The sequence below is a fragment of the Prinia subflava genome, chromosome 5 (assembly GCF_021018805.1).
Source record: "Prinia subflava isolate CZ2003 ecotype Zambia chromosome 5, Cam_Psub_1.2, whole genome shotgun sequence".
Taxonomy (NCBI): Eukaryota; Metazoa; Chordata; class Aves; order Passeriformes; family Cisticolidae; genus Prinia; species Prinia subflava.
This window is the reverse complement of record NC_086251.1, coordinates 17,769,856-17,831,917: the sequence shown is the minus strand read 5'-3', so window position 1 is coordinate 17,831,917 and position 62,062 is coordinate 17,769,856. Positions and strand designations below refer to the sequence as shown.

Sequence of the window (62,062 nt, the reverse complement as noted above, 5' to 3'; positions counted from 1 at the left end):
AATCCTTCTGCTTATCTCTATTAATGAGGTGAGCTTCTCTGGTAGGGGGTGAATGAATATATACTTGTTCGTTGTTTCTCAGTGAAGTTAAATTTCTGTTCTATGTTTTTTCTGTTTGCCATCAGACTTCACAAGTCAAAGTCCTAATGATATGATACAATTAACTGCAGAAACTAGTATTTGTATAAAAGAAGCGAGAAGAAATGGGCCCTTGAAGGGCTGTAAGGCATGCACTCTTAGGTGAAAATGTAATTTTAATGAATATCTTTTCCCCAGTGTACATTAATGCTCAGACTCAAGAGGCTGAATAACTGATATCGAAGCAGTTTCCTTCCTGTCAAACTTTTGTTGAAACTCAAAGTAGAAGACCCAAAAATGTTCAGCTTTTCTAGTGGTTTTTACAGGCAAAGTCTTTGTACCTTGTTTCACATCAAACACTTTGCAGCCTTTCTGCAGAAGTCAGTGGACAGAAATTTTGGCTCACGCTCCTCAAGCCTTGAGGTGCAACAGAGGCTGCTAAACCAAAGCAGGTGAGGTGGCCCACCTAGAAACCCTGGGCTGGTGGCAGCAAGAGCTACAGATCATGGTGAACAAAATCAGCTCCTGCTGAGAGGAGAAGGGAACCTCAGGTCAAGATTGCCTCATGGTCATTGGAAGGGGGCCTGGGACTGCTGTGTCACAGCACACACAGACAGGTGTGCCCAGGAAATGAAGGTGTTGAGTCATGGTGGTGACACTGAAAATTCATGTGAATGAGGCTGCTGCCATGCTGCCCAGTGCTCAGCAGGGGACAGGGTTCTCCATGATTGAGTGTGCCTTGCTTTTTGTCTTCAGTGCTTTGAGCTTAAATGATGGAACTGGGAGATGATCACTTGGTTTGGATGAAGGCTCCTGATTGTACTTGAGCAAAAGTGAAAAATGAGGAACAAAGGTTTGGCTGTGATGTGTGGATTTTGGGGGATATGTTCTGTTTTTCCAGAAATGGTTGGTAACTATGGATATTAAGGCTGAAAACTAGGCTAAAGGCCTGGTCCTTCTGCAAAACTTCTCTTGAACAATTGGCCCTTTAAGGCCTTTCACATTCTTCTTACTTAAGACTCTTTAATCATAAATACTGTCATTGAAAATCTGGGTGAGGGTTCCTGCAGTCAGGTTGGGCAGTTGGCAAATACTGGTGGAATACCTTTTGTTTTGGCCTCTCGATGTTCTGTGTCTCATTATTAGTCCTGTTACGTTAACCATGCTCTTGGCTGCTCTGTTAAAATCTGATGTGCTGAACTAAAGGGAGTCTTAGCAAAGACAGAGGAGGAGGTTCTCTTTTGTATTTTCCAAATCCTGTTGTATACCTGTCCCCCTGAAAAATGTTCTGTGCCCTCATTAAAGGACACCTTGAGACACTGCACTACTTTATTTCACTTTGCTTTGGTTCAAGCTGTGCTAAAATGTGCATTAAAATATGGGAAGGAGGGGGGGGAAGGGAAAGTGTCTTTTCAGTGGTGACTGTGTTAAGCTTATGACTGTTCACTCTTTGTATTAAATGTCAGCTCAATGAAGCCATGAGCAGAAAAGTGAACAAATTAAAGACAAATACTTGATTTTATTTTTTTTGTGAATGATGGTTAACTTACCAGTGATGTATCCTGTCAAGCAGACAAAGTAATTTCTGCAGTAAACAGTGTTATTGTTTTTAAGTGCAGTATTTTCAGGCATTGACATGTGAAAATAACTGAATAGCAAAACAGGTAGCATATGTTCATTCTTGACCTACACTCCAGTATGTAACATTTATGGTGATTGTCTTATTTGTATAAAACAAAGTTCTGTCAAATTAAGTGGAGAATTTTCATATAGAAGACTATATATTAGACTATATTCATCAGAAGAACATATTAAGATTAAATAAATGATTAGAACAGTGATGAAACTGTCCTTTTTTTGTCTGGGGGCATGAAGGTGTAAAAAATAGTCTCATGGAATGGTTGTTGAGGAACACAATTGTTGTGATTCTTTTATGAGAAATACTGGTGGGTATTCACTGGAATCTTACCTGGTCTACACATTTCTGCTCCCCCAGTGAGCGAGTTTGATTTGTTCTTGTTTGGTTACAAGTTATAAATACTCTATTTCTAAAAAGCCCCAGATGTAAAATCTTTCTCCCTAGAGTGTTTAACAGTGAGTACATTAGCAGTACTTGCTGCAGTAAACTGCTCCAGGGATAGGGTTGAGGCTGAGCAGCACACACCTGTACTGCTGCATCCAGGGTTGATGGCACTGTAGAAAAAGAGTCATCTAAACTGCTGAATAACCTCATTGAAGCTTTAAATGTGTGCTTCAGATTCTACACTTGCTAAAAGGGGAAAAAGGGCACTCTGAGCTTTTGTGCAATCATACAGCTTTTTCTTAAGTGACTTGGAAGCAGAGTGAAGATTGTCTAGAGTGGCAGCAAGTAGAAATCATTTTTGAGTGAACCACTTGTATCCTGTTATAGGTGCCTGTCGGCTTTGATTTCTTGCAGAGAAATGCCCTCAGCTTCCTGCTGCTCCATGTGTGTGTCAGTTCTGTTTCTAGAAATGTCCCACCACACTAAGAGTGCTTGTGCAAACCTCACCATTCACTTTTGGGTCATGTAGCACCCTGCTTTCCAACCCTGTCATCTGTGTTCCTTCAAAGGCAAGGAACAGGTCACTTCCCTTCTCCCACTGAAGTAGTGGGATCTTGCACAGGTCCAAGTTGACTGTAGTGAACCTAAGACTGTTTTTCAGTTAAAATAATTGGTCAAATAAGGAGAAAGAAGTTACCAAATTCAGTTCCTTCTACTTTATTTGAACACTGAATTTCTGTTACTGCCCAGTTCATGGGCCAGGTTTTAGCCTCTGGTTAAATAAATCACCCTGAGCAAGGCCAAACAATTTCTTGTCCTCCCTCCCGCTCCCCAGCCTGAGCCTGTTCTTTATTTCCGTGCCTGCTCGCTCTTTCCTCCTCTGCACCCCACCCTGCTCCTGATCAGGACTAATTTATCTGGAAACTCCACTGGCAGTCCAGGCAGCTCCCTCAGGCAGCCTGACAGCAGGGCTGTCCCCTGTAATCGGTACAAGAGAACCCGGCAATGAGCTGTGGAAGGATTAACTTGTGATCAGGGTTTTTAATTACAAAATATGGTATCTGCAGCCACCAGGTCTGGCTAGTGTGTGCAACTGTCCAAGTTACACACACAGCCACTAAATACAATCATTTCTTTGGTGAGCCTTCTTCCAGGGTTATCTGGGTCTTGGCATGGGAGCTGGAGTTGCTTCTTAAGAAGTTCAAGTGGCCTACAGCAGCCGCATGCCGTGGTGACCGTCATCTTCTCAACATCCAGCCTGTGTGAAAGGGAGGGAGAATCAGCTGGCATCTGTTTACAGCATGTTAGGCTCACAGCCTTTCATGTATATGAACTTCCTTCTTTCCTGTGGTGGGAGGTTTAGAGGAAAGAGCACAGCCCTCAGCTGAATGGTTCTGTCAACTGCATTTTCCACAAACTGTGGAAAATTACTCCATTTTGAAGTTCTCATGATGCAGAAACTCTGGTGTACTGAGCTGCTGCCTTCCATTTTAAACCAGGATGGACTCAATGATGTGGGTCCTTTCCAGCTCAGCATAGTCTGTGATTCTGTGATCTCATCATCTGTTAGGCCTCAGACCTCACTGGAAAACTAAGAGAATTTGATTCCTCTGGTCTCTTTTTGGCCTTTTGAATATTTGTAAAGTAACCAGGGATTAAATTGGTTAAAGCTGTGCACTGGACTAGAGTTTACAAAAGGTCTCCTTTGCAGATGCTGAATTTTGTGTGTTCCTTTTGCAGTTGACAGAGGAAGGAAAACCCCTTTCTCCCTCTGCACAGTTAGTGCTGGAATCTGAGGTGGTGGCTGTATGATGCCAGTCCTGGGTGTGAGGTCAGCTAACAAGGTAGAAGACTTGCACATAACTGCTGAATTCACAGTAACACAGAGCACAGGTAGGTGAAGTGAGAACTGGAATAGGCAGGTAAGGGTTTGAGTCTGTCCTTATGGTACTGCAGTTCTCAGGCTGTTGATTCCTGACTGTGTTCAGCCTCCTGCTGGCCTTGGTTCTGCCTTTCTCTGTCGGTGGGAATCTCTATCAGTAACAGGCCAGGACTCAGATATGCGACAAAGAGAGTTAGGACAATTAAAAAAAAAAAAAAAAAAAAAAAAAACCAACTCTTTTGAAGCAGAGGAAAGTTTTCTTGGCTTCATTTAAAACTGGGTTTTAACCACAACTTTAGCAGTTGAGACAAACCTTAACTCTAAAAGCCTTCCTCCAGATTTCACAGCCCTTTTGTCAACTCTTGGGATACAAGGTCAATGACTCAGTTTTCACAAAGCTGGGGGGACACCTGGATGTGCTTTGAAGGGGAGAATTTTTAGCATCAGGATTAATTTAAATAGTTCCTGCAAAAGCAAAACCCTTCATTGCTTTCCATTCTTGAACACTGTATTGGCTTGGATTGTTGGGAATGTAACTTTGGGGTTTTTTTTTCCCAGTAACTGAACTCTGATACTGCTGCACTGTTTACTTGTATTGAAGCCTTGATTTCCTGCCAAATTCTCCTAATGGGCAGCAGAACTGCACAGGCTCAGAGAGTACCCTTGTAGTTATAAAATATACCTGAGTTACACTATTAGGAGCATGTGATGAGACAAGTGACATTACTTACCTTAGATGAAATTTTCTTATTTTACTGTCTTAGCTATTTGAAATAGGTATTTGTAGTCTAAACCACTTTTTGAGTCTTTAAAAAGCAAACAAAACCAAAACCCCAACCATCAAAAGAACAAAAAAGCCCTCCAAACCTGCAGCACTGATGTCTGGCTTTTTTAAAAAACAAACAACAAAAACTTAAGGAAGTGAGATGACCATCCTTGATTAGATGAAAATCCCTGTGTAATAAATTACCTTATTGTTGCTATTAACTGGTTTATACAGCAACATTGTATATTGCTGGGTGGATTCTAAGCACAAGTTCCTCCCTGAATTATAAAGGCACAATAGTTCAAAAATTCCCTTACTTACAGGATACCAAATAAGGAAAACAACTTTAGTACTGTACTGCCTCAGTTATCCTTACTTTGTTGAAGATGGGCATGATCCTTCACATCGGCTCAAAGTGACATTTGTGGAACAGCCTTTGTAAGTGATTTCTTCTTCATATTCAACTTCTCTACAATGCTCTGTCAAATGTAAAAAGAAAAAAATTCAGCTAAAATTCATCTTGGTCTTCTTGAGTGACCTTTGTTGGATGCCAAAAGCCTCCATATTTGGTTTCATGGAAAACCATTCTTACTGCATGAGATAATTAACAAGTCACAAGTGAGTTACACAGCAAGAGGTTTTAAACTGGGCACTAAATTTGCAGGAGAGGCTTACCCTGGGGGACAACAAAAGAAAAGAATAAAAATATTTTTTAAGAAAACAGAAATTGTTGGAATTAAAATGAGCAAAAAAAAACCCATGTTAAGACTATAGTACACAATCAGTCCAGCATGGAAAAGCTAATCCTCTGCTGCAAACACAAAGATGCATAAAGAACAACCAGTCAGCTCATTCTGGTAGAATTGCTTCTGGTTCACAGATTTTACTTATTTGAAAATGGCTTAATTTACTCATTTTAAGGATCTATTTATAGGGAGCCAGAAGTTTACAACTTGCCTTACTAGGGAGAATGTTTAATGCTATGTGTTAGGTAACAATTCTATGTGTCAGTTTTACTTTTTCTCCTGCCTTGAAGCACCACACTAAGCACTTTATGAAGCAGAAAGCTGGCTGAAAACGCAGGTTTTTCAAGGAGTTCAGAGAGAATGTTTGAAGTTTATATTAAGGAGAACAAAGATGTTGAAAACAATGAAGGCAATTCATGCACCGCTCACACCTGATCCTGCACAATGGTCTTTTAAGCACAGTCAGGTTCCCTGCTGAGAGGAAGGTTATAGATTATTGAACATTATTGCAGAGGAGGCTCAGTTAATGCTGTAGTATGACTTTGGTATTTTCTTATTGAAAAATAAGAAAACTGCTAACTGGGCAGTACACTAAGATGCTGTGTCTATAAGCCCAAGTGTGCAGAACATGTGAGAACTAACAGGAAGGCTGCAGAGTAGTGAGGGAATAACCTGTTCCAGTAAGAGGTTTCTTACACTGCTTTTTAAGATGACAGAACAAAGATTCTGTGGCTGTCCTGAAGTGCATCCTGTCAGACTCTTTAACTCACACTTCTTAATATTTAAATTTTGAATAGCAGGGAACCTGTATGAAATCTAAGAAAAAAAAAACTGCAGAAAACTGCCAGAAAAAAATAACTGCAGAAAGGGCAAAAAGAAAAGATGGAGCCAATGGGTACAAACAGAACCATAGCCAAAGGATACATAAAGAAAATTCATACACTCATCAAAAAAGGCATTAAAAGCAAAATCCATGATAAAGCAAATAATGTGGAGACACATTACCGTGTGGCACTGTTGATGGCACAACAGAGGACAGTGATGTAGAAAGTCCAGAGGTGGGAGGAGGAGACGATGTTGTGCGGGCAGTGGTCAGTGTAGTTGTTTGCAGGGAACTCCTCTCAACCGACTCTGTAGAAGCCGTGGTGATAACATGGGGAGCAAAGGTAATTGTTGTGGACAAAACAGTTGGGATCAGCGCTGGCCTGGACTGGGGAGAGATACTGCTAGGGACAGCTAATGAAGATGTTTTGCTATATGGAGCTGATGTGGTGTTTTGGAAGTAAGAATGTGTAGTGCTCTCAGCAGACCTAAATGTGGAAGTAGTCAGGGATGCAGGCACAGACACTGTGCTGGCGGCTGGGGCCAAAGCCGAAGAGAACGGAGACGTGGCAGTGGATGGCAGCCGGGTGCTGAGCGGGCTGCTGGGGGCAGGCGGAGAGCTGGGATTTGGAGAGGTTTCCAGAGGCACTTCTGTGGAGACAGAGGTCTTGGAGGTGCTGCTGATGGAGGTGGTGGCCGTGGTCTTGTGCGTGGTCACAGGTGGCCCAATGTGTGGCACAGTTGACTTTTCATGGGTGAAGGCTGCCAGGAGGAAGGCACAGGTAAAATTGAGGATGCCCATTTGGCCAGTTCTTCACTCCCCTTATTCAGACATGGGGAGAGAATCAGAAAAGCCAAAGCAGGAACACCCACACATGTCCAGAGAGAGAGTTTTCAGAAGTAAAGAAACTAAAAACTAAATGAAGATCTACCTATGAGATGCAAAGGCAGTCACTCACCACATCCCACCCCATGCCGATATCCAGCCAGTCTCCAAGCAATGGCTACTTGACAGTAACTGCACTGCTCTCCCACTGTACAGCCCAGCATTAGGGTGTGTGGTAATGCAGTGTCTTCTTGGCCACTGCCTTTGGGCCACCTATGCTGGCTGTGTCCCTGATGGACATCATGACCACCCCATGCCTGCTCCCTGGCTGGAGAAAGGACAAACAGAGGAGGCCCAGGCGCTGAGCTAGAACTGCTGAGCCATCACCAAGGCACATCTGTGCCATCAGGCTGGGACTCACATCTAATACAGAACCAGGAAACCTGCCAGGTACAATAATTAGCTCTGTCCCAAGCAGAACCAGTGCACGGGCCCAGGAATACACTGGGGAACCAAGCTGGTCAAAGGCAAAGGAATGGAGGGATAAGCAGCCACACAAACAGAAAACTGGGATGTGCTTTTTAAAAGCAACAGTGGAGGTAAGGAGGATGGATAGAATGAGAGAAGAAAGGAGAGATGAAAAAAGAAAGCAGAAGGACCGCTAGGAAGGAGCCTTACCAGGCTGTGAGGAGCTGAGCCACGCTGAGGACACAGTTGAGGAGGCAGAAGAAGCAGACGATGGCAGCGTGCTGGTTTTGGCTGTGGTGGGTGCAGAGGTCTGTGTTACAGGAGACTCCTTGGCAGCACTGGTGGTTGGGGAAGGGGCCTTGGGCCTCAGGGTTGTAGGAGTAGGCGTGGGGCTGGTGCTTGGAGCTGCTGTGGAGGAGACTGTGGCAGTGGTGGCAGTGGATGGCAGCCGCGTGCTGAGCGGGCTGCTGGGGGCAGGGGGAGAGCTGGGATGGGGAGATGTTGTTTCCAGAGGGGCTTCTGTGCTGCTTGGTGGGCTGGGCCTTGTGGAGACAGAGGTCTTGGAGGTGCTGCTGATGGAGGTGGAGGCTGAGGTCTTGTGTGTGGTCAGATATGGCCCAGTGTGTGGCACAGTTGACTGTTCCTGGGTGAAGGCTGCTGGAAGAAAAGCATACATCTTTTGAGGTTGAGAGCAGCAAAAGCTGGAAATGCAGGTTCTCAGAGGCCTTAGATAGGGCATATAAACAAAACCAACAGGGCTGTGCTGCCCTGAGTATTCCTGGAAAAAAAGGAAGCACTGAGACTGTGACTCCTGTCTAAAGCTGCCTGCTTTCTCTCCTAGAAAAGGAGGGAATGGATACAGTGCCTCCAAACAAGACAAGATCCCACTACCTGTGCCTGGGAGAGGACCCTGTCTGGTTCTGCATGTGTCCCTTCGAGGAACAGAGAGAGCTTGAGGACAGCCTCCTCTGAGGGTCGCAAGTCAGGCTCAATGGGGGAAACCAGTGTCACAGAGACAAAAAAAGGCCATACTACTGTTCCATGCAAAAACTAGTGAAAATGGTGACTAAAACTAAAAACGACTCAGCAAGCAGCCTGTGCAACTACAAACTAAGAAGGGAAATGGAATAGTAAGCAAAGTAGTAGGATGGGTAAAAGAGAGTCTCACCTGGCTGTGAGGAGCTGAGCCACGCTGAGGACACAGTTGAGGAGGCAGAAGAAGCAGACGATGGCAGCGTGCTGGTTTTGGCTGTGGTGGGTGCAGAGGTCTGTGTTACAGGAGACTCCTTGGCAGCACTGGTGGTTGGGGAAGGGGCCTTGGGCCTCAGGGTTGTAGGAGTAGGCGTGGGGCTGGTGCTTGGAGCTGCTGTGGAGGAGACTGTGGCAGTGGTGGCAGTGGATGGCAGCCGCGTGCTGAGCGGGCTGCTGGGGGCAGGGGGAGAGCTGGCATGGGGAGATGTTGTTTCCAGAGGGGCTTCTGTGCTGCTTGGTGGGCTGGGCCTTGTGGAGACAGAGGTCTTGGAGGTGCTGCTGATGGAGGTGGAGGCTGAGGTCTTGTGCGTGGTCAGATGTGGCCCAATGTGTGGCACAGTTGACTGTTCCTGGGTGAAGGCTGCCAGGAGGGAAGCACAGGTCAGTTGTGGATGAAGATAAAAATAGGAAATGGAGGTGGTCAGAGGACTCAGAGTGGGGATGGAATGTAAAATGCAATGCTGCAGGGAGTATTTCTGGGGGAAAAGGAACACTGGGATTGTGAGTCCTGTCCACAAACTGCTGTCTGGTTTCTGTCCTAAAAAGGGAATATTTGGATACAGGAGTTCCCAACCCGCAAGATCCCAGTAGTTGTTCTTAGAAAAGGACCCTGTCTCGATATGCATATCTCCATTCAATAACTAGGCAGAGCACACAGTCAATCTCCTTTAAGACAGGGAGGCTCCATGGGAGAGACCAATGCCCCAGAGACATAAAAAAGTAAGGCCATACCAGTGTTCCAAACCAGACAGAAGGGGGAGTGGGGAGCAAAAACTAAAACAATCGTGCAAGCAACATCTATGGCTGGAAAAGAATGAATGGAAAAAGCAGAGAAGGGGGATGCACACGATGGGTTGCAGAGAGTCTCACCCGGCAGTGAGGAGCTGAGCCACGCTGAGGACACAGTTGAGGAGGGAGATGAAGCAGACGATGGCAGCGTGCTGGTTTTGGCTGTGGTGGGTGCAGAGGTCTCTGTTACAGGAGACTCCTTGGCAGCACTGGTGGTTGGGGAAGGGGCCTTGGGCCTCAGGGTTGTAGGAGTAGGCGTGGGGCTGGTGCTTGGAGCTGCTGTGGAGGAGACTGTGGCAGTGGTGGCAGTGGATGGCAGCCGCGTGCTGAGCGGGCTGCTGGGGGCAGGGGGAGAGCTGGGATGGGGAGATGTTGTTTCCACAGGGGCTTCTGTGCTGCTTGGGGGGCTGGGCCCTGTGGAGACAGAGGTCTTGGAGGTGCTGCTGATGGAGGTGGAGGCTGAGGTCTTGTGCGTGGTCAGATGTGGCCCAATGTGTGGCACAGTTGACTTTTCCTGGGTGAAGGCTGCTGGAAGAAAAGCATACATCTTTTGAGGATGAGAGCAGCAAAAGCTGGAAATGGAGGTTCTCAGAGGCCTTAGATAGGGCACATAAACAAAACCAGCAGGGCTGTGCTGCCCTGAGTATTCCTGGAAAAAAGGAAGCACTTAGACTTTGGCTCCTGCCTAAATCTGTCTGCTTTCTCTCCTAGAAAGGGAGGAAATGGCTTCCAACAAATGGCAATGGCTTCCAAATACAGTGGCTTCCAACAGGCAAGATCCCACTATCTCTTTCTGGGAGAGGACCCTGTCTGGTTATGCATGTGTGCCTTCAAGGAATAGGGAGAGCTTAAGTGTGGAATTGTATTTTATTGAAATGGTATGCTCTGGCTCACCCCTCGAAGTGTACGGTTCATCCCAAGTCTGTAACCTCCCCTGCAGTATCACGTATCTGTAATCCCATTGGCCTGAGGATCTGTCCGCGCCCACTTCGAATCTCCTGTTAAGGGTGAAGAAGGAGGGGCCTTGCCCTCTTGCTCTGGAGGCCTCTGGAGGCTCTGCTCCTCTCCCCTTAAAGGTCTACTTCACTCTCTCCCCCTCCTTCTCCCCTCTCCCTCAGTGACTATGCTGCTTTCCTGGGGTCGGACTCCAAATAAATCCTCATCTCATCAGCACCTCACCAGCCTTCTGAAGTCTCCTTCCCTGTCTGCATGCAAATGCCAGCAAACTTAGAGCCTGGGGGGCCCGGCCAAATCTGCACTGCAACACTTAAGAACAGCCCCCTCTGAGGGTCACAAGTCAGGCTCAATGGGGGAAAGAGTGTCCCAGAGACATAACAAAGTAGGGCCATACTACTCTTCCATGGAAGAAAGAAGATTAAATGGTGACCAAAACTGAAAACAACTCAGCAAGCAGTCTGTGCAACTGCAAACTAAGAAGGGAAATGGAATAGTAAGCAAAGTAGTAGGATGGGTAAGACGGAGCCTCACCCGGCAGTGAGGAGCTGAGCCACGCTGAGGACACAGTTGAGGAGGGAGATGAAGCAGACGATGGCAGCGTGCTGGTTTTGGCTGTGGTGGGTGCAGAGGTCTGTGTTACAGGAGACTCCTTGGCAGCACTGGTGGTTGGGGAAGGGGCCTTGGGCCTCAGGGTTGTAGGAGTAGGCGTGGGGCTGGTGCTTGGAGCTGCTGTGGAGGAGACTGTGGCAGTGGTAGCAGTGGATGGCAGCCGCGTGCTGAGCGGGCTGCTGGGGGCAGGGGGAGAGCTAGCATGGGGAGATGTTGTTTCCAGAGGGGCTTCTGTGCTGCTTGGTGGGCTGGGCCTTGTGGAGACAGAGGTCTTGGAGGTGCTGCTGATGGAGGTGGAGGCTGAGGTCTTGTGCGTGGTCAGATGTGGCCCAGTGTGTGGCACAGTTGACTGTTCCTGGGTGATGGCTGCTGGAAGAAAAGCATACATCTTTTGAGGTTGAGAGCAGCAAAAGTTGGAAATGCAGGTTCTCAGAGGCCTTAGCTTGGGGATATAAACAAAAACAGCAGGGCTGTGCTGCCCTGAGTATTCTTGGAAAAAATGAAGCACTGAGACTGTGGCTCCTGTCTAAAGCTGCCTGCTTTCTCTCCCAGAAAGGGAGGGAATGGATACAGTGGCTTCCAACAGACAAGATCCCACTACCTGTGCCTGGGAGAGGACCCTGTCTGGTTCTGCATGTGTCCCTTCGAGGAACAAAGAGAGCTTGAGGACAGGCCCCTCTGAGGGCTGCAAATCAGGCTCAATGGGGGAAACCAGTGTCACAGAGACATAAAAAAGGCCATACTACAGTTCCATGGAAAAACTAGTGAAAATGGTGACCAAAACTGAAAACAACTCAGCAAGCAGCCTGTGCAACTGCAAACTAAGAGGGGAAATGGCAGAGTAAGCAAAGTAGTAGGATGGGTTGCAGAGAGTCTCACCCGGCAGTGAGGAGCTGAGCCACGTTGAGGACACAGTTGAGGAGGGAGATGAAGCAGACGATGGCAGCATGCTGGTTTTGGCTGTGGTGGGTGCAGAGGTCTCTGTTACAGGAGACTCCTTGGCAGCACTGGTGGTTGGGGAAGGGGCCTTGGGCCTCAGGGTTGTAGGAGTAGGCGTGGGGCTGGTGCTTGGAGCTGCTGTGGAGGAGACTGTGGCAGTGGTGGCAGTGGATGGCAGCCGCGTGCTGAGCGGGCTGCTGGGGGCAGGGGGAGAGCTGGGATGGGGAGATGTTGTTTCCAGAGGGGCTTCTGTGCTGCTTGGTGGGCTGGGCCTTGTGGAGACAGAGGTCTTGGAGGTGCTGCTGATGGAAGTGGCAGCTGTGGTCTTCTCTGTGGTCAGATGTGGCCCAGTGTGTGGCACAGTTGACTGTTCCTGCGTGATGGCTGCTGGAAGAAAAGCATACATCTTTTGAGGATGAGGGAAGCAAAAGTTGTAAATGCAGGTTCACAGAGGTCTTAGCTTGGGGATATAAACAAAAACAGCAGGGCTGTGCTGCCCTGAGTATTCCTGGAAAAAAAGGGAGCACTGAGACTGTGGCTCCTGCCTAAAGCTGCCTGCTTTCTCTGCCAGAAAGGGAGCGAATGGATACAGTGGCTTCCAACAGACAAGATCCCACTACCTGTGCCTGTGAGAGGACCCTGTCTGGTTCTGCATGTGTCCCTTCGAGGAACAGAGAGAGCTTGAGGACAGCCTCCTCTGAGGGTCGCAAGTAAGGCTCAACAGGGGAACGAGTGTCCCAGAGTAATAACAAAGTAGGGCCATACTACAGTTCCATGGAAGAAAGAAGATTAAATGGTGACCAAAACTGAAAACAACTCAGCAAGCAGTCTGTGCAACTGCAAACTAAGAAGGGAAATGGCAGAGCAGTAGGATGGGTAAGAGTGAGCCTCACCCGGCTGTGAGGAGCTGAGCCACGTTGAGGACACAGTTGAGGAGGGAGATGAAGCAGACGATGGCAGCGTGCTGGTTTTGGCTGTGGTGGGTGCAGAGGTCTGTGTTACAGGAGACTCCTTGGCAGCACTGGTGGTTGGGGAAGGGGCCTTGGGCCTCAGGGTTGTAGGAGTAGGCGTGGGGCTGGTGCTTGGAGCTGCTGTGGAGGAGACTGTGGCAGTGGTGGCAGTGGATGGCAGCCGCGTGCTGAGCGGGCTGCTGGGGGCAGGGGGAGAGCTGGGATGGGGAGATGTTGTTTCCAGAGGGGCTTCTGTGCTGCTTGGGGGGCTGGGCCCTGTGGAGACAGAGGTGTTGGAGGTGCTGCTGATGGAGGTGGAGGCTGAGGTCTTGTGCGTGGTCAGATGTGGCCCAGTGTGTGGCACAGTTGACTGTTCCTGGGTGATGGCTGCTGGAAGAAAAGCATACATCTTTTGAGGTTGAGAGCAGCAAAAGTTGGAAATGCAGGTTCTCAGAGGCCTTAGCTTGGGGATATAAACAAAAACAGCAGGGCTGTGCTGCCCTGAGTATTCCTGGAAAAAAGGAAGCACTTAGACTTTGGCGCCTGCCTAAATCTGTCTGCTTTCTCTCCTAGAAAGGGAGGAAATGGATACAGTGGCTTCCAACAGGCAAGATCCCGCTATGTCTTCCTGAGAGAGGACTCTGTCTGGTTATGCATTTGTGCCTTCAAGGAATAGGGAGAGCTTAAGTGTGGAATTGTATTTTATTGAAATGGTATGCTCTGGCTCACCCCTCGAAGTGTACGGTTCATCCCAAGTCTGTAACCTCCCCTGCAGTATCACGTATCTGTAATCCCATTGGCCTGAGGATCTGTCCGCGCCCACTTTGAATCTCCTGTTAAGGGTGAAGAAGGAGGGGCCTTGCCCTCTTGCTCTGGAGGCCTCTGGAGGCTCTGCTCCTCTCCCCTTAAAGGTCTACTTCACTCTCTCCCCCTCCTTCTCCCCTCTCCCTCAGTGACTATGCTGCTTTCCTGGGGTCGGACTCCAAATAAATCCTCATCTCATCAGCACCTCACCAGCCTTCTGAAGTCTCCTTCCCTGTCTGCATGCAAATGCCAGCAAACTTAGAGCCTGGGGGGCCCGGCCAAATCTGCACTGCAACACTTAAGAACAGCCCCCTCTGAGGGTCACAAGTCAGGCTCAATGGGGGAAAGAGTGTCCCAGAGACATAACAAAGTAGGGCCATACTACTCTTCCATGGAAGAAAGAAGATTAAATGGTGACCAAAACTGAAAACAACTCAGCAAGCAGTCTGTGCAACTGCAAACTAAGAAGGGAAATGGAATAGTAAGCAAAGTAGTAGGATGGGTAAGACGGAGCCTCACCCGGCAGTGAGGAGCTGAGCCACGCTGAGGACACAGTTGAGGAGGCAGAAGAAGCAGACGATGGCAGCGTGCTGGTTTTGGCTGTGGTGGGTGCAGATGTCTGTGTTACAGGAGACTCCTTGGCAGCACTGGTGGTTGGGGAAGGGGCCTTGGGCCTCAGGGTTGTAGGAGTAGGCGTGGGGCTGGTGCTTGGAGCTGCTGTGGAGGAGACTGTGGCAGTGGTGGCAGTGGATGGCAGCCGCGTGCTGAGCGGGCTGCTGGGGGCAGGGGGAGAGCTGGGATGGGGAGATGTTGTTTCCAGAGGGGCTTCTGTGCTGCTTGGTGGGCTGGGCCCTGTGGAGACAGAGGTCTTGGAGGTGCTGCTGATGGAGGTGGAGGCTGAGGTCTTGTGTGTGGTCAGATGTGGCCCAGTGTGTGGCACAGTTGACTGTTCCTGGGTGAAGGCTGTCAGGAGGGAAGCACAGGTCAGTTGTATGTTACTGGCTTATTGGAAATTGGGTGATATTGACTCTTCTGTTTTGGAGATTTTGTGCTCAGTTACAGGCCAGCATGTGTGGCCTAGTTCCCACTACATCTGGTTGGCTCTGCGTTGGGGTTTTTTCAATTAATAAATATGTCCATTATCCTAAATATGTTCCATCCTATCTTGCTTCTCTTTCCTAAGTGTTTGCTGGTGACCATTTTGAAGATTGAGCCATAGCAATTTATCTCATCTCCTTCTTTCTGGAACAGTTGAGTGGGGAGAGCTATCACTGGTAGTTTAAAAATGGCTTGCTACAGACTCCTTTTGGAGGGATCCATGGGAAGGCTCTGGCTACTGAAGGTATATGGATGCATTGGCCGGGGATGACTCTTATCTCTTCCATGGCCAGAGCACTCACCTGTTACTACATTAGTAGTTGGTGTCTTAGCTCTGGTTGGCTCCCTTGCTACAAAGAAATGGATGAGAGAAAAGAATGATTGAGTCTTGGGAAGGATTCTATGCAAAGCATGTTGTGACATCTCCCCAGAGGAGGATCAACACTAAGACAACTCTGGCATGTGGGTCTAAGTGAAAGAACTTCAGCCTGGAGTTGAGTGTACTCTTTCTTTCCCACCCTCCACTGGTGAGTCTTGCACTCGGGGTCAGCAGTGGTCCATGAGGTCCTATTTGTTGAACTGCACTTTTCATGGGTCTGCCAGGGCCTAGGCATCCTTTGGAAGGACATGATGCCTTGGGTTATGCCTCTCACTCAAAACTGTTCTGAGCTGTAAATTGGAGATGTGTTTGCACTTTCCTGCCTTTTGTTCACCCCTGCCCCACTGTGCATTCTCAGAGCAGCCCTCTAAGAAGAGGGAGGTATTTTAGCTTGTGCTTGATTGGTAGCTGTAGGGCAGGAACTCATGGATGCCCGAACCCTCATACAGGCCTGTGTCCCAGAGCCAAAGCCCTGAGGTTGCAGGGAGGAGGATACAGTCAGGGTCATGTGTGGGTCAGGCCCAGGACCTGCCAGTGTCCCATGGCAACAGCAGGGGGAACTGAGAATGAATACCAAAACTGAGGCCTTTGTGGGATGTGCTGCTTAGGAGAGAAGGCTGTGAGCTGGAAGAAGCAGGCAGAGCAGCAGGAAGGAGCCTTACCAGGGTATGATGTTCCCAGCTGGGCTGAGGAGAGGGAAGAAGCAGACGAGGCTGAGGTGACAGGGAAAGAGCTTGGAAATGTCATTGTCCATGGAACTTCTGGGCTGGTGGCAGGGCTGGTCTCTCTCGGGACAGAGGTGCTGCTGGTGGATGTGGCAGGGGTGGTCTGTGTCTGTGTGACAAGGTGCTGCACAGGCTGTGTCAACGTTGTTCTTATGTGGGTGACAACTACAGAGAGAAAAGCACAAGTTGATTGAGGGTGGGTCTGAATGCTGCCTCTGACAATTTGACACTCCCTGAATTTTTCTGAAGCTCCTGAGGAAAGGAGAGCCTCATTGGATGCACATGTTTCCCCTCCCAGGTATCCCAATCTGGGCAAGATCATTATCTGGAAAAGCTGGGGTAAGTGAAGCAGAGTCTTAGGCCAAGGGCATCTCTCTAGTCCCTTTTACTCACCTTCTGGGTAGTGCAGAGTGGTTGCTTCAGTTTCCTCACTCTCTGTGATGGAAGAATGAATATTAGTAATGGCTGGGATCTGGTAAGGTTCCTACAGGACGCTGTAATTGCTTGCACAAGAAGACCCAGATATATGCACCCCAACAGTACTTTGTGGGGGAGACCTGGATTTGGGAAAGAGCATACAGCTGCCCTCCCATTACAGCAGACTTCCCACCACACACTGTCCCTGCCTGTCTGTTGCTAATGTAGTAATTCATGTTGCCATACAGCCTCAAGGAGACCGTCCTTGTTTGTATATTGAGTGCCAGACATTCAAAAAAGTTAACGTATTTTGGGGCAGTATTTGTTACAGTGGGTAGGAGGAATATATTCTGTGGTCTGTGAGTTTTAAGGAACTTGCTTTGAAGTGTAGAGAGATTTTGTCTAAATTTGGAGGAAGTGTTGGAAGAGAAATGTTAGCTTTAACATCATATTTGGATGTCAGATGCTTGCTCCGTTGGCAAGACAGATTTCCATTTTCATCACATTTCTTATCCATGTCCTTTCCATTACTTTCTTTTTGCAATGTTAAGACCACTAGTAAGAATGCTTAGGGTTTTTTAATAAGGAGTGTATTGACATGTGTGTTGTGAGTGAAGTCTTCACCTGACAGCTAGAAGAAAGTGCTGTTTACCTGCTGTTGTTAGTTTAGGCTGGCTGAAAGTTGTGCTCTGAGTTGAGGTCTGAGTAGGTATCGAGGAGGTTGCTGTTTCCCTTTTGCTGGTGGTCTCGAAGGGTGGTGAGGTGACCCCTACTTGTCCTGTCTCTGTTGTAGCAGAAGTTGATGAGGCAGAAGGTGATGAGGGAACAGACTCTGGAGTAGTGGCCATGGTTCTTTTCACTGAGGTTGTTATGGATGGGGTAGTGATGGTTGTAGTCATGTTTGGTGTGGTGAAAATTGATGTTGTATGTTCTTTTGGAGGAAAGGTAAAAATATAATGTGAGTAACCAATTCATAGAAAAATAAAACCAGATAAATTATAAGGAAGTTATTAATATTTTAGAGATGATTTTTTATTTTTTGAATATTTTCAGTACAACTGTTGTATTTGTGTTCTCATAAGCTTACCAAATATTTTTGTGCTTATATTTGTTTTCTTTTGTCTCATATCTGTCTTTGTTCTCATTTTCTGTATTTTCCTGTAGTAGATTTATTTCATATAATTTTTTCCTAACTAGTTAGCTTTGTTATCACTTCGGCTAAAGTCTATATGGGCTTTGGCCATTGGCTTTTATTATGTTCCAAAACATCCACGCTCACAGCTTGCTGCAATTTCTACTGAAAAGCTAAATAACATCATACTACAGACTCTCCTTGTCTCAGTGCACAAATCATCTGTCACAATGTCAGCTTTTGTGTGTTTTGACTCCTTTGGGACCTGTTTTTAGCTCTGCTTCCCCTGACAGCCATGGTCCAAGACAGTTCATTAGCTGAAGTGCATGTTGGTATGAGGCTAAAGGAGGCTCCACAAGCCACAGAATCACAAAGTAATTGATGCTGGCAGAGTCATCCTCCAGAGAACAGGACTTCAGAAGCCCAGACAAAGCTGCTACACTGATACCGTGTGACTCTGCTTTGGGGCTTGCTTACATTATTCAGAGTCAATAGGGTGCTCCTTGAACTCCATAAATGAACCAGTGGAAAGGAGGCTGAAGCTGAGCTAATAAACCCAGCTGCAGCTGGGCTTGCTCACTGCTTACAGATCTTCTAATTGTGTTTCTCAGATGAGTCACTTTTTGGTTGCATTTTTAACTAATGCCTATATCCTTTATATTTTTCATGCACTTTCAGTATACACTTCTAAACATTTCTGGTTTACAAGCTCCTTTCTGGAAGCCTGCTTTGCCTACTTCATGATTTGGAGTCTAATGTTCGGAGGTTGTATGAATTTGAAATGCATTCCTAGGAATGATATCTCAATGATGTACAGAGGTATAGAGCAAGTTTACCATAATTTATTTTAGACAATAACACTAAAAACCTACCAGTTGTTGACTTTATTGTGACAAGAGGTTGTGAGGGTGAAGCTGTTGGAACTGTAATTTTTGCAGTTATTGTTGGATTTGTAGTCTCAGGTGACACAGTTGTTGGAGAAGTACTGGGTACTGTTGGTAGGGCGCTTGTGGTAGAGCTCCTTGTCACTTCAGGCTGCACTGTTGCTAAGAGAAAAAGAATCAAAACAAAAAGATAAGAAGTAGTCCTCAATAATCTACTGATAATATACCTACATAAATGGAATTTTTCTAAAGTCAAACCACTGTTTTTATAGCTATTAGCAGTAGCTACTTGTAAAACTCATTGCCTTTTAGATTAAACCTTGAAGAGCTGTTATCCATTGCTTCTTTTGCTATTGTATGCAGTGAATACATGAAACAGGTATTCTTGGAGATGCTTTATACCTTTTTCTTCACTTTAAAGTGAATTTGGCATAATACTTGTTCCTATCAACAGAGACGGAGCAATATTCCAATGCTATATCCAATACTATGCACAATTTTATTATTCGTATAACCCACAGTGTAGAGTTTTCCAATACCATCTGTATTCAGGGAAATTAATGGAATTTCTAACAAATTTAAGATCAGCATATGTAGGTTTCTTTCCTGTATCAGGCCATACGGATTTGGTATAGTCAGCCACACATTTCCATCAAGACTTTCTTCAATTGTAGAAATGTTACATGGCTCTAGTAAGACTGGGCATAAATTTTTGTGAGATCCTTTTCATCACAGAATCATAGAATGACTTGGGTTGGCACAGTCCATTAAAGATAATCTAATTCACTCCCTCTGCAATGAGCAGGGATGTCTTCAACTCAGTCAGGTTGCTCAAAGGCATCTCCAGCCTGAACTGAATGCTTCCAGGTAAGGGGATTCAACAGTCTCTCTGGGCAATGTCTTCCAGTGTTTTACCAGCCTCATCATAAACAATTTCTTCCTTACATCTAGTCTGAATCTGAATCTCTTCTGATTTAAAACCATTACCCCTCGTCCCATCACAACAGGCCCTACTTAAAAAGTCTGTTCCCATCTTTCTTTACAAGCCCCATTCAAGCCACAGAGGTCTCCATAGATCTCCTGCCCAGACTGAAAAACCCCAGATCTCAGCCTTTTCTCACAGGAGAGGTGTTCCAACCCTCTGGTCATTTTTGTGGCCCTCCTCTGTCTTGAGTTAGAGACTGCAGAGCTGGACAGAGCATTCCAGGTGGGCTCTCATCCGAGCAGAGGGGCACAGTGTCCTCCCTTGACCTGCTGGCCATGCAGCTTTTGATGCAGCCCAGGATATTATGGTACCAGGGTATTTGTAATAATTTCACCTTATGCATGTGAAACTGGTAATGCTGCTAAATCACACAGCAAAGGACATTACTGATTTCATAAACGCTTATCAGGGCATCAGATCAGTGTATAACTCACACAGTTTGTCAGCTGTGTAAACTAACCTGGTGAAGGTGAAGATGGTTCGGGTGTGGTGGTAACGTTTACTTGTCCTGTTACATAAAGGCAGAACAGATTAAATTTGTGAATAAAAGCATATTAAAATATCCCAGATAAGGCAAATCTCACTGGATTGGATTCCAAGAATTGTGCTAATTATTGAGGTATTCCTGAAAGTATTTAATGTTACATATTTCAGTGGTCAAATTCACAACAAAGGACTTAATTACAAACAAATCAATCCATCTCACTATTATAATGAAAACTACTGAGTTTTTCATATCTTTGTTATGACTTATGGCTAAGGGCAGTTCACTTTTCAGGGATAGTGGAACATGGTTTTGTATGTAAGGGAGATCAGTAGCTGAGATCCTGGTTACACAACACAGAATTTTGTAATTTTGTTCTTAAAGTTTTTTTACATCTGTATTAAAATCCAAACTGTCCAGTTAGAGTCTATCCAAAACATTATTTAATAAGATAGGTTTTCATGGAAATAAGCCATAAGGTAATAAACCTCAAGTTAATTTAAAAAAAATCTCTGAAAAGATACTTATTGAGTCCAGTAGATAAATGTGCCCTTCTGCTATACGTTCCCTTTTCACACATTGTGAAATGTGTTGAATACCTCTGAGATTCACAGCTCTGCTGGGCCTGTGCCTCACACAGATTAGAACACCATTACTTTATTTTACAAGCAGTATAGTAATGGGTTTATTTTGAAAGGAAGTTACGTTTAGATGAACACTCATTTATGGGGAGATACTAGAAAAATATCTTCTGTGATTCTCTGCAAATGTTGTAGTATGGTTTTCAAGTTACTGTGGAGAAAGAAATGGTGCTTACCACATGGCATGCACCTTTCCTCTTCATGGTCAAAGTATTCATCATGAGAGCAGTTGTAACAACCTGAGGAAAGGAGTAGAGAGGTTGGTTTACCTTTCTCAAACAAAGACATTTAATTTACACTATTTATAATTGAATAGATTATATTTCTGTTGTTAAAAAATAGTATCAATTGCAATCATCTATTCAGGCAAGTATTTCCCATGTTATCCTCAGAAGGAGGTTTTGCCTATGTAGGGATTTATTTGGTTTCTCCAGCTCTATCAATTTGTTTAATAAAAATATTAATTGGTCTCTCCACATGTTTTCTTTCCTTTTGAATTGGTGCAAGTCAGAATTGCTCATCCAGACAGGTTGAGTTTGATGTAAAGCTAAATATAGAACATCTACTGAGTTGATTATGTATTTAAAACACTACTAGTAAGAGAAAGATCAGCAAAACTTATTCAAAAATAACATCAATTAGATTACCATTATTTAACTGTAATATGACTAATTAAGGAAAAAAAAAAGCACTGAAAACAATTGTTACTTGTTCCTGGTTTACAGTAGTAGAGGTTATTACCTTCAATATTGACATATTTGTAGTTTTGATTTGGACAGTTGCAAGGCCTGTAGTGCCAGGTGCATTTGTCATCATTGTAGCCACGGGAAAAAGCATCATCAATTCCTGTTCTTTTATGAGAATTGTAATACTCACAATAGACAGCTAAAAAAAGGAGAAGCAAGAGAGGAGTCATACTTTTTTTTTTTAGATTAATGGCATGATATTTCCAAAGTAGTAGAAGGAAGACAAAATTAATTACCAGTTGGAATAAAAAACCTTCACTGAAGTGATTAGCTTCTGATGTAAATACATATTTTAACACAGAGAAGTCAGTTTCTTTTTTGCAAGTACAGTACGCAGGCATTTCCACAACTTTTCATACACAGTATATTGAAATGTGGAAAGAAAACCATCAAAGATGACAACTTTAACATTGATTTATAGCATGTTCATCCTCTTTTTTTTCCCCTATATGTGCTGTTTTGGAACACCTTGATGTCATTTTCCTGTTTTACAGTGTTCCAGCCAACACAGCTGTCTTCATTCCCTTGAATCCACACAGAAGGTGATTTCATCACAGCTCAAATGAAACATTTTTTTACAATTTCCTGTAAATTCATGCTTTCTCTGCTGGCAAACTCACAGTGCACTATACAGTGATAGCAGAAGAAACAATCTGCTTTCTGTGACCACATTATTTTCTCTCTCATTACTCCATAGTAAAAAGAGTTAAAATATTTTGGTTAATTTACCAGAAAAGTAGAGATTTCAAAACTCAGGTGACTGAGGTCAACTCTTTACCCACAGAGAAAATGCAGACTTGGAGGTAGTTATTAACAAGTTTCCCGTGTTGCCAAATGAATACACTGACAATGAAAATCCCTTCAGACTGTTCAAGGAGAGCTGAAGGAAACTCACGACAGAACTCAGGGGTCCTCCAGTCGATGCAGATGCCTTTCTCCAAGCAGGCCATGGCATAGACCGCGATGGCGTCACACATGCACTGGCAGTCCCCTCCAATGTCACACCCGCAGGAGTCTCGCACACAGGCCTCGTAGTAGGGCATCCGATTCACCTGCACGCCAATAGGAGGGGTTCATTCTCCAGCATTATTTTGGGCCTATTATACCCTATGTATATGCATTATCTACATTTCTCACTGTAGAGATTTCACTTTCTACATTTCACCACCTGAAAATGCATTGATCAATACCAGGCATCACTAACAGACTGACTAATTACTGATTCTTAAGTCTTCATTCTTTTTTCACTCTTGTAGTTTTAACTAATCAGTTAATACTATACTTAGCTTTTGTGTTCACAAAAGGGCTGGTGAAATGCAAATTTAAAAAAAAAGTTAACAAAGATGTGAGCCATAAAAAACTTTAAAGGTATTTTATTGAAACATTTTGCTGAAGAAAAAATCACCTGTCAGAGCGTGAGCATTTGGAAGAATACAGATTATGTCTATAAATAAAAAAACGAGCAAATAAATTCTTACCTTAGTGTGACAGGCAGCAAAAACATGGCTGTTGATGATGGAACATGTCTTTTCTGCCCATGCTTTACGATAAGGATTCTTGCTACAGGGGTCCACTACGAAGTACACATCCCCACAAAGAGGATTCTCTTTCCAAGAGTTGACAAATTCCAGCTCGTTTGATGCCACGTACTTGCTTCGAGTTTCAAAGTCATCCTTCATGTTGCCATTATAGTTCCCACATAAACCACAGATCGTTTCCTAGATTCAATGAAAGCACCAATGTCAGTTCAGCAAGTTACAGTTCTCACCCTCCCTTTTGATTACTGACAGTGTCCCGTGCTTTAGGAGCGACTGTCACCCACAAATACCCTCTCATAACATACTTGTGCATGGGTTTCTCCTCTAAACTGCAATCATTTAGAGATCAAATTCAAACGTGCAGTTGCATAAATTACAAACACTTAACTCAAAAATTTCCTGAATGCAGTACAGAAATCCCTTAGAGGTTAGCCTCTTGTGAAGATCTCTGCTGTTTTGGAGATAATGAAAAGAATTAATTGCCAGCAGCATTTCTGGAAAACCATTGCCATCACAGAGATTCAAGGCAACCGGGATCAAATGTGCAGTTCTATCTGAATGGAGAGACACTTTAGGGAAATTATTCTGCAATACCTGTGTTTCTCTGGAGATCTTGATGAAGAAGTTCATGTGCTTATTCCAAATAAGGGTCATGTTGTATTTTCCAGGGATAATGATATCAAACATCAGGTGAAGGGCGTTCTTTATCACTTTGTACCGGACACCAGGATTTTCCCCAGAAATAGCATAGGTTTCATCTCTCAGTATGATTGTCAGATTCTGGAAGAAAATTTATCTGCAAGTTACAACTTACAAGATACTAAATTTCAGTATCTTCCTTGCCAAAGTTCAGATGCTGTGATACTGCAGCAGGAAAACAGTATTTTTGATTGAGCAATTCACTGTGAAGTAAACTTCAACATTTCCTGGCTTCTACATGGACAAGATTCTTGGAGAATGAAACACAACATGAGAATTAAAAATCCCAAACAAACAACTATGGAATTTCCTACTAAAACCAAGGCTCTAGGTTTAGCACACAACTTCTCTTACAAGACTTTTCTCTTAGGGTACAGCTAAAGCTCCCAAAAATGAAGAAAACCTGATCTTAAAATCTATTCAGCTGGATAATGGCAGAAAGAAGAGCTTACCCCAAGGTAAATGCTGATGGATCTGGAACACGTAACTCCTGATTTCCCACAGATTACATTCTCAGTAACAATTTTGAAAGAGGAAATGGGTCTGTTAACACTGCAGCCATCCTAAAAAAACCCCAAAACAAATCACAAGAAGTACAGAGGCTTAACAGACTGTGCCTGAAGTCTTCCAACTTAAAATATAAAAGTACAAGAAAATACAGGATGCTTAAACTATCACGAGTAATTCTGTTTTGGGAGGTGATGACCTCTGCATGGCTGGTCAAACTGACATAACTTCCCTAAAGACATATTTGTCTGGTACAGAATACAATGACTATTTAAACATATTATTAAAAAAATCTAAAATTGGTTATAATTGCATGAAAATGATGACTTTTTGGAAGTAAAATACTTTCATTCTAAGTATTGAAATAAACATAATATATAGAAACTCAGTAAGTGGTTATAAAGATTCAACGTGTTGTACTGTTTATTGATGCATCCTAGCATATTTTTATCAGTCTCTTAAATGCAGCTATTTCTTGATGCTGAGATGCTGCTGAAATAACCAGGAGAGAGCAGGTTACCATAGCTAATATGTATTCACAGTTGCCATCAAACACAAAACGCTGTCCATCAAAGGTGGTGATGTGACCTTCTCCATACAGGTTACAGGTGGAGGAACACCTTGTTTTCTGAACACATTTCCATTTGCCTTTTGTGCAAGTGCTGGGAGTGAGAAGAGAAACCACACTCAGATTTCAAAGAAATGCCATCTTTACCTGCTTATTTTTATATACATCCACTTTTATCGATAATATGTTCAATTAACTGATTTATGTACTCTGAGACCGAGCTAAAGTTAATATAAGAACCACAATTAAAATTGATGGACTGCCTAGAAAATGAATTAATAATAAAGAAGAAACCTTAAATAATTTTTGTGCTTTTTTCACAAAGGAAATAGTATATAAAACCCATTTATTTTTGTTCTTAATGAGATCAGAAGTCACTGCTCTGTGTAGTTTGGGGAGTTTTGTTTTTTTTTTTTAAATAATAGATTAGTAACTGGAAAGGGAATAAAGTACTCTGAGAATGCTGATAAAGAGATGGGAATCTTTTTGGGTTGCTTTTATCTACAGAAAAAGAAGAAAGATTTTGCCCTCATCTTTATTTAGGTAAAGCTGTTAATAATACTTGACTTTGTATCATTTACAGTCACAGGCCCTACTGGATGCCTTTATTTCCTGAACATACATAAGGCAGAAATTATCCCTGAAGCTGGTACAATGACTCGTATCCACACATACACTATCAAATGTTAAGCTTCTCTCTCTGTTAATCCCTGTACTCTGTCATGGTATTTCTTCTTTACAGATGTTGCTTTTTCCTACTTTCCAGTCAGTTAAACACTTATTTTTATGTGGCTGTGCACTTCAGTGACGCAGAGGATCTGTGATTCTTACCAGATCTCACATTCAGTCTGGATTTGTTCACCTCTTCCATAAGCAAGGCCACCATATTCACAAGGACACTCCTCAGCTGGCACACACCCGCCATCGAGATTTTCATAGAGGCCATCAGCACAGACACAGCCTGATTCACACTTCGTGGGTATCTGGGACAGGCCAACAGATTGCAAAACAAAGAGTGTGAGATGCATTTTATCCCGGACTTGAACGGTGTCAGGAGTGAACCTGTGCTAAGTTCTGTTTGGGCTTGATTTCAGTTTTGTGCTGTTCCTTGTACTTAAATGCTGTCTGTTCAACTAGTTTCACTGAAGCTGTAACATATACTTGTGGTCTGAGATACTAAACATACCTGAAGAGTCTGAAAAATTTATCTTCCACCAGTCTTTCAGAAACAGTACAACAGAATATTCTTCATACCAAGGAAGAGTATTACACTTCTTCCAATTAGTCTGTTTCCTTAATATATAAAAACCCTATCAGGACAGCCCAGATCTTCACCTAACCCAGGTCTCCTGCATTCTGTGATCAACAGGAGCAGAGAGTTGAGTAAAAACAGAACAGGAAGCATAAATCCCATATTTCCACTGACATGGAGTCACAGCTTATGGAGTACCTGAGCCAGAGATTATAGCCATGTAGTTAAGCATCCTTAATGGATTTTTATTCTAATAGAATTTAATTCATTAATTCATGCAACTAATTTCTTTAATCACTTCTTAAATATATGCACAATTTTTGTGTCCACAGCCTGATATTTAACTGCATCATGTCAGATAAAATAATTCCTTTAATTTCACTAGAAGCAATGTAGTCTATTCTAAATAACAACTAGAACATTCTACCTCTCTCAAAAGAATAAATAAATGTGTGTGAAACTCACACATTCAATTCCAGTAGCCAGCATCTGACAGGTAGGGGCACATGCAGCTCCATACTTGTTTTCTAAATTGTCAGAACATGATATGTATTTCTTAGGAGCTTTGCAGATTTCTAGGAAAAAGGAAGAAAAATGAACATTGAGGAGGAATTAACATAGAAGAGAACAGCGAAGTAGTAATTTTACAACATAAAGGACAAAAAACATTTCTAAGTAAACAATATCAGACTCATACCTGCAGGATTTTGAGGTTTGCCTGTGCAACTTAGCCTCCCATTAACACAGTAGCTAGGGAGAAAAAAAATCAATGAAAATCTCTTCTAAGAAAGAAATTTTGATTTTTTGCAAAATTGTTTTATTAAAAATGTTTCACTCATGTTACTACCTCCTTCCCACCCTTTGAAGTGGAATATGAGATGACTTGTCTCTTCAGTTTTTCTATTACACAGTAACATCAGTTTGGAAAGTGAAGAGTAGCCTATTATCACTGTTATCACTAGTAGGCAACTGGCATTATGAGGATGGCCTATCAAGTCATTCCAGAAGTTTGTATATACCTAAGTGCTGTTGACAAAATCTCCTAGTAGGAGCAATCAGATCTCAGCTATTATTTCCTATTTTTCTCTGTAACATTTCCAAGCTGAAGGTAAGTCAAATGCTTTCTGTTCAGTTAAGAATATTTGTAGTTCAGAAAAGGGCAAAAAAGATGTCTTGAAAAACAAATTAATACTATTAAAAGGAAAGCAGACTGTACTGGTTTGGGCTGGAATGGAGTTAATTTTCTTTGTATCAGCTCAGCAGTGCTACATTTTGGATTTGTGACCAAAACATTGTTGATAGCACAATGTTGTTTTAGCTGGTGCTGAACAGTGTCCCAGAATTCTTGCTCCTCAGTTGCCGTGCCAGGGAGGAGGCTGAGAAGCAAAGTATTTTCATTCTAATGGAAGCTGGGAGGTGACACAGCCAGCACAGCTGACCCCACTGAGCACAGAAAGATTCCATGCTATACCTCATCAAGCTCAGCAATAAAAGCTCAGGTAAAGAAGGAAAAAGGACAGATGTTCAGAGTTACAGCACACGTCTTCCCAACAAACCATTACGCATGGCAAATTCATGTGTTCCTGGAAATGTCTGAATGGCTGCCTGCTGATGGGAAGTTCTGAATCAATTCCTTCCTTAGCTTTGACTATTCATGCTGCTTTGCTTATTAAATAAGCTTTCTGCTTATTATTAATAATGAAATTTAGTAAAGTGTCTATATCTCTACCTATAAGGTTTCTTGCTATTGTCCTTCTGATTCTCTTCCACATCCTGCTGGAGTGAGTAAGTGGCTGTGTGGTGCTTATCTGCTTGCTGCAGTTGACCCTCGACAGACACATGAAGAGCCCTCACCTCCATTTTCAGTTTGTTCACCTTTAAACTTGACACACTTACCAGGTGATCCCACCAGTCATTGTTGACTGGTCAGGCAGGATGTACTTTCTGTCCTCTAAGTAGCAGGGACAATGAGATTTACGAACACACTCATTCTTGTGGTTCAGGTACATTCCTTTAGGACACTGGCAGCCTTCAACAGGAATATCGGTTGGATGGCATTCCAGGGCTCGGTTGGAGAGTGACAAGCATGTCCTGTCACAGGCCTGAGTGTTGTAGCTGAATGTTTGATTGCCAGTGCAAGTAATGGCTATAAAACAAGACAAGAGTGTATATGTTAAACTTCACTTACTGATCATCTTCCTTGTGAAAGATAATGTCCTTTTGCTTATGATGTACTGCTTATTTTGTGTCAATACCTTCAATGCTTAATGCTTCCTGTTGCTTCTCTTCCTGTGGATGTGGAACTCTAGCAAAACATGTTGCAGACCAAGACTTAACAGCAAACTATGCAGCTGTTCAGAAGTTTCATGCAGGTAAAACACCTTACATCCTTTTTGCGAATCTTGGAATTTAATAGTGCAAAGGGAAGCTTAGCAGAAATATCAATGTATTTTTGAGTAACAGTGAAACCTGTGCCTATGTCTGAGATGCAAAATAATAAAATAAAATCTGTAGTCAGTTTTCTCTAGTTCTTTCTCATTTTACAGGATAGCTTTATTTTTCTGTCTGTTCTGTAGCTTAATTATCAAGTCCTGGAAGCATCCATATGCTCACCCTAAAGCATATGAATAATCTTTTTGATATAGTCTTGAAATAACAACCCTGTTCAGACAGACACTAGAAGGGTATCCAACATTGGATATTTGTTATCCAATTTCAGCTCTTCTTCCTGATCACTATTTCCTCATTACTCATCTGATGGCAGACCACTAAGAGTTTGTTCAGGTACTTACTGCAATTGTCCATACTGCTCCTCCAGTTCTCAAGGATTAAACCCATGGAACTGCATGCTCGTGCATATGATCCCAGAGCAGAACAAATATAAGGAAAGGTCTCCTCATAATTACAGGCTTGGTAGACACATCTCTGAAACCCAACACATGGAGAGTACTTTGTTACTGCAGACCAGACATTTGGAAGTGCTAAACCCTGGAGGTATTTGAAAGATGTGTGGATGTGACATTTAGGGATGTGGTCTAGTGGTGGACTTGGCATTTATGGTTGGACTCAATGATCTCAAAAATCTTTCCTAATCAATATGATTCTATGCTGAATTACAGAACTAAGTCACACAAGATACATATTATTGCATAATAAAACTGATGGAAAATATCTGAGTAACTGCATTGCTGATGTAAATAAAATACACTTAGTAACCTAAAAAATGCTTTGTTTATTTGCTGCTTCACATTTTTAATATTCAAAATGCTTTGTGTAGATTGGCAAATATATTGAGCTCAATTATGGGCATGGTAAAATCAATACTTTGCGCAGTTGAAGTTGTTGTCATGGACAACTGCAGCGTGAGCAAAAATATTTTCTGATTCACAGGGTTGGGACTGGTGCCTGGGACCAAACAGACTTTCAGTGTGGTGGAGACAATTTTTAAAACCACACCTGTTCCTAAGTGTCTCTGCATTGCTCATTCAATGCGTGGGACACCACAGATGAGTCCAATGTGGTTTATATTTGGACTCCCTCTGTACAACATCCATCATAACTTCCTACCTTGTAGAAAGGAATAGGGTTCACCACAGCATGGCACTTCTCAAACACTGTACCCTTCTTGGTCAGAATGGAGCAATGAGTCTCAGCAGATATTTCTAATGAAAGTAAACAATAAACATTAAAAAGGGAAAGTTAGGGGGGGAAATTGAACAGGAGGGGTTTTTTTTAATTTGGTATTTTAGGTGAACTTCTGGCAGTGATGCACTGAACAACAGGACAATGACCCAACAGGACAACTTCTTAGTTTCTTAGGTTTCAGACTATTCTTATACAAGCAGCTCAGTAGAACTTTTTATTTCTTTTTCACCTTTTTTTTTAAAGACCAATAGCAATAGAAACTTGGGAAGATAAAAACTGGATTTCAGTCTCAGTACTGCTGAGCGAGCCTCAGACAACTGTGGACATTGCAGTTTTACTAGACAGATCAAATCCCTCCCATTCATCATCTCAATCCCAGATCTCTAGAACAGGAGCTTTCACTTGATATGTATTCTAGAAAGCAGAAATGGTGTGTTGGTGACAGAATTTGTGATATTCAATCCTCTCAGTCTCTGTTTCTGTTCAGCTCTGTCATTTCCCTGGTAGGGGCTTATGGAAGCGTCGGACAGAGCCAGCTAGAGAGATCAGTAACCACAGCATCATCTACTTACTGTTCAGTTGGCTCAAAGCACAAGGGTCAGTCTCTCTCTCTAAGGCAGGATGGCAATTTCCTGCCCTCCAGGAATCTACAAACAGGGAGGCTGTCCCTTCTGTGATATCCATGCTAGTCATGAAGTCATCTGTAGTGTCTCCATTGTAGTTGCCACACAAACCTGACAACATCAGAAATGCAAGGATGGTGGAAATTAAAGAGCATGTGCACAATGGCCTATGTTTCATTCTGTAACAGTGACAAAATTGATTCAAAGGCTCTACGTAGAGTGTCAATGAATACTCAGGTCAAGTAGCCAAAGAATCTTGATTAAGAACACATACAGTCCCTGAGCCTCTGCCTCCTCAAGTTAAGAGTGTCAGCTTCTAATCAATGACAAAATCATAGAGAAGTTTTTGCCTTTTTTTTAGAAAAAAGTGGTTTTAAATAATACGTAAAATGCCCTTTACTGTAAAAGAGAAAGGTCATGAAACAGTTTTGAAGTTGAAAGGTTTTCTTATGTATATTAAATGCATAATGACAAAGAATATGTATTTAGGCTTTTGTAAAAGCCAAAGTCTATCTGTAATTCCCCTAATCAGAATGCAAAATATGCTTGTGTGGCTAAAGTTGCTGTGCAATAAACATCTCCATCTGGTGATCACCAGCTGAGAAGCTTTTAGATTCTTAGGCTCATTGTGTTTACAGTGGTCATGCAGTACCTTCAAAGAACTGTGTGCTCCAAGATGCAGAGACCACAGACTTATTTGTTGCTCCTTCATTGTGTAGTAAAGCACATATTGAAAAAGGCACACATAAAATACAGAATAGCATTGTATTATGTATGAAAAATGTGACACCTCTAGTTTCTTTGATCCATTTTAAAGTTATTAGCGAAAAATCAATTCAGTTTTCCAATGCATGGGTTTTTTTCTTTGAATCTGGAGAAGAAAATTAATTTCCTAAAAGATGAATACTAAATTTTCAAAATTATACTCCCTACATTTTCTCCTTTGCAAGGGGACTTGTTTATTTACCCAGTGTTTTGCCTCTGAATTGTGATCCAACTTTCACGTAGGCCTGGAACACAGGTGATGTTTGAACTGCAAGTTCCAGCCCGAAGTTTGTGTGCATCTGAACGTACATGGAGGACTGTCGGAAAACGGTGATGCCCCCTGAACAAACAAGAACGTTTAAAAATAGAGAGGTTGGTGATACTGCAAGGTAATGACTTTAACACATACACAAATGTTCTAGCACTCTGTCTACAACTCCTCTCCCACACACAGCTCTCCACAGAGGAACAGATGCAGCAGGAAAGACTTTAACCTTCCTCTAAAACCTCTGGGTATTAGCAATTGAAAGGCTGTGAAAGATGCTGGGTTGTGTAAAAACAGACATTTAATTTAATTTGGCTATAACTTATCTTCCCCTTTTTTGTTTACCTGATCTGTAAGGCAGTCGCTTAAGTTCATCATCATCAGTAAGGAGATCATTCTGAGAAATCACAATTTTGTCCTGTAAGAAGAGCACATGAAACCAGAAGTAACTATCTTTACAGGTGGTATTTATATGTTAAGCAACTATATTGTCAAGGATCTATGTAAAAGAAAAAAAAATAATTCAAGCATTTTCTCATGTTATAACATGCTGCTTTTAATTTTCACTTTGAAAATACCTTCCTGAGTTGATGCAGCAATTGAGATCTTCACTGAGTATGAAAGAGCATATGAGCAGAAACATATCTTCAGTATTTATCCTCCATAATTTTTAAGTTCAATCTACTAGCGATGACCTTGAGCGCTTATTTTGCTAATCTAGTGATGAAATGCTGGATGGAACCTGTGGAGGGAATACCTACCTTTGCAGATTGGTAAATTATAGCACTGAGTGATGTCTCAGAATGAGAATAACCAGTCTTTTCATAAACAGCCATTAGGGTTCCATTGTGTGGCAGGCTGGAACTCTGCAGGGAAACAGGAAAGACATGTAAAAAGCCTATGTCAGTGTAACAATGATTTGTAGAATAAATGTGTATCTTATGAAGTCCTCAGTTTGTGTTCCAATAGGAAACCAAAGACAGACTAAAATATATCCATTTGATATTCTTTGTTTCTAGTCTGCAGGAAATTACCTTCATAAGAACATAAGTGCAAACCCCATGGAATCGATATGGCCTCGAATCAAACGTGGTAACAAAGGAGCCTCCTTCCAATGAACACCTTCCAGGGCAGGGCAAGTCTTCACAGTTCCACTGACCCATCACACATTTACTGCAGAAAACAAGAAATTCTGTGTAAGCTTATTCTTTCCTTCACGCTCTAAAAACTCAGCTACTTTCTAGTAATGAAATATGTTGTTTTTATCACTTTTCTCCTTATGTTTTCTATACTTCGATTTTATTTGTCTACAGAGATCAGCTGAAGTTGTTCATCTTAATTCAAAGCTGCTGAACTTTTATATGGATTGTCAATAAACTTTCCCAAATTGTGAAAGGTGCTGCCCTTTGGAAGGTTAGGCAAAATTTCCCAATTGTCTGGTGAAGGTACTTTTCATTCTCTCATGGAAGTACTGTTGCTACTCACCAGGTCCTACAAGCTGCTGTCATTGTCTCACCAGGAGCATACGCTTTCCCATTCAGGGTACATGGACACTGGCTAATGTGAACACATGTCCGATTCCTCGAGATATCATCGAGAACAGTTCCTGCCAAAGAAGATAAACAAAACATTTCCCCCCATCCTCAGTTAGCACTAGAGTTATTATGGCTTGAATGCTCTCTGAAATTAGCCTGAGCATGCTATTATTGCATAGGCAGTGCCCATACTCAGAGATGTAACACACAGGAAATTTTCTCCTAATTAAAATGAAACTGAATATTCACAAATGACAACAGCTTTTGACTACTCTGTCATATGAAAGTGCAGTCAACTGTCCTATTTTGAAATGCAAATGACAGTAATAATCACAATTTTTGTAATGAGTTCATCTTGAATTATTTTAAAGGGAATTCACAAAATTCCCATAATATTGCATAACTCCTCTGAGGTATGCTACCTTTTCCTGGTGCCTGATCAGTGTTTATTTAAGCAAAGAACTTTATCATTATCTCATCACAAGCCATGGTTTTGTGAGCAAAATGTATTCATAGCTCTGTTCCTGCAAAGAGTGACCAGCCATCTTTAAGGACCACGATTACTCAAGACTCCAGTTACATTATGTTACCTGAGAAAGAGCAGTTCTAGCAGCACAATGCCCTGAAATGCACAGCCAGTTCATTATTTAGCAGTCCATTCCACTTGACTGGATATGTGCAAAAACCCGTTTGTGTGATCCATTAGGAATATGATGAAATGATACCTTCTGGACAAAAGCAGCCATAGGTACAGTGACTGGAACAGCTGTACTCTGGGTTGGAACAGGTTTTAATACACGGAGAACCACATTCCTCATAGATCTGGTTTGCAGAACATTTTCCCACAGCTGCAACAGTGGGAATGTTAAGATTTTTAAAGTGTAAACAGAGAAGAATATTTCATCTCCTACCTAGCAAGGAAAAGACCTTCTGATTTCTGACACTACCATTCTTTTATCCTGCCTCAACACTCATTTCATCATCTGAGTATTCTGTTACCATCATATATTCACTCTGGCTTTTTTTCATTTCTCTTGCCCCCAAAATTGGAAACATTTTTTTCAGAAGCTTGGAGAATGGCAAACAGGTCGTACTGCAGCCTAATGAAGTACCACAAATCAGATTTTCTGAAGTACTTCAAGGTTTTACTTCCAATCAGTCATTGTAAATAAGAAGGTTGAGCATCTCTAAAAGGACTACTGAAAATCATCTTTGAATAAAAGGAGCTATGGCTCCTTTTTGCTAATTATTAGCAAAATGGTTCAAAGACTTCAGGGGCGATTTAAAAGCTCTCTCTCTTCACTGGCTAATTTTCCAAGTACAATAATAAGAAAACTGTGCTTAGAGCAAGCAACCTCCTGGAGGAAGCTTGAGAGGTTAAACCATTTTCACTTGGTGGATGTTTATCTGGTTTACTGTCACTGATCTAGACATAGGAGCTGTGTTTGAGCTTTCTTCTTCTTTGAGGTTTCCTCGCTCTCCTTACAGCTTTATCAAAGACCATTGTTCTCTGTAGAAAATAATTTGTTTGATTAAAGGCAGTAGAGTTTTTTTAATATTCCAGTTATCATTATCCCTCTGTTTAAGACACAGAAAAGTTAAGCACAGTCTTTCATGAATAAACCATTTGAACTTACAGCAGAAGTTTTCAGTTCTCCAGTTGAACACCATTTGGTGGGACATAGCACATTGCCTGGAATACTCTGACAGAGTAGAGCAAGTGCAATTGTTTTGTCCTGGCTCACTGCAGTCCTGCATATCGAGCTGGCAACGAATGACAAACCTATCCTTGGGCACACTGCAGGTTGGTGACACCAAATTAAGTAGCTGAGAGCAGATCATGGCCTAAATAAAGAGAAATAAAATTGTTCCTGATGGTGTTTCCTTCATATGAAAGCTACAATGGAATAACACTGCTAGTTATGATTTTCTTGTTGGTTTGTTTGCTTTTTCCTCTAGAGTTTAACAAGGCATATTTGACTTAAAATGCATGAGAAATTCACAGAAGGGAATATAAATCCATTATACAACAGAAAGAACTTGATATATTGAATATATCATTATATATTATATCACTTCTCATTATGTTGAAAATTAAGTCACTTTCTGTGCCATCAACCCTCCTAAAAATGGCTGAGAATTACACACAGGAAATGTGTTGTCTCATAGCAATTCAATTCCATGAAAAACATCCCAGATGTGAAGATCACAAAATTCATTACTCTTTGAGCACACACTTGGTGCATTTCTGTTGCCTGCATGTTTGTGTTGCCTATCACACTGCCTACTGCGGTGTAAAGTCTCAAAGGTTCTCAGGCACACTGATTTTCTTTTCATTTAGAACTGTACATAATAGCACTTGATGGTGGTTGTCCCTGTTACCAGTGCTGTTATTTGGCAATATGATTTAGGCATTGTGAATATCTTCAAATCTGTACAGCTTATAGCATTAGGCCTCTAGCTGTTAGATGAAAAGTTCTTAAAGCTTCACTGGTTTCCATGGATTTCCTGTGATGACCTGCATGGAATTTCAGAAAGCTGTGAGCGAAATGCTGGATGATTTTTATGAGTGATTTAAATCTATCCTTTAAAACACCTGTGGGCTTTTATTCAAATCTATTTTAATGCAAAGAACTTTTCTTTCTCATATCATGCTACACAGATGTTGACTGTACCTGTTTTCATGGAAGTCATTTTTATGAAACCACTGCCTCTGTTGTTGCCCTCTATCTATCTTGCCCACCCTGCTAAGAATCATGCTGCAGAAAAGCCAAGATCTTTCTTACATATTTTTTGTGAGGAACGGTTGAAATTGGTATCTCCTCAGACAGGCAGATCTCTGATGGATCATCCATTTTCTGTAATGCAGCAAATTTATATGTATCCAGCAATTTACCTGGAAATTGAAGGGTTATAATTTGTCAGGAAAAAGACTGCATTGATTTGTTTACTTGTTGCTGTGATGTAGCAAAACTCAGATTTTACTCTGACAGTTGAATGTCCTACTAGTTAATCTTCCCAGTGATGACAACTGCCTCTTGTGGAAGTTAGGAGAGTGTGACCCTTACCACCTGTTTCTAAAAGATAAGAGTCCTTATCACTTGTGTGAGGAATTCATTGTATTATGCCCATAGGAAATAATAACTGTAGAATAATCATATGAGGTATGCTGGTGCCCCATTGGACTGCTTTATTCCGTTCTGAAACACAGCAATGCTATCACATTATTCAATTTTCAACCTTGACTGACTTTAACTCGTTCTCCTTCTGTCTGTAATGTCCTTGTCTCTTACCTTCACGCACAAATTCATTCAATTCATAACCATCATAGTTCCCACACATTCCACACGTTTTCCCCATGTATTTTTTTTCAGCCAAAACCTAAAATAAAATAGAGCAAAACATTAAAAAAGATCAGCCTAAGTAGAAGTATCTATACAGCAATATCTTTCTCAAACAAATTCAGTTCAAGCACCCAATTAAAAGTCATTCTTCTCATTAATTTCAGTGACTTCTTGGATGAAGAATTTTTTAAGCAGTGAAATTTTTTTCCCAACAGGCAAATAGTGATTTTTTTAAAATAAGTATTTAATTAAAATAATAAGATTTGAAGACACAGGGAATCAAGGGGGGATAACATTCTAAGGAGCCATGAAAAAAGAGAAAATAATGCTGAAGCCTTGCTAACATCTTTGTTGACAAGAGCACAGATTTCGGGTTTCTTCTCTTAAGAAACTTAAGGTTACAGGAAGAAAATCTATTTTCAGAAAAAGGTTTTTCAGTTCTCTTGTACTGGAGACTAAAATGATAGTATTACTACTGGCTACAAACAATGAATTATTATGAAAATCTTAGATCAGAGAAATAAAACCGTATTCTTTGTACAGTCAGGTGAACCCATCACAATAGCCTTTTCTCTTATATATGTGACAATAATGCTGATCAATCTCCCAGACAATTTGCTACATCTCCTTGTTTTAGCAAACTTAATCAATATAAAATTCGATTTTTTTTTGTGGCAATAATATCACAGGTCACACTGAGGAAAAGTATTGGGGATTTTGAAAGGAAAACCTGAAAAGATTCAGAAAAAGGGAAGAAAAAAGGAACTGGTAGAAGCACTCGATGTTTGAAACCAAAAGATGTCCCAGGGAAGCCCAATAAAAAAGACTAAGCTATGGCATACAATATTAAGTTCTACACAACTTTAAACAACATCTCCTAAGCAAAACATTGCAGATGCTGGAGTACCCTGAGGAAAGATTAAAATGTGTGAAAGTATCCACAAATCTTAGCACTGGTGGCTTTAGCTAACTACCAATGCTGCAAGTCACATGCAAAGTCACATGCAAGTCACAACGAAAGTCACATGCAAAGTTGTTTATTTCAAGAGGAATGGATAAAACAGGAAAACAATAAATATGAAAATAGTAAATACATGCAAAAGCACCCATTAAGTTCAGAGAGTCCTTGCCATTGCAGTAAATCAGGGAGAATTTTCTTTGCTCTATGAGAACATTTTACTAACCATGAGGTAGTCATCATTGTTCCACATGACCACCAGCTCCATCTCCATCAGCTTGGCTACCAGGCGGATGTTGCGTCCGTAAGGAGCGATCTGGATTCCATTGCTGGTGTAGGGCAACTGAATGACACTGAAATAAGGTGAGAAGAAAAACCAACCTCATAGCAAGATTATGCAGGTACTAGTTATTTATTCTGGATATGATACACACACAGTCCGAGTACTTGCACCAACACGAAACTCAATTTTTTTCCTTTTGAACTGCGACATTTCGAAACACATGAAAGTTTCTGTTGATTGAAAATCCATGTCAGCAGTTTCACAGAAGAATCATTATAAAATGGGTTGCACGGTGATTGTACTACTGACAGTGTTTGCATAGGACTTGGCATCTTCACTTACTTTATTAGAGCATAGTTATATGTTTCAGGAACTTGTAACCATGAAGTTGGTGTGGTGGAACTAATGTTGATTATCCCAAGGAGAGTCTATGGCATTTTAATGTAAGAATTATGACTGAAAACTGACAAGAGCAGAGAAACCCATAAAGAGAATGTTTTAGAGTGCGAGTGCTCGATGGGAAGCTATGGGAGTAGAGCCCAGTTAGGTGTGTTAACTTTCGTGATTTGTTAATTCATTTTTGACACAAAGCAGAATTCAGTGCATCTGCTATATAACTCCCTGCCTTCTCTAAACACTTCATGCCCCATTCAAGGCAGAATCTTACCCAACACTCCTGATAGAAATGCTGCCTTTCTCAACAATGACAACAGAAGGTCCAAGCTCAATAATGATCCTTGCAATCTTTTTGTCCAGCCCACGACGGAACTGAATGTTGAAGTCTGGGCTGGTCTCATCACATACAGTTGCAAAGATGTAGTTGCAAGTCCCAGTGAAGTCATATTGATATTTATCAAAGGTTGAAAAATGCCCTCCTCCCCAAGTAGAACAGGAATCCTTGCTCAAAACTATAAAAGAGAAAGAAATATGGATTTGGCATATTTGCTCATTCTGATTGGCATTTCAAATAAAAATACTAGGACAAGATATTAAGTCTTTACTCAGATTAATTCTGTAAACAATATTCTAGCCCTCTTTTTTTTTCTTTTGTAATCTCAAAATTTTATCTCAAGTCAGGAAGTGAAACAATATTAGGAATGACAGCAATATTCTCATTTACTGTAGGCAGAGAATAATTCCCTAACTTCCTAGCTTGGGAAAAACCCTTCCAACACCTATAGGTCATATAAAGATTTACCTTCTTATTTCAGTCTGCTAGATCTGTTTGCAAATGTGACAGCTTGCTACTGGACAGAGTTTTAACATGTCAGGCACAGCATTTACCAAGCTATAGCATTACTGTATCACGATTAACTGCACAGTCAAATCACCAGATAGCCAAAGACAGTCTTCAAAGTCCAACTTGTAATTCCACACTCTTTTGGCTGTGTGTTTGTCTGACAAAGTTCCAGCCAGTTTTATAAGTATATGGAATGTTTTATTCCGTTTTCATTTTTAAGAAGTAGTCTGGAATGTTCATCTGAATAGACAGATTTTCAGTTGTGGAAATGAGAAAAAAATAAAGAGATACAACTCCAGCACCTGCTGTTAGATAGTTCTGTACCTACTTATAGCATTTGAACAGCCCCTCTGAAGCTGATAATTCCATTGAAGTACCTAAAATCATGCCTTCAGCTCTGTATTTCCAGACTTAGATTGCTACTTTCATTTTTAATTATTTTTGCTTATGGTATCATATGAAGCTCAGGTATTTTAGAATACATTTTAGAGGTACGAACTATCAGATAAGTTTATCTAAGTTTACATGCAATTTACATTTATTGTTTTAAAGCCAAAACATCTCTTTTAATGCTAAAGAAGAGATCAAATTACTACAGAATGCTACTGGTTTTATCCAGGTCATGTAGAAAATACTGTTTCCCAACGAGTGGTTACCTGTTGGCAAAAAGTACTCCTCTTCCACACTTCTGTTCTGCCCTGAAGGTCTGACTGGAAAATAGGAATTGGCTGATTGTTATCATTGATCCTTCACGCACAAGTCCAGCTAGTTAAATATATTGTGCCTGAGTGATACTGACCACCAAACTCCAGAGTGTGTCAGGGAATGAATACCCAGGGCTGCACAAAGGTCAGAGGGCAAGAGGTGCCCCTTTCAATAAATACAGGAGCACAGTCACTGTATTGGTCTTTATTTAAATCTTATCAAAGAAAAATAACAAATGGGAATGTCAATAACTCAGAAGTTTAAATCCAGATTATGTGTTTGTTTTTGAGTTCAGCTTTTGCTATATAATATCTAGGGATTTTCTTTAAATTAGTCTATATCCATGCTCTACTGTTTCTCTTGTTGTAAGAACAGATAGCAGACAGAGATGAATTCCTAAATATTTGGGGATTTTTTGTCTGATCAAAAGTCTTTCAACTATTTTAACTTTAAGTAAAAATTCATGTAGCTTTTCCATGCTTATATTGAATGAGAATTCTCCTAATTCAAGCCACTCTCAGTTTCTTCTGCCTAAAGAAATGCTTATTATAATAAATTTTCATTTTGTATAATTATTTTTGTTCTACATCTCCACATTTTCCCCAAACTGGATAAAGAATTTTATTCAACCACTGATATGCAACAAGCTTTGGAGCACAGAGAATTGCATTCTAATGGTATGCAGAAGTAAAGCATGATATTTTAGTGTAAAACATTAAAATTATGAATTACTAGGAAGATTGTCTGTAAATAGAATAGGATAGAAAAAAGTCAGAATATAAGGACTGATATCCTTGCTTATTTTGGAAGGGATCTTGTGAAAATTTTGTGTTTTCAGAAGGGCTATAGCCTTCTGTATCCTGTAGCAGAGGAACACCATGTCCTGCAAAATATATCAACTTAACATGATGACATTTATTCATTCTTGCCATGGATATGGAAAATTAAATGACTGCTGAATGAACTTTAAATTTAGAAGTCAGTGCATCACATTTCTTCAGAGAAGGACAAGGGTTGATGTAGCTCTGTTTTTTATTTCCAGCAGTGACCATTAACAGTCTGCCCAAGGGAAGACTGCCATCAGATCAGGCATAGATACTTCCACAGATATTCTCTCAGTCTCCAATTATTTTCAGTTCAGGGAATTTTGTGAGGCTATTAAGATTTTTCTGCTTACCCCTCTCTTGTGCTCTGCCTTCCAAGTCCTTGTCCACAATAATTTCAAACAGAACCAAAATGTCTTTGTAGCAGAACATTCCACAATAACTACAGTCAAAATTTGCCATTAAATTTTAATTACGAGTTAATATTTTAAGGGTACCTGCATTTCTAACCATAATTCTGATAGCTAGTATTTAAAAGCTATAATATGCTAGGTTTTGTTTTGTTTTGGCATTGCATATTGTTTTACAAAAGTAAGATAGTAGTATACCTTACTATTTGTATTTCTCAGACTCAGAAGGACTAGCACAAACTCACAGTAACTAGATGGCTGCAGTTATTTTTGCATACAGATTTGGATGGATGCACACAAGCCATTCTTTGGAGTTAAGGAAAAACTGCTGGTAAACTACCAGAAGTGTGGCAGCAGCTGGCAGAGCTGAATGGTGAGGCAGAGATTTGTCCTACTGTGATCCCCCTCTGGCTGCTGGCTATAAAGGTGAGGAGGAAGTATTCCACACTGATTGCTTACCTGCATATACGTTTGTTTTAACCTGAAATCTTTAAAATCATTTTCACAGATCTAATCTCTATATGGAGAATGAGCTTTATTTAGTTTCCTGGATTATGCAATATCAAAAGAATCCATATCCTAAATTTGCAGATAGTATTAGGCAGTAATATGTAGGAATGAAAATAAAACATACCACACTTATTACCCCAACAGCATATTTCTAAACATGGAAGGCTATCAAACTGCTCACAGTTTCTATCCTTAAGCATCAAAACCTCAGCATGGCACACTAAAGCACTTTACATTTAGTTTAAAACTTACCACAGTGACACAAAGCATTTTACAATCTTTTTACATGCAAAGTCTTCATTCGGAATTTCTAAAATTTAATGCTTCAAAACATACGGTCCTTGAGGCAAAGAATTATTTTTATTATGTGGTTTGTACAGTGCCTTCTGCAATATGGACTTGATGCTGAATAGAGTTGTCACTCACACTTGAATGCAAACATTAAAAACCAGGTCAGACACTTACTTCTTTGCAGAGATTCTTTCTGCTTCTGGAGAAAAATGGGGGACCAAAAACTTCCTTCAAAAGCTGTGAAAGGAAAAAGACAACAAAACTAACTTATCCTCTGAGCAAAAGGAAGTTGAATATTTCTATATTTATTTTTAAGTAGGCTGCAAGTCAAAGCAGGGTCAACACAATATGAATTGTGCTCTGTCACACAAATCTGAATGGAAATGATCATGGAAAATTGCATAATTCCTGTTACATAATTAAGTAATAGAAAATTCTTCTGTACCAGTCAAATGTTATCAAAAATTGCCAGAAATCCTGTGCAATATGAGAGTTCCTATACTTCATAATAAAATCCTTTGTTCCTATTAAAAAAAGTGGGATAAACCTTTCCTCATGTTTTGGAGTTCTTGTTTCACCATCTGGGTAGAAGTAGTGGAGAGAATAGGCAAAAGTGTTAAAATATGGGGAAAGAATTGTCCTGTGTGTTCTTCACAAGAACTGTGGGATCTGGAGCTGAAGAGCAGGAAATCCCCAGGCATAGTTGCTGCTTTTGCTGCTCACGTTAGGGCAGAATGATGCAAGCTGTCACCTGCTCCTTTCCATGCACCTCTTCACAAAGTCTGGTTTGGTTAGGAGAAGCCAAGGAATGTTTAGCAAATGCTGAGTGCAGTGTGGTTCCTTTTCCATGTCAAACACAGACCTGCTGCATGAGCACAACCGCTCCACGTTCTCACACATACCCAAACACACCTTCACACAGCATTCTCGTCCAGCAGAGCTGGAGTAAGCTCTCACAGTCAATAGCTGGGTGCTAAAAACCAAAACAAGATGCAGAAATAAAGACCTGGGGTGCTTCAGAAACATGCTGCTCATTTTTAAATTTTCTCATATTTCTTAGACAGCAGAAGCAGTATCTTGTAGAACCCATGTAATTCTCTACTACATGTTTAGGATCTTTTGCAACTTAGAAAATTATACAGTAGAAGGTTTCTTTCATCAAATAAACCAGGCCAAATCCATATACATATCTATATATACGTTACAGCTCTGCAGGGTGCTGTTGCTTCCCTGGATACTGCAGTGAGTGGAAGCCTCCAGGGAGCTCACCAGCTGTAGCAGACTCTCAGCCAATTCCACGCTGTGCTGCTGAAGGTGAGGTAATATTTGCCATGTGCTGCCCCAAGGGCTGCAGGAAAACAGGTGTGGCTCTGCCTTTTATGTAAGGCTAGGTTAAAGCACAAGAGGGAATTCTGGAACTGTTTCAGCACATCCTTTTGCTTTGGATCTCAGATTCAGACATCTCCAACATTCCCATCATTCTATACCTCAATTCTTCTATGAAACAATACTTGCTGAAAAAAGATGTTATATGGATAAACTAATCTAAGAGCTAAAATATTTAATATTTAAATATTTAAGAGCTTGATACTTTAAGTTGTAGCTTTCATGTTTTTCAGATTCTGTGCTGCCTAGGGGTGTAATTCTGAGCCTGGTATTAAGTGCCAGTAAGCTCTCTTCACAGGGTAGGTAGAAAAAACAAATCCTTTTCCTGCTGAAGACCAGGGACAACTTTCAGGCCCAAAAGCACAAACGGTGGATAGAAGGAAGAAACAAGAGGGTTGATGAGACCTCACAACCTGAAACTGTAATTGGACAATTAAACCCCAGTATGCAAATGGACCAAAACTTATAAAAGTGTGAGACCTTGTGACTGGTGGTCCATTTTTTGTGGCCATTTTTAGTCCCCCTTGGGTGTAGCCCTGGTCAGGCCCTGCCCTGTCCAAGGTGTGTCCTAGAGGCCTTTCAATCAATACCTACTTTATTCTCTAGCTCTGCCCAGTCTCTGTTTCAGGTCGGCCTTCCCACGGTATCAGCTAAAATACTACACTGGTGGAATTCTATACAATGAATTTTTAGGTATAAAGGAAATAAATTAAGGATATAAGTTCAGTGACAGAAGTGCTCTCATCCTAAATGTTCTAATACCTTTAAATGGCATTTATGGCAGCCATTCCCAAGCTGTCTGACACACTCCTCACAAAATCATTATAGATCCTACTCATGCTGCCCTGCTGTCTAGAATTGGTCAGCACTGGCCAATAATTTTTTGAAATTTTGCCAGTGTTTTAGAAAATCTCCAGTTGGCCTGCAACTCAGCAGGCATTTCTAAAATCTAAGCATGCCCCTTCCAAGTTCCTAGTGATCCATGCACCACAGTAAGTACACCACAAAAAGAACCAGTCAGTTTGTGGCTTTCAAGCTGACACTCTTCATGCCTAGAGTGGCTGCTGCCTTTTTTTGAATGCCTGGATTTTGATACCTGCATATTTTCAATAATCTGTTATTGTTTGGTTTACAGTTTTCCTATTGTTACAGTTTAATCCTAAACTTCAAACACTACATGAATGGGACTCAGGAGTGTGTAACAGCTGCATTCCAAGGATATTAGATTTGCAGGAATTGCATATATGCCTAAAACATTACTTCAAGTCAGATCTATCTAGAGAGCTTGATGTAAAGCAAAATGTCTAATAATTAATGGACAAATATTTTAGCTTAGAACAGACAAGTCAGTTCACAAAGCTTGTTTGTTAGCTTTTCAAACTCAAACACCTAAGCATGGCAAACAAAATTTCATACTTCAGGTTTGGTATTTAGATTAAATTTGAGCATAATAATCATCCTGGATTATATGGGAGTGTACAAGAGTTAGATTGAAAGTAACTAAGGACATGAAATGCACTTTAACTTTTTGCCCAAAGAATAGCTTATAAAACAAACACAGAGCCATTTGCCGACTGTCTGCCAATCAGTCTGTATCCTGTAAGATCAAACTATTATACTAATTTACAGTACAGTAATTATTCTCAGCATTTACATTCTTTTTCTCACACTTATCTCTGAAGAGAACAGTTAAATCTTCCTGGCAACATTATCAACCATTCAGAAGCACACAAAGTGGTAGAGTGTACAGATGTATCAAGTACTGTGGCTATGCAGAAGCTGTATTTTGCAATCATTTAAGAATTTTTCCTTTCAAAGGCTGTCCTAATGTTAAATGAGATTTCTAAAGTACTGAAATCTTCCTTACTGACATTTTACTATTACTGCAAGCATTCAATTTTTCCTTTGAGAAATGACATTAAATACTTATTTTGAATTATCTCAATAGAAATACTTACTTTGAATTATCTCAGTAGACCTTTAACCAGAGTTTCACTCCTCTTGGATAAAGGAAGGTTTTACCTCCAACTCCTGCTTCCACTTCCCAGCTGGCCAACTTCCTTGAGAATTATATCTGCTGAAGTGCAGTTTCTGTGTGGTCAGCCTATCTAGCTCATGGCAGCAATACAAGCCAGCCAAGGAACACAATTTACTATGAAGAAATAAATAATTTTGTTCCTATACTATGGTTGCTATGAAACATCCCTATGGGAAAATACAATTTTATGTTGTAATGGCTTCAATCAAAGTACTTCACATCAGATAAACAAATGAAAACAAAATATTGAAATGAAATCTTCATACTTCCAACTTGCAGAAATAGTTCAAAATCTCTGCTTTGTAAAGGGTTCAGCTTTTCTCTTCTAAATTGAGACAAACAGAAATGCTGAAATGTCAGATGTTCTGGAAAGGACAAGAACTTTAAAGCAAATTATAGAAGCCTAAAATTAAATTTAACACTGAGGGTACTGGCAGAGCTGTAGCTGTAATATGAGTTAGCAGTTGCACATGTTCATGATGATTTCTCTTCAGTATGAAATTATTAACTGTCTTTGTCTCTTGCAAGCACAGACATGTGAACAGCATAAATCAAGGTGACTTCCTAGTTACATACTTCATAAGAAAATGTATGACTGTATACAAACCTCTCAAAAGGATCCATGCAGTTTTGATTACTGAACCAGCCAAAGGGGTGAAGCCTCAATTAATTCAATGAATCAGCACCTCTTATTAAGCAAAGGCTTGAACTAACAGTTTAATCAGGTTTGAAGCTTCTGCAGATTTTTTTTTACTCAAGCTAATGCATGTTTACTGATTTTCCTAAGTTATCACTTTCCATCAGACTTCACATCAAATAATCAAATATATGTCCTTACAATCAATACTTACATTTCCAGTAAGAGACAGACTCAAGGGACAGAATTTGGATGCAGACCCATGCAGAAGGGAATTAAATCCTGGGTTTGATCTGACTCATTCTAAGGAAATAACTCTTGGATCTAGAGTTCAAAACAATGAGCACCCTGCATGTTGTCCAATTAAAGAACGTACAGATCAACATCCCAAACCTGTCTGATTTCAAATCTTTCCTTGACAGAACAGAATCTGTTTGTTTTCACAGTCTCCAATCTTTTGAAGCATTCCAAAGACCTGAAATATTGACACATCCCAAAGGAGAAAACCGCTCTGTAAGAATTTTCTAGATGCTGCTCCTAGGGTTTTTATCTTTAAATTCAACTTAGTCCTTTGTAGAAGTAGTTCTGATTTGTGATTGCCAAGTTTACATATAAAGCTCATGGCTGTGTGTCTACAGCAATTTTCTATTTGATTGCAAGTATTCATATCAATACATCTATTATCTAAGAAAGGAAAGTCATGTAGGTTAAGATTTTGCTCTTGCATACAGCAAGACTTGGGGTTGGGACCCACGTTCAGGTCCTTGACTTGATATTGGTTACAATGGTGCTAATGCAGTGAATGGAGTTACACCTGATTTATAACAATACAGTTGAGGTTAGAAATTGGCTCCAAGAGTCTACTAAATGGTTGAGTTGCTTATATTTTATTTATTTTCATGCTACAGTTAAGTTCAGTGATTTAAGAGCAATAAATGTCCCCATGCAATTTGAACTATATGGTTCATTAAATGTAGTAAACACAATACAGTAGAAATAAATTTAACTTTGTTTAACCTAAAGCAAGTGAACTATGCTTTTTATCATCTTGAAATATTTTCTTGAAATTTTAACTGTAATAACTGGTAATTAAAGAGAATATACAGAAGAGATAAAAAAAAAATCATCTTAAGCAATGCCAAACCATGGCAAAAAAGGCTAATTCTCAAAAAATCCACTGGTAAAAGCACAGGATGAATTATGAGTAAGGCGGTCAAGTAGCTACAGAGCCAACAAACTTACCAATCAAATATTTTTTTAGAAATTACACATTCATCTGGTATACAGATGGGTTGGATCAAAAAAGTAAGACACGCGTCTTAGAAAGACTGAAGGACTGTATCGAATAATGTATGGAGGAATACATTAAGAGTCATGTGAAATTTTTTGACTAGAAGCATTTGCCTGTTTTCCAGCACAGGATTCTTTCTATCACATCATTCTTCAAGAAAGAAACGCCATCACATAGCTCATACTTAATGATTTTTGCAGTTCACATAACAAAGAAAAATGGTTTTCATTACCACTCAACACAGAGGATATGCAATATATATCTGCAGTGACATCACTAGGACACTGGATCATGAACATCTAAAAGATAGAGACATTTGACAACACAGAAACACAACAATAGTCCATTAAAATATTCCCTGTATCTAGGGAATGTGTTTTAGGGAAGGATCCAACAAATCAGTAACCAACTTTCTGAAATAGTCAAGAACGAATCATTTTATTTCAGTCATGTATTTATTAAATAACCTGTTGAGTTTTAAGATGAAGCAAAAGAGAAGAAAACGTGTAAACTGAATTCTGCAGGTTGTGGGAAAGGAGAACAAAACCTGAACCTCATGTGATGGAGTACTACAGTTTTCCTTCAAGCCTTGTACCAAGAGGAGCCCAGGTACCTCGGACTTACCGGCAGAGTGCAGGAAACTGCAGAAGATGAGCAGTACCAGTGTCGGGAGCATGATGCACGCCCTGCCTGGGCAGTGTTCTCAGTGCTCCCCTCTGTTCCAAGCGGGCAGTGCCAATGCTGCCACTTTCGAGGCTGCCCTCTTCAAGCTTGGATGCTTTATATATAGAATTGTAATGCCCTCCCTCATTCCCACAGCTTGCAGAAACTGCAACAGCAGAGTACCCGCCAAACAGGATCTCCTCTTTATCAACTTCAACACACCTAAAAGCCACCTAGAAAAAGAAGAAAAAAGAAAATGCAAACCTCCTCCAGTTCATTATCATTCTTGCAAGGTTTTTTTCATGGCTTCTATTTGTAACAGCTCAAACATTTTTACCTGCCTTCACTGAACAAATTTGGTACTATACCCAAAAGCAAAAAGACAAATAATACACAAATTATGATCACTAGCTGATAAGGGAAGGAATAATATTGGACCAGCACACAAAGTGGAAGAATGAAGTGCAGGAGTTTTGGAACTGCTGAAAAGACTGTGTGAATAAAAGATGGTAAGACATGAATGAAGAGAGATACAGATCTCAGATTTTTGTATTAACTCTTCTTTCATTAACTTCCACTCACTCTCCTGGGTGATTGTGTTCATCTCTCCCTTGTGTGACTTTTTAAGCAAACTGATGAACTTTGCCTGGGTAAAGAGGTCTGTCCATGGCACAGCCGATTTCCTGACTACGCAAGGGAGCTCAGTGAGCCTTTGCCCACCACCTCAGCACTGCCAAGGGCAGAGGGCAAACTCTGTTCCAAAATGGGCCAGACTATTGCACTGTGGTACTTTGGAAACTTTCACAAGTTAACCTCCACCTTCCCACCAACATCACAGATCAATTCCACTTCTATTGCACTTGAATGTCTCCACATTAGAGGTGAAATGCTGAATGCACTGGATATGTTCAAAGCATCACTGCCACCACTGACATGACAGTAAAACAAGAACTTGCTTGATCCTGTTATTTTTCATTAGCAAACTAATTACTTGTGGAAAAAATAGTCTCAGTATAAGAAAATTTCCCCTAGAAAATATAAAATGCATAGGTTATCTCTCCATATGAATTTCTTCATCCTTTCCTGTTTTCACCTATGCAATACTGAGGTGAGCCTCTGAAGGAAGCGGGAATAGATGGGGCCTTTTCCTTGGCAATCCACCTGCACAAGAGGTGCCTCCTCTACCATCCCCACCAATATTACAACAAGCAGATCACGAGCCATGCCCACAGCTGCCAATACTGGGCATGCCCTGGTGCTTCCCTGTGCTTCCAACATCCAGGGGCAGTGCATTAAGGGTCAGAGAAGGGAAGCTGAGGGAAGGTCAGGCCAGGGGAATGAAAGGGAAGGGAAATTCTTAGAGTTACCTCTTCTGAGTGGTGGGAATAAGCCCAGGAGAGACAATGACTTAATATAATTTCAGCCCTAGCTCAATATAGTTGTAATAAAAATGAACACATTAAATTTTAATTGACATGAAGGTCTGTTTTTTTAGTTTTCAGAGTTGTTTTTTTTCCCCTTACTACTCCCCATTCCTCTCTCCAGCAAGAGAAAGTAGACGAAGTATATGGCTCTTGATAATAGAACTACAACCCTAAATTTAAAAATTTCTGTTGAAAATTTTCTGCACCTGCCTTACAAAAGTCCTAAAGTAAATGAACAAAATCACTCATCACTTCTGAAAATCATGATCAAAGCGCAAAAATCCTAAGTCCTCAAAACAGCCTCTAACCGGGACTGGTACTATGAGAAATATAATAATTAAGATTTCACAACTGTACATATCCATTATTTCTGGCAAATCAGCTCTAAGTTCTCATTAATGAAATCCAAAACAGATTTAATTTTTTCCACTTCAAGAAGTATCTCCTTTATGAGGGACCACAATGGTCCCTAGCAACTCAAACTTGGTAATTGATAGTGTCAGACAGAAATTTGCCTTTCTCTGACAGATGAGGCAAAAAAATTTCATCATTGTTTTCAAATAGGATTTTCTTTTTGTAATGTATGTTCATAATCTTTCTGTCAAGAAGTAATAAATCAAAACAGCTGACATCAATGAGCATTTCATGACTTCCTCATTCGAAGAGCTGGGAGCATGAGAGCATCACTTTTACTATCAAAGGTGGCAGACTGAGACATCATGGAATTAAAATCACTGGTAACATTTAATTTTCCTCTTCTATTACCATGGCTTCAAGCTTTTCTCTGTAGCCTTTATGTTTACTGAAACCTTTTATGGCTTTACTATATGAAGCTTACAAAATTCTCAAGAAATGCACATAGTGGCAAAAGTCATTACAAATATTTACCCACAATGTTGTTGTTTCCAGTTCCCTGTATTCTTAGCTGAACTCATTCTGTCTGAGAAGTCAGGATAAAGATACTACCTTCAGCTTTCCTGGAAGGAATTTCAGTCAATCAGTCTAAATACTTATGATTCAGCAAGTTATTATTTTATGGAAACATCCAGTGATCATGTGAACACAGTTAATCAAAAGCATCCATCTACAACTGCATTTAGTCAGGGCTCCAGACCAAGAAATAAGCATTTACTTCAGGACTATGAGAAGTGACTGAATTCACAGTACATAGATAATTATTTTATGTGGAAGAGCTTTGTGAAAAACTGTGTGCCCAGCTGCAGTGAGAGAATGATGTCTCTAATTAATGTGAGAGTTTTTTCCCATTTAATAATTATAATTGGTTTAGTAACAACATCATTTGTCAGAAACTGCTGTTGTACAGGAGAGCAGAGATTGCTGTGGCCATATTTAGTACCCAGTAACAGTTTCTCAGTATTGAAATATAGTTTAATTTCCAGCATCATGTACACTTCTGGAAGATTTTTGAAATGTCAAAGGAATTTATGTAAGCCACATATTATGCAAATTAACAAAGTTATAACACCTTAACTAAGTAATAGACTATCTTGTCTACAGTTTAATTACTCTAGGAATTTTTAGGTATATCAATTACAGAGTATTTTGATGCTTTTATGCAGATTGCTAAGAAAACATTCCACTTCCTATAATATACTCATTGTATATTATTTTAGCAGCCTTGCATATTTCTTGGATAAATAGCTACATATCTTTATAAGGAGTCAGACCAAAATATAGCATTTGATTAGCCCTAGTCCCTGTGGGTGTATAAGTAATTTCAAGCTTTGGAAGCTTGTGCCTGTAAGTTTCCATTGCTGTTAGTGACAGGCTACAGCTTGATAGCAATCTGACACAACAGCTGAGCTGGTGGGTTTTGTCTTTGAGCTCTGAAATTTGGTTTTCCTATCTCATTCAAATTTGGAATAATTGTAAGATAAATTGTTTTAATATGACACTATTAAAATCATCTGTACTTTAACTTCCAAACTATTTTAGATGCCCGGCCTCCAAGTAATTGTTTTAAAATATTAATGATTGAATCATTAATGTATCATGAATATAACATTTATTGTCTCAAAAATGCTGTATCAGAATTACATAAAATAAAGCCCTTGAAATCAACTGGTTATCTTTTATCCTTTGTGACTGAGATATTCACTATGACTGGCAGGGCAACCTCGGTTTCTATCTACAGCCCAATGAGCTGCAAAATTTCAGTAGGAAAGTTTGAAAATCCAGGGGGGGTTTTTTGGTATAGATTGTCTCAAGGTAACACCATTTAGTTTCTATTAGTGGTGCTTCACCTCACACAAGGTAATTCCATTACCATTCTGCTTTTTAAAAATAAACCAAAAGCACAATGTAACTGACACTAACATGCTAAACAGAAGAAAACAAGCTCCCATTTCTTCTTCCTGTTTCTCATCCATGTCTTTCACATAATATATCCAAGGGAGCAGAGGATCACACACAGTGCAGCCTCCCTGGGCTAAGCTTATGGCACTCAACAGGGGCTCCTGTCTAGTTGTGAGTAGCTGGCAGGCACCACATGGCCAGCTGGTTGTCCCTGCTGCCAAGATGCTTTCCAAAGAAACTGGCAGTAAAACAGATACATATTCTGAGAATGTTCCAATTGTGGTAAATAAGAAATTTCTGGCTGAGAAGTATTCACAAAAAAAAATCATGACCAGCTTATCCCTCATCCTCAGCCTATGACCCAGCTTTAGAACTTCCTGGTATTTAATGCTGTGTGCCTTTCCAGCTGCTTTTCTCCATGCATTTTGTACACCTAAGCTCCTTCCCCAAACAGTACCTAAAAGAAGCCCAGGGTGATTTTGCTACCAGACACTAAATAATCCATCCACCTTATGGTTTTAGTAGAAATCCACACTATCTGCTTCCCTTTTGGTCACCAGAATCAAGAAAACTTCCTTTCTTTGTACCTTTGAAGTAGATGAGATAGCTCATACACAGTCAAAAAATTGCTACTGAATAGACTGTTAGGGCTGCCATTCGGTTGGCACCATCTATGCTGTCCTCCAGTAGCTGCCTACAGATATATACATGTAAAATTTCATTTAACATTGTAAATTATGCTTGGTTGCAACATGGTGACCATAGGTGTCAGGGAGTATTTAATTTCCTGTTTTAACCTGTGTATAGATGAAAATGAACACAAGCTAAGCAATAACTAAGAGCACTCTTTCACTGTTCCAAGAGTAGCGCTCTTAGACTGCTCCAAAACTACTTTTGAACTTAAATGACTGTAGAGTCAAGTCTTTCCCATATACCTGTTAGAAAAAAATGTAGAAAATAATCTAAAACTCATGCCTCTAAAAGTGGTAAAGACTTTACTGATTGCTACTTAACTTTTAATTATAATTTGTTGGGGACAATGGCCTGAGACCTCCCCGTGTTGGCTTCCTGCCTCTGGCACTCACTGTGATGAATGTCTTAGATACTGTAGCTGTGGGGACCTGGGTTGGTGCAGTTCACCCTTTGTGTCCTGCCAACACCAGAGGCTGACAAAGCCACCACTCCCACTGTTCCTTGAAGCGTATCTGCTGCCCTGAGGACAGGCCAAAATATTTGAAGTATTTCTGAGTAAAACCATTTTGGGGAAAAAAATAAACCACACAAAACAAAGCAAGGCCTGCTACTATGATACTGTGTTCCCCTCCTGCACAGGAACACTGGGAAGACAAACTCTGCTTGCTCTCAGCTCCCACACTCTTCTGACTCTTCTCCTGCTTCTGAATCCTGTGTTGCTGATGCTGGACTCAAACTGGTTTACACTCTGATCTCTGGAGTGATCTGGGCTGCACAGTTTGTTCTATAAGAACACTGAATTCTGGTCATTTTAGCTACAATGCTGACAGGAAAGAACAGAATAACAGGATTCTGGAAAGAAAACATAGGAGGACTGTCACCTGTATTCATGTCTGTCTCCTTTTGACTTTTTAACTAAAATTTCTCTCAAACACTATGATCATGAACAAAATTCTGTGCAGATTCTCTTAAAAAACTTATCTTCTAGTGATTAAGGAATCTACAGAGGAAGGTTGAGTCTTTCATTTTCATTTGCTTCTAGTAGAGAGAAAAAAGAGTCATGATGGCCTCATATAAAGTCTACAGACAGATCAGTTTTTATGCTGAACTAAATCCAGACTTGGAGTGCTCCTTTTTTTCCCAAATCAAAAATGTTGAAACCAATTTGATTTTACTTTTTTAATTCCTAAAGTATATTTTTCTTCTGAGTTACATTAACATGGAGAACTTTTATCTGATGGACAAGAATTTTTGAAAGCACAGGTCAGGGTTTTGGGGTTTTTTGGTCTTTAGGCTTTAACAACTAATCAATATTCTTTTTCTACGAGAAATTCAGGGAGTATCCTGAATCCTGCACATCAGCCGTTCTCCTGGGCAGCATGCACCTTGACTCCATACTGTACAGAAAAGGAAAGCATTACACATAGAAGCACCTGTGGCTCAGATATTTCTAGCTTAGTTAGAACCCAGTTCAGTAAGTTATTTGAAACATACTAAGTTTTCTTAATTGCTGTACTCATAATTGCCACACAACTGAGCTAAATTTGTAGTTTGTAATTAATGTTCAAGCCGGACTTGGAAAAATTAACATTATTTGCTTGTTGTTACATCACAGCTCTGTTAATTTAATTATCAGATAGATTTTGTTACCAGATATAGCATGAAAAGCAAATACATTGTGTGAACCAGGAATTCATTAAGTACAAGCTTTGACCTCTACTGGTAAGGAAGTAAAATAGAACCTGTATTTACACAAATATTAAGAGCTGGGAACAGGAAACCAGTGGCAATCCGTGTTTAACTTGTTCTTTAATCTGTGTGCATTTCAGAACAGATAGTCTCCAAATGATGCTAATATCTGCTAACATATCTGGTAAGATAATAAAGTCCACCATAAACTTCTATTTACCCTTTACTTGATATATTCTGATCCTTTTATGCATTTTGGTTGACTTTGAAACTTTAAAAAACCAAACAAACATAAACAGCCACTGTAGTCACTTTGTCAAAGTCCTGAAATCTCATAGATGTCTGAATTGTCATAGAACAGATTTTAAATTCATGACTTATATCTTCTCAAATTTGAAAACCTCTTTCCATCTCTAAAGAAATTAAGTTATTGGATAATGAACCAAAGGTAAGGGTGGAAAAGTGTGGAGGGATTGATGGAGGTGGTTTCCATGCACAGTTTCAAAAACAAAAGACAGTATGGCTATTTTCCCCGTGGGCAGAGGGCACTCTGTAGGAAGAATCATAACAAGAACGCACTGACAGAAATCATACAAAGAACAAGAATGAACAAATTGCATCATTTTGCGTATCTTTACATTTGATTATTCAAATATGACAGAACTGCAGCTGCAACTTGCAACTCTTCTTTGCATCCTCTTGGTCTCTGAGGGCAGACAGCTGTGTTTGTGTCATCTCTCTCTCTGTCAGCTGACTATTTACTATATTAAGACCTCACTGCATGGAGAGACTGGCAGTCAGTTTATGTTTATCTCTACATAGAATAAAGATGTCAGCACTCTTATTTTCTCACAAAGATTTGAAATCTTTTGCCCTCATTTTTCACCTAAATAAATGCTACAGATTCTGTCCTGAAAGCTCTTTGCTTCTGTGCATGATTAAATGTAATCCAATCTGCATGTTATTATCAGTCACACTGGTACAGAAAGAACAGTTTTTGCTCATGATAAAATCCCCCACTATTTAAAAGTTCCATGTCATTAAGTCAACATGCACTTTTAATACTATGATGTTCCTAAGGAAGATTAAACATAATAAACTATGAAGAATTAGTTGGAAAATGAAGGCTAAACATTAAATTGCCTTTATCTGGCAGTTTCAGTTTGACAAATGCGCTGCTCAGTTTTTAAACCCAGCACAATATAGCACTGAATTGCTGCCCTGTGCCATGCAGTCGTATCTTTATTATCTCAAGCTTAGATTCTCTTCCCTTGGGTCAGGTGGTAATTGTCTCATATGCAAATGCACAGGACAAGTATAAAGGATTATTTCACAGAACTTCAGTAGGATCCAGACTTAACTTTAGGCCTTACACTTGTGAGTAGGTCTACTCCCTTGAGTTCTTCTTCAAAGCAATACTTAAATTGGTACTAGATATTCTCTATGAGTTGTTCTCCACCTTTTTTCATTTTAGATTCTTTTTCCTTTCAGGTAAATGTTCCACTCCATTAATTACTGACTTGAAATCTCTAGTTCCTCATTGTTCCGTTTAAGAACAAGCAGAGGGGCTAATCACAAAACACACACATATGTTACCTACCTAATCCAATGTAAGCAAGATATCTGCCAAATGTGTTTTCTAAGGTGCAATGTGCCGATACTTTCTAAGAAATCAAAATATACATTGTTAAATTCATATAAGACCTTATCCAAATAACTTAGATGACTTAAATGCCGTAACAACGCCAGTGTTTCCACCTGTTAATATTTACTATGTGTATAAATGAATACATGTATGGTATGCATATACATAATGTATGTATAGACATATGTATATACCTATACATCCTGTTCTTTTGACTAGTTATTTAGTGAATCCAGAGAATTGTGCTGCTGTCAGGCTGACAACTCTAAACACAACTGAAAACTCTGACCAATCAAAGTACCCAAAGTGTGGGAAAAATGGCAGGGGCAGGTTTTGTTTCACTGATGTAATTCTGATATGACATCAGTAATTCCTTTGAGTTAACCTTACAGTAGTCGCAAGGCCTGTGGCTGCTGAGCTCTACATTCTGTACTTACCTTAATTTCTCAACCAAGTACCAGCAGAATACTTGCTTGTTGAGAATACAAGAACTCAAAATTGCCTGTGGGGAATCTGGCAAGCTGAACTACTCCTCTATGTACATGTTTTCAATTAAATAAAAAACTAATATATGCGTGAATTCTGGCTGTTGCTGAAGTCTATGATAAAACTCTTATCTACTTTTAAGGCAGTATTTTTCAAGCCTCAAAAGCAGTGGAATAATTATATCTAAGAAGTACCAGAATGTAAAGACAATAAAGAAAATAAATAAATGAAGTGGAACTTTAGCTGTTCTTTTATCGTATTTAATCTGTCTTCCACACATTTCCTGAAAGAATTTTAATTAAATTGTGTTTCATTGATCTCACCTGAAAAGTTAGAGCACGTATGCTCTTACCAATTATTACAATCCCTCATGATGTGATGGAGTGGTGCCTACATAAATGTGCAGGAAACATCATGTATTTCTTGCCCTTACTGGTAAGCATATGCTTTTGGTTACTCTGGGGTTGGCAGCCTCTGGATTTTTCAGTAAGAAGCAGACATCACAATGTGAGATGTCTCACACAGTCAGAAAAGAAAGGGAGAACCTTCTTTGTGCTGTCCCTTCCTGTCCTGCAAGAACTGCAATTACAGGTGCAAGGAAGTTTAATTCCTAGAGCATCCTCACTGACTTCTGCTTAGCCTGATATAAAAAAGTGGGCTTCCCACACACCTTTGAGAACTGAGTTTCAAACATCATACTGAATTCCTACTAATTCCTACTGCATCACACTTATGATCTTGCTTTCTTCCAGTAATGCACTGCAAAATAAGATGGCACATCTGCCAGGGACTGGTTCCATCTCTCATTCTTCCCCAAGGTGAGAAAGATGCAGCACTGGGGCTCTTGTTCAAAGAGCTGGTGTTTAATGAACACCATTAAATGGGCTAGGAAAGCTGAGGTCAGTGCTGGCACACGATGCGTGACAAGCAGTGAGCATTAGAGCAGTCCTCTCTGCTCTCAGGTAAGCTCATTGAGGTATAATGTCAGCTTATAGAAAAGGATTACAGCCTTTTGCCAGAGCTTTCTGAATACTGAATTCAGACAAAAGAGTCTGCGGAAAGGCTGGTTCTGGATTTGAAACTGTGTGGGAAGGCAGCACAGGTAACAAAGGATATGTGATATACTTGTTAATGGACTGACGAGAAGGTGCTCTGCAGCATTTTTCATTGGTTATCATTTCCCATATAATGAAAACTTCATGTTCAGTTTATTATCCTCTATTTCAGTCAAGAAAGGAAAAGACCGTGCTGTTTGCTGGAAAGATATTTAGCAGCCTCATATCCAATGGGAGACAACAGAAAGAACTGTTTGTAGCCACTCACTGCTAAATGAGAATACCCATTTATTACAGCCTGTACTGACAGAGGCAGGTTTTCTGCAGAGGGCTGCAGAAGTACATTAATAACTGTGAAAACAGTTCTGCTGGTTTTGTCAGTGCTAATTGTCTCTTCCTCTATTTTGTTCTGTTTGCAATCAGGATGAACACAGGTGAGAAACAGAAAATGGTGTTTTCCAGCAGTTTTTATAATGGCTAAACCTGAATGACCTTTCTCCTCACAACTGAGAGCAGTGAGGTGGCTGCTCTTGGGAGATGGAGGCTTTCTACTGTTTTCAACAACGGCATGTGGCAACTCCATGATACACCAAGAAGCTCAGTTACGGCAACCTGCATCACAGGTGTCCTGGTTTTGGCTGGGATAGAGCTACTTGCCTCCACAGCAGCTGGTACAATGGTGTGTTTTGGAGTTAGTAGGAAAACAATGTTAAAAACAAACTGGTGTTTTGGGCATTGCTAAATAGTGCTTACCCTTGGTCAAGGAGTTTTCAATTTCTCACATTCAGCCAGTGAGGAGATGCACAAGAAACTGGAGGGAACATGGCTGTGACAGCTGACCTGGCCAGAGGGATGTTCCACACCACAGAACATCATATTCAGAATATAAACTTAAATGAGGTGTATGGGTGGCTATAGTCTCTGTTTGAGGACAGGGTGGGCACCCGATAGTGAGCAATTGTATTGTGCATCACTTGTTTGACTGGGTTTTCCCCAGGTTTTATTAATAATTATTAATGTAATGTAACATCAGTACTAATTTGTATAATTAGCATTATTATATTTGTGGTGTTTATTAAACTCCTGTTATCTCAACCCATGAGTCTGCAGGGTTTTTTCCTTTCCCTGACTCTCCTACCCATCCCATGGCAGAGCAGAGGCAGGGGGAGGTGAGCCAGCAGCTTTGTGGTACTTTTTTAGCAGCTGTGGATAAACCCTGACAATGGATTCTTACTCAGAAAGAACTTTGTCTTGGAGCAAACAAGATAACAATTGTGACCCTTCTCTTGAAAATCTGGGTTGAGGACACTAATAACTTAGATGATCATTCCTCCACGATTGGTTTCCTAACAGTAAGTCCAATAGGGGATCCACTGGACTGCTGCAGGTACACTTATTGTTATAAACCTGTCCCTGCGTGAAAGCGTTTTCCAGAGTCGCAGATAAAAGCAGAAAAATGCTTCAGACACTGTCTGTACTGCTACACTGAGTTGTATCACTAAGGCTATAATTCTCAATTTTTTTTTTAACTAGATGTGAACATAATATTGTGGGTTATTCAAGCTTTTAGCACTTTAATAGTGCCTACTTGCTAAATTAAATCCTAAAGGATCAGCAGAAAGTAGTTAAATGACCACGGCTAAACTTCTCATCAGCAAGCACCAAACTCAACAGACATCTCAACAATGACATAAGCATGATTCACCGCATCAGAATATCCTTGAGCATTTGAGGTTTTGAACTATTTACAAAAATATTCTTTAGTGGAGTCAAATATAAGAATACACAAATGGAAGTTGACTATGTGTTTATGATTGCTTATTTTTAGTGAAGATGCAACATCTGTTCTTTTCACGTTGCCTTTTCAAGTATTTGGCCCCTTTGGAAGCATCTGGATGTAGAGAAGTCACACTATTGGTTCTGCCAAAGGAAATGTCCATTCACGGCTACTGGCAAGAAGGGAAGGATGAGAAACTCTCATCATTACTAAAGCATGTCCTGTGAAGTACTCTCATCATCACTAAAGTATGTATGGCTAAGTATCAGCATCTAAAATGTCCATATTATGAAATAAAACGGATTTTAAAAGAAACACAATGGTTTCCTCAGTTGTCTTTTGCAGACCTGGGAGACACAGAAGATCATCAAGGTAACTCTTTCTGGATTTGACAGCAGTGATGGTCCATATAAAGACCAGCAATATACCATGAGCCTCGTGGCCAAAGGTTGCTACTGAGTGGAATATCTCACTGGTTCAGGGAATTTTGTCTGATTCCCCACACAAATGATACTGTTCTCACTGTATCTAATGTAGCTATACAAAACCAAAGCAACAGTATAAGAATTTGTGGAAATTAAAAAGAGCTCTATTAACAAGGCAGTTATGAATCATCTGTGACTTGTGATCTTAGATATGGCATTATGCTTTGTTGATAATATTACTTCAGGACCATCTAAGAAAAAAACTCCTGAGGAACAACTTTAGGAACATTTGAGCTATATGACATTCACCTGAGAGCAGATCCAGTAAACTCAGCTCCTAGTGCCCCAGAGTCAAAATCCAAACACTCCCCTTGTACACTTTCTTAAAATTCCTGCATTTTTAACAGGCTTCTACTTCAAATTTTGAAAAAAGGCTGAAATTCTTCCCTACCTCTGCGACACTGAAGTTCTGTGAATACCCATTTATAAATAGGAAGAAGCATTCAAAAATAGTAAGCTCCTGAGATGTGATTCTATCCTTTCCAATGTGACAAACCAGGACTTTTGGTGATCATGCCTGCAATATTTTCATGTGTGACATCCCTACCTAGACAGGCCTGAAGCATTAAAGCCTGCTACTCAGTAGCATTGTCTCTAACTCAAAAAAATATGCACATGCAGACACGAAACAATTGCTCAGTGGGAAGAAAAAAAAAACCAAACCAAAACCCCACCTCAACTCCCCCCCCAAACCAAACTCAGCTGAAATTACAGCTGTAGCAGCTTATTTTTGGTTGGTATGGAGTGAAATACAGTGCTAAAGAGCATCTCTCTCTCCAATGGCTAGTTAACTCTTCCTTTTGGAACCTCCCATGCTATTGAACATTAAACTGAACATTGATCATTCATTACCCATGAAAATCTATTATGACTATGCTATTCTGGCATATTCAGACAGACTCAAATCTTGAGGATGACTCTCAAAGTTCCAACAGCAATAAAGATTTATTTAGGCATGAAGGAGATGCCTGATTAAGAAACCATCTGGTGAGCTCAAACTATTTTAACCCATTAATTGAAAATGAAATGCCTTTAGAGCAGGCTCTCCTAAAAGAGAAGAGCTGATCACTCCAGCTGAGTGACATGCAGCAGAGCCAGCTACCACACAAATTGAACTGTTAGCCAGAAGTTGTGCCCAGCAACTCAGAACTACTGCAAATACACAGAAAATTATAAACCACAGAATCAGCTTTCAAGATGCAGTGACTGAGATAATTTTTCAGCATTTCTCTGAAGAATTACCCAAACACCATACTCAGTCTATTCTAGACAATTCATAGGCTCCGTTTAGCAGAAAAAAGCCCCAGCTTCCTGGTAGAGTAGTCTTACCTGAGAATGACTTACGGATTTAGTGTTATGGGAAACCTCAGCTGTACCACTCCCCGTCCGACAGCAATTGTTTGTGACTCGGGGCTGTCAGGGCAGCTCTCCTGCCCAACCATCCCGGAGCCGCTCCGGCCGTGTCCCGCTCCCCGCACCTGAGCGGGGCCGAGGGCCCTCACAGCAGGAGCTCCGGTGAGCCCACGGGCTCCCTGCACACTCACACGGCGGACGAGCTTCCATTACCGGCTCATCCCTCGGTTTCCCACAGCAGAGTCCCACATGTCTGGATTTTTAGAAGAATTTAATGCCGGCACAGCAACACAACTACCAGCTCGAGCTGGTGCCCGCCAAAAGATTTCCCGAGCTTTCACCCTCACAGTCCGAGCACCCAGGCAGTGTGAGGTCTCCCAGCAGAGTCATCAGCACCTGCTGTCTCTGAGTGTCCCGGCCCGGACAAGCGTCCCCGGGCCCTTTGTTGTGCAAAGCCTCGGCACTGCCTGGGTCCCTGCTCGGGGCCCTCAGAACACGGAGCTGAGCCCTCACGGAGCTGAGCCCTCACGGAGCTGAGCCCTCACTGCTCACCCAGCGCCCTGCGCGGAGTATGCCCCTCGGCAGAGCGGCCTGCCCGGCACCTGGAGCGCCTTCGCCTCCCGGCCTCGGGATTTAACCGAACCAGCAGCGCCTCCGCCTTCAACACTGCGCCGAGGAAAGTGGAGCCCAACTACGTGAAGGATTTAACGCGACCTTCTCAATAAAAGTGAGTTTTCCTGAAGTACTGACTAGAAAAAATATAATTTTAAACGATAAGACGCAGATTGGTTTTGATTTAGAAGCAAAAGGGAAAGAATGGGCGAAGACTGTAAACACAAACCCACAACACCCTCACAGCACAGCCTTTTAACTCGGGGCCCATCTTCCCCTCAGCAAACCCCCATGGCCTCAGGTACCCTGTGCACAGCCTCCTGTGGGTTCTGAGGACTCTGACCGCATTCATCCTCCAGGCTCCCTCACTTTCCATGGAGCTCAGCTAAAACCCGCCTACTTCCAAACCCTTCCCTTCCCTGCGGATGCCCAGGGGCTTGCAGGGGCAATGCAAGAGGCAGCTGGTGAAAAGGAGGCAGTTTTCTTCTTTACTATTCAGCTGCTCTTTTTTGAGGCAAAATACTGTCAAATACACATTATTAAATTGCAGGCAAATCGATAGACTGTGCACTGAGTCTTGTACTTTGAAAAAATGAGCAGAGAGATGGGCTGATGTGGTTTGCCAGGTGGTAGATCCCTCAGACACCTCTTCTGGAGTCAGCGACCTCCTGTCATGCACAGTGCCTGTGCTCACTCTCAGGGGGCACGTACTGAAAGTGGTTCAAAGAATGTGTGGTGGCACTGGGTGGGACACCCAGGCTGTGTCTGCAGCAAAGTGGCAATGGCAGGTATTAAGCAATGCAATTTTTTTTTTTTTTAATCACAAACTATAGATGTCTATCAGTGATGCTGGCCTGTGTAGACCTAATGGAGGTTGTTTCAAACCTAGGTCTGTTTTCTGTCTCAGTACTAATAAAACACAAAGGCCATTTATGTACATGTAGTGTATTAAACTGAACTCAGCTAGGGTGTTGATTTGGTCTGGTTTGATTATTGAAACTTTGATCTTCATGTTCTTCAGTTTTTTGGATGTAATTTATTCAAAATTATATATGCTCTGCTTTAAAATCCAGTTACCAGTGAGATACCAAAAACATAATGTTTTTGATGCAATTTAAATATAGCACACTAAGAGGATCAGTTCATGAG

General features: G+C 40.9%; 1 protein-coding gene across 12 annotated transcripts; it reads right to left on the bottom strand.

Moving 5' to 3' along the window:
• Positions 1 to 3,122: 3,122 nt before the first annotated feature.
• LOC134551090 (mucin-6-like) lies at positions 3,123 to 47,493 on the bottom strand. 12 transcript variants are annotated; one of them, XM_063398213.1, is made up of 44 exons: positions 47,340 to 47,493; positions 41,538 to 41,600; positions 39,280 to 39,333; positions 38,051 to 38,291; positions 37,327 to 37,453; positions 36,092 to 36,179; positions 35,585 to 35,694; positions 34,436 to 34,643; positions 33,524 to 33,646; positions 32,749 to 32,869; positions 32,298 to 32,436; positions 32,025 to 32,129; positions 31,609 to 31,681; positions 31,201 to 31,338; positions 30,183 to 30,344; positions 29,533 to 29,627; positions 28,758 to 28,890; positions 27,862 to 28,111; positions 26,663 to 26,715; positions 26,431 to 26,540; positions 25,545 to 25,696; positions 24,666 to 24,807; positions 24,091 to 24,201; positions 23,534 to 23,719; positions 22,880 to 23,119; positions 22,297 to 22,453; positions 21,397 to 21,540; positions 20,832 to 20,894; positions 19,991 to 20,038; positions 18,534 to 18,707; positions 17,182 to 17,460; positions 16,506 to 16,547; positions 16,050 to 16,277; positions 15,311 to 15,358; positions 14,430 to 14,873; positions 13,050 to 13,496; positions 12,097 to 12,543; positions 11,140 to 11,586; positions 9,733 to 10,179; positions 8,780 to 9,223; positions 7,822 to 8,268; positions 6,501 to 7,079; positions 5,126 to 5,228; positions 3,123 to 3,359 (listed from the first exon to the last, which is right to left on the bottom strand). In XM_063398213.1, exons 1-44 carry the CDS (start codon positions 47,389 to 47,391, stop codon positions 3,182 to 3,184), a joined length of 8,442 nt encoding a protein of 2,813 aa, XP_063254283.1. In that variant the 5' UTR covers positions 47,392 to 47,493; the 3' UTR covers positions 3,123 to 3,181. The 12 variants fall into 12 exon arrangements, with proteins under 12 accessions (XP_063254283.1, XP_063254289.1, XP_063254286.1 ...); XM_063398219.1 differs by having other exon boundaries at positions 9,733 to 10,176; XM_063398216.1 differs by having other exon boundaries at positions 7,822 to 8,265; positions 47,340 to 47,492.
• Positions 47,494 to 62,062: the final 14,569 nt, after the last annotated feature.

Coding starts and splice junctions, on each gene's coding strand:
- LOC134551090 (XM_063398213.1), bottom strand. CDS start 47,391: ATGCTCCCGACACTGGTACTGCTCATCTTCTGCAGTTTCCTGCACTCT. Junction 17,461..18,533: donor CACAATAAAGTCAACAACTG/GTAGGTTTTTAG, acceptor TTCCTCCAAAAG/AACATACAACATCAATTTTC. Junction 12,544..13,049: donor GCTCAGCTCCTCACAGCCGG/GTGAGGCTCACT, acceptor CTTTTCTTCCAG/CAGCCATCACGCAGGAACAG.